The sequence below is a fragment of the Ziziphus jujuba genome, chromosome 2 (assembly GCF_031755915.1).
Source record: "Ziziphus jujuba cultivar Dongzao chromosome 2, ASM3175591v1".
NCBI lineage: Eukaryota > Viridiplantae > Streptophyta > Magnoliopsida > Rosales > Rhamnaceae > Ziziphus > Ziziphus jujuba.
The window spans coordinates 14,914,109-14,972,502 of record NC_083380.1 but is presented as its reverse complement, the minus strand read 5'-3'; the positions used below and the strand labels follow the sequence as shown (position 1 = coordinate 14,972,502).

Genomic DNA, 58,394 nt, shown 5'->3' with positions numbered 1-58,394 from the left:
CCAATGGTGAATGTTAAATTTCGCAAACAATAATGTCATTGAGCTTCAACAGAGGATATATAATATATATTCTCTTCTACTTTCAACTTTGATTACGTAAGAGATTTTTGTTTGTTTCCTATAATGCTGAGAGATCCAGATTTCTTAATTCTACACCTAAAAGAAAAATGTTCTTGCTTCCTGTGTATGCGCGTATTCTAACTTTGATGCTTAATTTATATATATATATATATATATCACTTATAACAATCCTCTCCTTCAGACATTTCGAATTCATAATCTCATAATTATGGATCCAACTAAACCAAATTTACACTTGTAAAATGGTGCTTGATTTCATTTCGATAGTTAATATTTGAAAAAAAATAGGGTAAGATAAATCCTCATTTATATATAATTATATATATAGATAGATATGCAGTATAGTTAAGTTTTAAAGAAAAAAAATCTTTGAATATTCTATTTGAAATATCTTATAAATACACATAGAAATAAGCTATAAAAATTTTGTTAGCATAGCTACACAAGGATAGACGAAATGGGAGAAATATTGAAGCTGATAACCCGTTTCAACAATTTTTGAGGCACTAGGCAAAAAACAATATTTGAGGCCTTAACTAAACATTATTTTTGATAAAATAGATTTTTTGATATAAAATCTATATTTTGATATTTTTAGATGCAAAGTTACTAATTAAATTTTTATATTTAAGATTTAATAATCTTTTTTTAGACATAGTTGAACATAAATAAGATTTTATTAATTTTAATTTTGAAAAACTTTTTTATATGAAGCTACACTAATAAAAAATATCAAATCCATGCATTGGAAAAATAATTTAATTTTCTTTTAAATTCAATATCTCATGTGCTTTTTTATTTATAGATTTATTTTTCCTTTTATACTTTTAGTTCTCAAAATAAATCTAATTAATTTTTTTTAATTAAGATATAAAGAAAAAAATGAAAACAGAAATTAGAGAAACATAAAGTCTAATTTTTTATGAAAAGCAATAACAGTTAATATGTCAAGACCCGTCCAAAATTCCTCACCGGAACCCTAGACAAGCCCTGATCCCAGGGAAACCGTACCAGACCTTCCAATGGAAAATCCGGCAGAACCTCCCCTAAGGGTTAGACTTACCACAAATTTCCTGCACTGAAAACACACTTCTATATACATCATTTTATTCCTCCCACATTACTACAATTTAATTCCACAAATTTGCAGCACTCCAAATGAATAACAGTAAATCAGTGTATAATTAATAACTAAATGTCCAATACAGTATACAGAGCATTATACAAATAAATGTGGAATTAATATAATGTTATATAAAGAAGCAATACAAAATGGAGAGGAAATATGGAAGAAATGCTTCTTGGACTTTCGGCAATGAACTGAGACATCGAGCTCACCCCGGACGGTCAACGTCTCCCAATCCTTGACCTTGGGGAACGGAATTTAAAAAATATGAGATGTTAATCATCTCAGTGAGTGACCCTAACTACTGTACAATTATAAAGCCACGATAATTATAGTACACTTGATTAATTAAGAATAAATAAATAAATAAATAATAATTAATTGGAAAATAATAATTTCTCTCAAAACCCTCACCATTCACTCCGTTGGAAATGTTTCCCTTTTAAAACATTTTTGCAAGACTCAATCTTTTATACCCCGAAAATCAAAGAAAACAATTAGTCAATAAATTTTGAATAAAATACAAGAATTTAAGGATCCAAATTTACAATGGAAATAAAGAATAAGACATCATTGGATATCATAAATAAAATCATAAATAATACTTATATTAAAGAAATTTGGCATAAGAACAAAAATAAATCCAATATATAAATTATAAAATTTATTGTTTAAATCAAGGAAATAACCAAAGGAATATTTTAAATCAATTTAAACATCTATATAAAACAATTGATAAAAAAATATAATAGAATTTATTTTAAAATATCAATCGATTTAAATGATAAAATCAAGACAAATAACTCTTAAACATTAATGAGAAATAGGTAATAAAATTACGATAACAATTCCATAAAATTTGTGTAAAGTTTTAAATTTAAATAAATAATAAAAACAACAATTTATACAACATATACAATGTACCATACGATGTACCAATCTGTAAACCGTGGGATACACCCATCTCATGACCCTCAATATATGAAAGGTGTCGTGGAAATAATAAATAACCGTCAGGACGTACCCAACCTCACGGTCCGTGGCAATAATAAGCCGTTGGATGATACCAACCTCACGACACCGTGGTAATAATAATAAACCGTCAGATAAATCCGACCTCACAGTCCGTGGTAATAATAGATAACCGTTGGATGAAACCAACCTCACGGTACCGTGGTAAACCGAGCACGCTGTAATATAATACTGAACCAAACTCTGGTACTATATGGTACATCAATTAAAAATAACCGATACAGTATCCTGCTGTATCATAATCATAATTTAATTGTCAAGTTCAACCGCTTGTTTAAATATTTCAAAATTTTCAAATCGTCATTTCATACGAAAATCAGAAATACCACAGTGAAATATATTCACCATAAATCAATTTTTAAACCCATAAAATTCTTAAAATATTTGAACATGCTTATAATCATAAAATTTTCCATCTGCTTCTCAAATAAATCATTTCCGAAATGATTTAAAACCCCAAATTAAATACCAAAATATTTAACTACTCAAAGTTCACTTATGAACCCATTAGAATTTAAAATCATTTAATATATTGTCAAACCTTACGTAAAATGACAACTCATATTTAATAAGGCAAATATTTTTATATGCATAGTCCAAACATTCAATCAAATGGTATATAAGCCAAATTATTCGAACACATATATATTATATTATACCCCAAAATAATTTTTAAAACTAATAACCATAGCAATAATTAAAATAAATCAAACCACAATTTCTTTAAATTTCCAAATATATTCTTTTGGCACCAAAACATATATTAAAAATATTATAAATTAGCAATACCATTTATCTGGAAATTCACTTAGTATCAAATACATAAAACATATTTATCAAGTATTTAATTATGAGATATTTTAACAATGAAATTTGATAAAATTTACCAAAATCTCAAATTCCTTGGAACCAACATATTTTATGATGCCCAAATATTTAATTCCATTCAATTTTGGCATCAAAAATTCTATATATAAATTTACTAAATATTCATGTCAGGACCCGTCCAGAATTCCTTCACCGGAACCCTAGACAAGTCCTGATCCCAGGGAAACCCTACCGGACCCTCCAACGGAAAATCCGGCAGAACCTCCCCTAAGGGATTTACTTACCACAAATTACCTGCACTGAAAACACACTTCTAAAATATCCCCTTATTCCTCCCACAACTACAAATTGATTCCACAAATTGCAGCACTTCAAATAAAAAACAGCAGCAACCCAGTGCATAAATAACAACCACACGTCCAATACAGTATACAGAGCATTTTACAGTTACATGCGGAATTTATAAAATGACGGATAAAGACAATACAAGTTCAAGAGGAAAAAGGGAAGAAAAACTGCTTGAACCTTCGGCAACGAACTGAGACTTTGGGCTCGTCCCGGACAATCAACGTCTCCAACCTGGACCTAGGGGAACGGAATTTAAGAGTGTGAGATGCTAATCATCTCAGTAAGTGACCCTAACTACTATACACCTTTAATAATAATAATATAAAAATAAAGGAGTTTAATTAAGCAATACCGAATAATTAAATAAATAAATAAATAAACAATTGAAGTAATACTTTCTCTCAAAACCCTCACTAGTCATTCCGTTGGAAAAGTTTCCCTTTTAAAACATTTTCACAAAACCCGATGTACGTACTCCCCGAAAACCAAGACATCAAATAATTTAATAAACAACAAACAAATAAATAAATACCCCAAATATAAATAAAATGTAATAAATTATAATAAATAATTTTAGAACACCTTTGGGGTTTTAAACTTTAATTGCAATTTACACCGACGCACCACACCATATACCGGTGATGCCCTCCGATACCCAGCGTCCTGAGCACCGACTGGCGGGGGGTTAAAGAGAGAAACCTGCAACGGTCACTTCGGCGTCCCGACAGTACCGCTGCTAAAACCATCAACCCGGCCAAGGAGGGGGGCGGCTGTGCACAACAATAACCTTGCCTGCCCACGGTCCAATGGCAACTCACGGGTGAAGTAATAACCGCACGCTAAACCACATAATAACCGCGTGCTACCACGTGTCCATACACCATACACCAGAACACCAATACTGTATGAGTGCGTTTAAAAATAAACACAAATAACCAACCGTACCGTTTTCCAAAATTACCGTGGGAAGTATACCAAATTTTCACAAAACACCATCCCACATATTTTTATTTAACCAAACCGGTACGAAACATTGATAACCAACAACACACAATTTTCTCGAAGTACAAGATGCAACCATAAAAATACAGCGGGCATAATTTATAAAATTCAAACCAATATTTTCGTAAAATATTTAACCCAATTATGCCAGGAAAATCAAATTTAAAACCACGTACAAATACTACCAAAATACACCTTGCTCATGCATAATAAATTAAACCACAATATAATTCATAATTAAATCACACCACATGAGCATAATTGAAATACCAATTTAAACATAATTAATTGACCAAAAATGATATAAAACCCAGACACAAACAATTACTGAAAATACTTGCTCATGTGTAATAAATACCATTTAATCATAATATAATAATAATCGGGAATTTCTAATGACCCAAAATTTCATTTAACACCAATGGGTAAATATATATATAAAATAATATTTTTCCCGATTGTATTTAAAACACGCCACATGAGCACCAATTACAGATATCAAATTAATACCGCATAAATACAATTAATTATCCCAAAAATATTTTTAAAGGTGGGTCACTCACCTGGAGCACGCAATTAACTCATGATCCACCACGGGATCAATTCTACGACTCACCGGTGCTCCTAGAACAAAATTCACAGACAGTCAAATAAATTAATATTTTAATCGGATAAATAATACCCGGTACCCGGGGGGTCAAAACACACACTTTAACCAAAATTGTCGAATGATATACCGAATCGAAGCTCATGGAACGAGGATCACCAATCCGGTCTCCATCGACCCCAATTCCGCCGGAGGTGGCCGGAATTTGGTCGAAAAGGTTCGGTTGGTTTTCACTTCTTCGTATCTCGCAAACCGCTTCGAATTTTTGAGATTGGAGGCCATTTTTGAACTCAGGGGACCCAAAATAGGGGGAGAGGAGGCTCAATTGGGACTGGGCTGGCCGGAAAACACAAAAAAAGAGGAGAGAGAAATTTCACCGGCCGGCGGCTTCTTCGGCCCGATCGGCGCGCGTCCGGCGGCCGGTCACCGTGAAAATTGGCGGCCGAGCTCGCCTCCTCCTTCCGCACGTCACTGGCCGGTTCGTGTACTGTATGGGTTGCCGAAATTTGAAAAATACGGTGAGAGAGAGGGACGGTCGGGAGAGAAAGAAAAGTTGTGTGTGTGTGTTTTGATGCTCGGGGAAGAAGAAGGAAAAAAGGAAAAAAAGAAAAGAAAAAGAAAAAAGAAAGAAATGGTGTTTTCCCACATGGGGAAAAGAAAAGAAAAAGAAAAAGAAAAAGAAAAGAAAAAGGAAAAGAAAAAGAAAAATAAATAAAATAAAAATGATTAAATAATATTAATAATAATATTATTATTCAAAATAATAGTAAAACAATTTGATTTTTACACATGGTTGACATGTGGCATTTCACCATGGTGACACATGATCACCTTCATTAAGTCACACGTGGCACATCGTTATACGTGTAAAAATAATATTAAAATAATACAGTATTTGAAAAACTTTACAGGTCCATAATTTTCAAACCACATGTCCAAATCGGACGTGCCGCTAGTCTACGGACTCGTATCGACGAGTACTTCAGAACCATGCATGAGTCAAAGCTCAACCTTGCATGAAGAAAAAGTCAACTCCGGCACCCCTTGGACAGTTTGGACCTCAACTTGTTTTGCTTAAAACTTTCAAACCGTAGCTCCGTTTTCAACGTGCTACCAGTCTACGAACTCGTGCCAATGTGTACTTCGTAACGGTACCTCAGTCAACCTAGAATTCCAACCGGAACAAAAAGTAAACTTTTGACCCCTTCGGTCAACGGTCAACAGTCAACCTCAGTCAACGTGCAAAAATTTCCGACATGGTTCGGGACGGGGTGTTACAATTCAACACATCAAACATATTTTCAAATAACCAATTAACACAAAATATATATATTTTAACATCCCAAAATAATTTTGAAGGTGGGTCACTCACCTCGAGCACGCAATTAATCCAAGATCCTCCATGGGATCAATTCCACGATGTACACGTGCTCCTAGAACAACAATATTATACATCTCAAATAAATTAATATTTTATTTGGGTAAATAATACCCGGTACCCAGGGGGTCTAACACAAACGTTAACCAAAATTGACAAGTAATATACCGAATCGAAGCTTATGGAACGAGGATCACATTACCAGCCTCCATTGACCCCAATTCTGCCTGTGGTGGCCGAAATTTGCCCGGGAAGTACCCGTCGAATTTCATCTCCCCATAACTCTCGAACCACTTCGAATTTAAAAAATTGGAGGCCATATTTGAACTCAGAGGACCCAAAATAGGGTGAAAGGGGTGGCAATTCGGACTGGGCTCGCCGGAAACGGTGAGAGTCGCCGGAAAAACTCAACCCGTCGCCGCCAACTTCATTGGCCAGATTTGGGCGCGTCCGGTGACTTCTGGTCGGGAAACTTGTAGGTCGGGGTCGCCGGGAACTGGGCTTCATCGGTGGCCGGTGCACGGATGGTCGAAAACGGAGAAACGGCAAGGGCCCGAAAGGAAGAAAGGAAAGGAAAGGAAGAAGAAGGAGGAAGAACGAAGAAGAAGAAGAAAGCTTCCGGGGGGGGGTGTTTTCCCACGTGGGGGAAGGAAAAAAAAAAATAATAAAATAATTAAATAATAATAAAATAATATTATGATATAAAATAATAATAAAATATTATGATATTTAACCATAGTTGACATGTAGCATCTCACCATTGTGACACATGGCACATTTTATTAAGTCACACGTGACATATTGTTCACATATTTAAAAATATTATTAAAACAATATTGTATTTGAAAAATTCTACAGGTCCATAACTTTCAAACCACATGTTCAAATCGAATGTACCATTAGTCTATGAACTCGTATTGACGAGTACTTCACAACCATACACAAGTCGAAGCTCAACTTTGTATGAATAAAAAGTCAACTCCGACATCCCTTGGACAGTTTGGACATCAACTTGTTTTGCTCATAACTTTCAAACCATAGCTCCGCTTTCAATGTGCTACTAGTCTACGAACTCGTGCCAACATGTACTTCGTAACGGTACCTCAGTCAACCTAGAATTCCATCTGAGTCAAAAAGTCAACTTTTGACCCCTTGGTCAACGGTCAACCTCGATGAAAGTTGGAAAATTTCCGTTGTACTTTGGGACGAGATGTTACATAATAAATAACTAAAATCATGAATTTATAAAAAACATAAAAAGTAAATTTATTATGAGAATGAACCATAAATTCATTCAAATAAACAATAATTTACAAGCTTACCTTTTTATCTTAGAGTCATTTGGATCAAAGTTAAAAATTATATAGGTTGGATGTCAAGAATAACAAATATGAAAGATAAGTGAATACGAAAGGATAAAAATAAGTGAGCAAGAGAAAAAACGCATAAACAAATGAAAAAAAATGCATAAACAAGAGGAGCATTTAAAATGTTTTTCTCTCTTTTTTTATCATTAAAATCTAATCAACTATAAAATATAAAATGTTTAATTGGATATAATTGATGGTATTTTTCAAAAATAAAAATAATTAAATATAATTATCGCAACAAATGATCAATCTAAAAAATAAATAATCAATTAGAAATCATTTAAAATTCTTTTTAAATCAAAATTCTTATATTTCCAAAATAAACTAACAATTATATTTTATTTAATATATATATATATATAGTATACATATTGAATATTTTTTTGGGGCCCCAATAAAATGGGGCTGTGGGCATAGGCCACTAAGGCGTATGTCTGAAGCCGGCCCTGCTGATTACCACACACTAAAGGTGTGGAATATGAATTCATAGAAAAAGATTAAAGGGAATTTGGTCCAATGCCCTCATAGGGATCAGTTTCACGATTTTTATCCCTTCATTTGGTATCTTTTTTTTTTTTTTTTTCTACTCTTTCAATTTTTAATAATTCCAAAATACCCTTATATCTAGGGATGTAAACGGGGCGGGGCGGGGCCGGTTTTTAAAATCTCGTCCCCGTCCCCGCGGGGAATTTTACATCCCATCCTCGCGATTTTCTCCGTTTCTTTAGGTGCGGGGCGGGATCGGGGATTTTGCGGGACGGGGACGGGGTGGGACGGTTTTCCCCATTTTGTTTTTTAATTGATATTTTTTTAAAAAATTTATATAAAAAATTTATTTTATGATTAAAATATAAAGAAAATGACTACAATGCAATAAAAATATAATAAAATACATCAAGGAATAAATTTACAATTATAATAAAATACATATTTAGAAAAATAAATTAAAAAAAAAAGCAGAAAATGATTTTACATAAATAAAATTCTATAAAAAAATAATAAATATATATCGGGGCGGGTTCGGGGCGGGGTTATTATTCCCCGTCCCCGGCCCGTCCCCGACTCGGTTTTTAGGCATTTGCCTCGAGGCCGCCCCGCATCCCATAATTTTCAGGGAAAAACCGCCCCGTTAAGGGCGGTGCACCGCGGTTTTGGGGATGGGTGGGGCAAATTGACATCCCTACTTATATCCAAATTAAATATTTTTACTTTTTGTTTTTTCTGTTATTTCTTTCTTTTCTTCACCCGACTATTTTCTTCTCCTTCATCACCCTTTTCCCCAAAGCTGGCTTATCTCTTCTCATTCATCAAGCTTTCTTCATTTAGTTGCCTTTTTGCCAAATAGCCCCGTTTTGTCTCTCCAATCACCAAAATTCCAGACAAAGAAATTGATGGTTTGAAATTCGAAATTAGGATATTGTGAAGAAGGATGACGTAGATTTATATACGAAGCTCAAGGGTGGTGCTGTATGGCGGAAGCAGATGCCCAAGCTTGCTGTTTCACTTGGCCTCTCTGATAAAATGCCCAGTCTGTTTGCTTCATTTTTCCTTTGACTTTTCGATTTGATTGGTTTCTAGGATTTTTTTTAAACATTTGTGGGGTGTTTTTTTTTTTTTTCTGATTAATTTTGGGATAAGTTGGAATCGAAATTAGGGTTATGTTTTTTTTACTATTTCTATAATTTTTTTCCTTATGCTATTGTAATTTTTGTTTTAGGTAGTGTTCGGTGTGCGATTTGACGGGCCAATAATGGAAATCGGCAAGGATTCGGGAATGGAGGACGGGGATTTTGTGGTGGAGACTTGCATTACACGTACTCTACCCCCGGCATGGGCGCTTGAGAAGGGATTAGAGAGTATCAAAGATGCTGTGGGGAAGTTGAAGCTAAATCCTTCTTCTACCTCCAGTGGGTTCTTTCGGTTTCACGTACTGGAAAATTCTGTGAGACTTTGTTGTTTTGATACTATGTCGTTTTGTTTGGTTTTCATTTCATATCTGATTCTGTGAGGATTTCTACAGGTTGCTGTGCCTTCCAGTGCGAAAGCTTTGGATTGGTTTGCCTGTCAGCCAGAGTCTTCCAAGGTTTTCCCTCTATTTATGTCCAGGGAAATGGAAAATCCTGATTGTAAATCTCTTTATGTGAATGAAACCCGTGGAGTTTTTGGAATTGGGTCTGTTGTTCACTTTAACACAGAGTTCTTCGTCTATCTCAAGAGAGAAGACAATGACCAAAAGGTTTAGATTCTCGTATCTCTTACTTCTCATCATCAAAAGCGTATCCTATGGTGATTTAGGGGTTGCATTTGGTTTTTGTTGTTTGTTGTCTGTTGTTCATTAATATATATATATATATATATGTAAAAGTGATTTTAACTTAGGATAAGAGTTTGTTTTTTCCTATTGAGCTTGATTGCTGAACTGGTTAAAGTTGGGGGTTTGTAATATGATTCCCCCACACCAAAAAAGAAAAGATTACCCTTTGAATAGTTAGTCTAAAAGATGGATGTTTCAAACTTCTATTTGGAGGGTCATGGACAATTCTGGAGCTATTGAGACTTACGGCTTACCCTATTCCATTGACATCAAGGTCCAGGAGGTTATCTAATCATTTTTTTAAGTGGCTTTAGGCTAACGAGTGTAATATGTGTTGAATAAGAACCCAAAATTTGTTTGGTATTTTGTTGAAAGGTCTATTTGGAAAATGACAAGACAGAAATGAAATTGAATATTAACGTGAACTCTTCATTATCAATTATGTAAGGAATGTTTCAACATATATGCTAAAGGTTCTAAAACATTTTATGAAAATTAGAATAATTTTTTCCACTTATTGGAAATTTGTGGTTGGTATGAAAAATTGATTAAGTAATGATGGTTATTTGCTTATGGTTATGCATCTAATTATGATGCAAAATCTGTTGCCTTTAAGCTTTCTGCATGTTTGATAATTTGCATTTGGTATTGCAAATATGATGCATACTGTAGTGTCAATTTTTATCTTATCGACGTTTAGGTGTACGTTGTTTTGCATGGATACTTGGGTCTTTTAGATTTGTATGAATCTTCTTCCTTGACAGCTCTAGAAATGCTAGCTAGATGCTATTAAATTTAAGTAATGTTTGTGGTTTCTCCATAGATAGAACAAATGAGCTCTTGCAAAATAAGGGTAAAACTTTGACTGTTCATTGGTCACGGTATTGCATGTGATACTTATTTAATTTCTTGCTCTATGTAGTTGCATGTGATACTTATTTAATGTATGTCTTTACTTTATTTAATTACCTAGTGCCATTGCTTATCTGCCACCGATTCTATATAAATTATGATTGGCTGACGCATTGAATGATGATAGTTAAAGAGGAAATGAAAAATGTGTTTAATATGTATTATTATTATTGGTGTATATATATATAATTTTTTTTTACTAGATATGACTTTCTAGAATAGATGAAGATGGGAAAAAAAAAAAAAAAGACAGATATGTTTATATACATTGTTAGGAGTTAGTACCACACGTTATTTGTTATAGTTTCACCAGATAAGTTAGGACTTAATAAAGGATGAGCAAGCTGTCTCTGTATTTGTCTGCCATGCTTCATTGCCTATACTTATTCGGTGCTTTACTAAAATCCATTTAATGGTGAAGCAATAATAGAGTTTCATTCATCTCTATCTCTCAATATAAACGAGAAATCTGTGAGAATATTGAAAACCCAAGAAATAAGTTAAAAAAAAAAAAAATTGGCAAAAGAGAGTAGATAGAGGCTGCTGAAGAATGTGGTTTACTATGAGAATTGCCCAGGTTGTAAGGTGGAACAGTATAAAGAGATACAACGTGGTTTACCAATTCGAGACCTTCTTTTTATTTGGATTGTTGTGTTGTGTAATGGTATGCTTTTTCTTATTCTTCTACTGTTTGCTATTTATTTATTTTTATTAATTTTTGGTTTTTGGCATTCCAAAGCATTGTTGAATGTTGATCATGTTGATGTTTTGTTTGATTTGTTGCATCTGTGATATGTGTTTTGTTCTCTGCTATATGTTTTCTACTTGTTAGATTACTGGTGGATGAATTTGATGCTGCACTTTGGAAGGTTGGCAGAGGTTGACAAGGAAGTAGCAAAAGAATCTGATGGAAAAGATTTTCACATTCTTCCTTCTTCTTGACACTTTGTTTTTGATAGACATGCTTTAAGTAGGATTGAATGAAGATCCAACAAACATCTTTAACTTTAATTCAATTTTGTTAACCTTTTTGAAGTCTGACTTATACCCTTGTTTCTTCTTCTTCATTTTTTTTTTCAAGTTATTTTATTTTTTCTGTAAATAGATTAGACATTTATTATTGCCTTTTGTTTTCCTTTCCAAACATAATTTAGTTGTGCATCACAATGATATTTTTTGTCATTTGGTACTTTTTACTTAGATCAAAATTATTTATACCATGTTTTTATAGAATTTATTTAAGAAATGATCTCTTCTTCATTTCTTGCTTGAATCACACATGTCCAGGACCACTTGTATGATCTATGATTTATATGATTTTCTCAGCATATTAATTGTTTATGACTGACTGTCTTTCTCGATTTATTTGCAGTGCTGCCAATAACATCTCTGTTTCCATTCCTTTATTTCATGGTAAGTGTGTATTTTATTTGTGAGTGTTTTTTTCTTCATTATACTCATTTGTAGACAACGTCCAACATTTATAGCATTTTCCATGCCATTGATGGAATTTTTGCACTGTTATTTGAATTTGACATGTTTATAAGTTTGAATTTGTTACTTGACATGGAAATGTTTCCTGTGTTACTTTTAATTATATCTTATGTTATTTGTCTTGCCTTTAGGAAATTCATAGAATGTATCTGTGGACATCTTTTTAGCATATTTTTCTGGCTCTTTTAGTTCCTGAAGATGTATGAAATTAGATATTTATTTTTGAAACAAATTTGGGTGAATGCCCCTATTTTGAAAGCTTTAATGAAAAATACCCCCCCTTGTGTTGATATGTATATGTTAATGAAATATACCTTCTCCCTTTCAAATTTTTTTTATCTACCCTCTTATACCTATTTTATCCTTGAAAGAAATTAAAAATGACTTGAGTGTCTTTTTTTTTATATTTATATTTTTATGGCAGTCTGGATTAATATTTGTTGAAAGTTGGTCATCTACTCAATGTATTGATTAAAATTGGTGTTTTTTTGCTGTTTTGGAGATTTGGGCATCCTTTAGCAAATCAGTCTATGAGATTGGATTTTGGTTCTATACAATTCATAGAAAGAAAGGGATATTATTGGGTATGAGCTATTGCCTCAATTGTTAGATTTGAACTTTTATACTTCTTTATGGATACTCTAGGTATTTAATTATTTTCTTTGAAACTTGTATGCTAAATATTGTAAGTAACTGTAGATATTTCGTTTGATTTCATCCAGGTATTAAATCGGTCTCTATTTTAGTGAAGGTGCCCCGTATGCTTTTAATGCTGTCACTAAAGTTTGGTATTATACCAATTGTGGTGCCAGTTGGTGTTCGAGATTTTGACATTGATGGGGAACTTTGGGTCAAATTGGGATTGATACCAACAGAGCCTTTTATAGGAGCTGTAATATTCTCTAGTTTTTATTCATAAAACACTTGTACATTTTTCTTGTGAAGTCCCACATTGGTTGGAAAGGGGAACGAAACACTCCATATAAGTGGGTGTGGATACCTTTCCCTTGCGAGGCCTTTTAAAACCTTGAGGGCTGGATTGTAAGAGGATTTTCCAGGCCCAAAGAGGACAATTTCGCATGCAGGTGGTCTGGGCTGTCACAGATGGTATCAGAGCCGGATCCAGATCGATGTGCCAACAAGGATGCTGGGCTCCAAGAGGGGTGGATTGTGAAGTCCCACATCGATTGGAAAGGGGAACGAAACACTTCATATAAGTGGGTGTGGATACCTTTCCCTTACGAGGTCTTTTAAAACCTTGAGAGCTGGGTTGTAAGAGGATTTTCCAAGCCCAAAGAGGACAATATCACATGCGGATGGTCTGGGCTATCATATTTCTCTTGCTAATTTATATTTAGTTTTTAGTTTTTCTAGATGATTCTCATGTTAAGATGAAGTGTAAGGACCCAATTTCATTAGTAAATTCTCCATATTATTTGAGATATGGAAAAGCAATAAATAAGAAGGATGAGAATTTAAATGGATGGTAATTGAGTTCTCAAATATTGGCTCTCTAGTTTCTGACCATTTGAACTTGTTTGAATGGTATGCATTGAAATGTAGTTAGTTTTAGATTGGAAACTATTCCCAGCTTGAAAACTTTTTCCAATCTCTTTTAAAATGCGGCTCCATGGCAGTATGTCCAAATGAGAGTTATCAGGAGGGAATTAATTGTGCACTTGTGGAAAATATTGAAATAAATGGATATGAAAGTGTAGAATAAATGGAACAATCTCCCATTTCTCATCTACCCTCATTTCTCATTAACTGTTGAATAAAGTGGAAAATATTTAAACAAATTTTTTTAACATCTCCCATTTCTCATCTACTCTCATTAACTTCTATCTCTCTCTCTCTTACTCTTCCTGCTACCACATTCAATGAATCCTGAGTGTCTCCCTCTCTCTTTCTCTTTTGTTGGTTACGTACCTTTCAGCCTTTCTTCACACTGACCAACCATTGCAGAAAACACAATACCACCTTCAGTTCAGTTTAGTCTCCTTGCATACCCCCAACCTTTTGTGATAACAAAAAGACTGAAAATCTTCATTGTGGAGCCCATAGACTTTAAAAGGGTGTAATTAAAGTGCACGTTTATGTGGAGCAAAGTTAAAGATTTTTTGGTATGTGTATATATATATATAAATATATGTACATATATGTATATATTTTTCCCTTATATTAGATTCATTGTTTGTCATGTTTTGACATGATATGAAAGTGCAAGTTCTATGTTGGTTTGATTTTATGTAAAACAATCTATAATGGTTCGAAAATTTCCATTTGAAAATTACAACCTTTTTCCGTTACATACTGTCCATCGGTAATTACAAAACACTTACTTGTTGGAAAATTTAACGGCGGTTCCATCGGTAATTTCCGACATTCCGTCAGTATATATAATTTTTCTATTTTTTGAAAGCAAACCATCTCAATCGAATTTGTCCACTTTGATAATGTTATTGTATACGAATGACATGCTAAATGTAACTATATTTATGATTGTGAACAAAATAATCCATAAAACACCACAATGTCAACATTGCATCCATTCAAACTAATGTTATATTATGATTTAGCACATGTGCCACAAACTTGACATCTTATTCTACTTGATCCATTATGTCTATTAGGAGTTATTAGCTATTCTACTAGGCGTTAATATGCAACATTTAAACATAATTGTTTGGCTTATTTTCTGTACTCATTTTCTGAAAATGCATTTGTATTTTTTCATTACTTTTGCTTTAGGATTATAGTTAAACCTTCCAGCAAAGATTCTACAATTGAATTATTTTTAGTCATATGACCTCATGAATTACCACAAGCTTGTGACAAGGAGATACTTATTCTATTTTGAATTGGTAAACCCTTTATGCTTAATGTCATAAATTTTAATTCTACTGTTCTATGATGGAACATGGAGTTTATGTTCTGAAGGTACTTGGAGATACCAACGTCAAAGAACGAAGATTATACGTATCAAAAGGAATTTTACATTGGCAGAACTTGAAGATATTGTCCACAATGCTCTCAACTTGAATTCTACACAACATCAATTAATCTTCAAGTTTATATACCATTCGTGTTTGTCATGTGAGCCGTACGTTGTGAAAAATGAGGAAGACCTACAAAGTTTAATAGAAGAATATAGTTCACATAGATCTCAAGACAGATCTCCACTTATTGTTGATGTGTTATCCAGGGTTCCACAGAGTATTAATACTGCTAGATGTGTTGTGAATAGCATACCTACAAGTTCAGGATTTATGACTGTTGTCCCACTATCTGCAGTTCCAAAGACAGCTATATGTACCTCTTATGCTCACAGGCAGTCCTCAGCAACTGAACTTCATATGCCGGAAACTTAACCTGGATTCTCCGAAAATCAAATTTGTGAAAACGATGTGCAATCTGTGGAACATGATCATGATAATCAGTGCTTAGACATTAATGATATGAATGAATATCGTGGCCATGATTATGATAAAGATGAACAATTTGAGGTTGTGGTCAACACTAATCGTAGTGAAGATGGGTTACCTGACATTTGTTGGACTCGACATTCGGGACTTTCAGCTGGTGATAGTCGACATGGTGATTCTCCTTATGGTAATAGTCCAATTGGTAATGTGAATGATGATGTGCTTGCTTCTCTTGATACTGAAAACCATTTGGACATTAATAGGATTCTACTGCATCCATGGCTGAACATAGGGTTAACCGTCGCTTCTCATCTGTCAATGATCATGAAATCATTCAAATGAACCAACTCTTTTCGAGTAAGAATGCTCTACAGAAGAAGCTTAGTCTTTATGCACTAAGGATAAATTTTGAATTCAAGGTCAAAAAGTCAGATAGGGTCCGATATGAGGTTGTATGTGTAAACGACAATTGCATGTGGCAATTGCGTGCTACCAAGCTACATGGTGATAATACAGAGGCCTTCATGATTAAGGCCTTCAAGGATGAGCATATTTGCTCTTTAAATATCATGAAAATGGATCATCGTCAAGCAACAAGTTCAGTTATCGGAGATATCATCCAGCTAAAGTTTGATGAGATTTCACGGCAATACAAACCTCGAGGTATCATGCATGACATTGTGGTGTTTTGTGGATTATTTTGTTCACGATCATAAATATAGTTACGTTTAGCATGTCATTCTTTCCTTCATTGTTTTAAAGTTAAAATAGGTATTGAAGGGTAGAAAAAAATAATAGCAAATGAAGAGGCAAATATCATTAAGCTCATCCCGAAAGGGATATTGGGCCAAATTCCCTAACGATTAACTATACAAAAGCCTTTTGCTTCTCAAATCTAACCCTGCTTATAAAAAAAGTCCGAACAATTCTTCATCAGGGCAAACCATTAGCCGGATGCCTTATCATCCTTAAGTATATTGATCAGGTTTGAAAACACTATCCCTTGCTTCCATATGATCCCTTTGAAAAAAGCCACTGCTCGTTCTTCGACTAAGTTTGCTGATGAAAAGATACATAACATGCTTGATTCAACCATGTAGTTTTTTTGCTATGTATGTATGCATGCATGAGGTTCTTAGTATATGAATTCATTTGTATCCAACTTATAGTTGAAATGTGGGAAGCTTTCAAATTAGGAGAGAAAAAGGAGAGTGCAATCAAAGCTACTGTGGAATCATTGGCAAATGTTGAGAAGCAAATTGAAGGAAAGAAGTTTTTTGGTGAAGAAGAAATAGGGTATTTGGATTTAGTGTATGGTTGGTTAGCTCATTGGCTTAATGTTATGGAAGAAGTCGGAAGGATGAGTTGCTTGATAAGGAGAGCTTCCCATCACTTCATCAATGGTGTGTGAAATTCATCCATAATCCAATCATCAAAAAATCCATTCCATCTAGGAAAAACCTTGTCAAATACTTAAAAGGAAGCCTCTGCTAGGACCGCGACTTAGCTGCAGCAAATGAAGTCAAACAATGAATTCATAAAATTCTTTTCTGTTTTTTTTCTTATTTATTTTCTGATTTATAAATTGGGGAGAGGGATTTTAGCCCCAGATCGATTTGGGGGTTATCATTAGTGATTATTGACATTTAGGCTATTGGATGCCAATAGAAATCTAAGGAAAAGATGAAAAGGGAATTGGTGGTAATTTACCTACTGATCCTCTGATATTCTTTTTCTTCCTTCACCAAATAAGGTACCATCTCTCCACAAATCAGCTGTACGATATTCAGTTTGCAGTGTATGCCTGTTTTTCATAGTTTTAATTTTTACCAAATAAGTACTGCTTTTATGTAGCTCATTGTAAGTTGCAAATCCAATTGCTATCCCTTCACATAGAAACGCTGAAAATAGTCAAAGAAGCAGCAGGGGATGATGGAATATGTAAAGGGGCTGAAGCCTGAAGGTATTTAAGATTCTAACCGAGGCTTATACACCACAGCTCAAATGGGTAGACAAAAGTAGGTTTCTTTAAAATTAATATAGGTTTCTTTAAAATTAATATATTTGCCATTTTCAAGATTTTACAATCTAGGCATATGTAGAGAGAATAACACCCAATAATTGTTCCACAAAACCAGATGTAGGATAATGATTGGGAATACTTTGCAATAAGACAAGGCTGATAACCACAGCATTGACAAATCCAACTTTGAACAGAGAATTCTTAGGGATCAAATTGACCCAAGATATATGTTTAAGAATTATCACCAACTTTCCGAGATACAGAATTTTCTAGACTAAGCTAGACAAGCGTTTCTTGTTCCCCAAGAAATTAGCAATTTGATCAGAAAAGCAAGCTTCCCTCCATTCAAGAAGAGCCTAGAAGCAATGAGAGTCAGCGAAGTAACCAACATAGTGCAAGTATTAACAGGAAGGTGTTCTTTTTGTGGATAAGTGTGAAGTGAGAGTTCATAGAGAGTGAAAAAGTATGATTGTTTCAAGAGTTGTTAGCTTGTGATGCACAACCTGGAATTGCAAAACAATGACAATAACTCGTTTGGAAAAATAAGGGAGCATCATATTTTGTATAATGGCGGACCTTCAGTTGATGAGAGGCATGAGAAAGCTTAATATCAAAACTAAACCGTGTGGCCAACGGGCATGGAATTCTTTGCAGGGGCAAATCATTGGGAAATTGTTGGAAGTGATGAGATTGAGCCACTGGAGAATGTCACTGCTTTTGAAAAAATAGAAGATCAGAGCTAGTAAAGTTCGCAATTGAGAATATCATAGAGGAAGAAATGTTGGAGCATATTAGATAGGCCAGGGGGGACACTTTTGCGACACTTTTCTCAATTGAAAATGACACATGGTTACCGTTGTTAGAACATGTTGTTGTCGATTACTGACAAAGAGCAACATAAAATCTCCATCTAGTGAGATTCCTAGATTAGATCTGACAAATAAATTTGCAGAGTCTACAGTGAGAGGATAAATTGTTCATGGATGAGGTCTAAGTAAAGAGGTTTTATTGCCAATATCCAAGATTGGCCAGTTCAACATTGTTTGGTTGAATTAGAGAATTTGCTTGTCAATTACGAATCATTTATTAGAAGATGCTTATTTCTAACCTCTTGATTGAGTTCATAACTAATACTTTTCACCTAAACCAGGAGAGGATTACATATGCCAATCCTGAAATTGTGTTTGCGTAGCAATCATCTTCCAGACAAATAGGCTCCCTTTCTTTTGACATCTTTGTCATAAGGATGCAACAATCCTGTCCAACTATACATTCTTAAGAAGTGATATCATCAAATTGTGACATTTACCAAAAGTACAAACGTCCATTAATTGTCTAAGATTGCTAATTCTACCCCTGAAAAGCAATCAAATTATTTCATTAGGAATAGAGAGGCACATCAGAATGGTTGTGAGTTGAACATTTTCGAGGCTCATGCATGGAGAGCTAAAAAAAGTAGAACTTGGAATACACAAGCTCCACTTTTCTGCATCAAAAAGCAAGAAAAATTACGACAAGTCTACTTTAAGAGTATGGTTACTTTGTAAATTGGTCTCCAAGCCACCTTCATATTACTTTTCAATCATTATTGTATACATGCACTCTTTCATGGACAGATCAATAATTTCAATTTTGGCTAATAACAATTCTTTTGCAGCGAATTTCATGAACTTGTTTAGAGATCATGGTTGTAAATGTTTAGTATAAGAACAAATTAATTAATGGGAAGAAAAGCAGTAAATGTAATACACAAACTTAAACTTCAATATACATGAAGAGATCACTTGCACAATGAAACTTCTAATGAGAAGAAAAGCAGCAAATGCATAACTACATCTTACTGGTTGACTTCTTGCACTGTTGCAGAGTGCAACATTTTGAAAATGTAGTTGAATTCTCTGGGTCATCAACTTCATTTTATCTCCTTCTTCTCCCACTTTTTTTTTTCTTTTTTTTTTTTTTCATTCAATAGGTCTAAAACGGAGGAGAAGTTCAGCAAAAGTACAAGCTGCAGCCCAAACATCCACACCAGAACCATATTGCTTGGCACCAAACAATAGCTCAGGTGCTCTATACCATCGAGCAAAGACCTATCACAAGTATCACAAACTCATAACTAAGATGAAACCAATCCATAAGTAGCTAAATTAACATAACTGCATTTTACAAGGGGAAAAATTCACCACAGTAAACTTTTAGATATTATGCTGACGGTAAGAGAAACTCCACATGAAAAATCCCAAATTGACAAACCAATCATTCTATCCCCATGAAATAACCAAAAGGCTAGTTGCTAGAGTAAACTGATTGTTGTACATATCAGAACCAAATGACACGAAAAAGAAAAGACAGAGACAAAGAAAAAGAAAAAAGAGAAAATAGAGAGAGAGAGAGAGAGAGAGAGAGAAACAGAGACAGAGATAAAGCTAAGGAATTGTAAGACCGCAATGCCAGCATGGATATATAAATATACGAAAGAAATTGGACCCAGACCAAAACTGCTCAAATAACTTCTTTCAACAAAAATAGAAGGTATCTAACTTAAATTACATGTTCTGACATACCTAAACGAATCACCATGTAATTCAAGAACATACCTGATGAATGAACCTCCGATCTGGGCTTACAAAGATTCGTGCTAAACCAAAATCTGCAAGTTGTCCATTAACGAATCACCATGTAATTCAAGAAAATACCTGATGAGTGAACCTCCCATCTGGGCTTCCAAAGATTCATGCTAAACCAAAATCTGCAAGTTTAAGTTGTCCATTAGGTCCTATTAAGAGATTGTTGGGCTTCATGTCCCTGTAAAGCACAAGTAACAAACATTTGAGAAAAATATAGCAAGAAAGTAACAGATAAGGAAGAAGCTTCTGATGCTAAAATGATATTACCTATGCAATACCCATTTTTTATGGCAGTAAGCAAGTCCTTTTAATGTCATCTAAAGGTATGATTTTATGTCAGCTGGTGATAGGAATATATTCTGGTCACGTATAACAGCTTCAAGGTCTGTCTCCATGAACTCAAACACAAGATGTAAGTTTCCTTTGTGAGGGATTGCGTCACTCAACTGAATTATATTTGGATCATTGAGCTCTTTTAGGAGTTTGATCTCTCTAAGTGCTGTAAAATTTATCCCTTCCTTTTGCTTTCCAAGCTGAATTTTCTTAATTACCACTGTCCGTCCCGTCTGCACAATAAGTCAATCAAAACTTAAACCAGAACCGTGCAGTGACTATTTACCAAATTCATAACACCGTATTTTGACAGCTAAATGTTAATATGAGATAAATAAACAAAAATTTTACAATAACTGCCACACTAAATGAAGAACATCTTCATATTCTCCCATTTGGGAATGAACTTGGATCCTGAACAAGTCAATCTGCTCCATATCCTCCATATTCAGGCATTAAACTAGAAAGAAAAGCATTTTCCAGGAGAAAAAAAAAAAAAAAAATTCAAGGAACTTTTTAAGATTGGGGTGTTTACCTCAGTATCAATTGCTTTGTAAACGACTCCATACGTACCTTCTTCAAGGACTTTTCGTGACAGGTATCTGGACATTTTCTTTGATGGATCGTTCTCTGCCATTTTCACCATACATATATCATCATTTGTTCATCCCAAATCACATTGTCGCAAAGAAACATTAATACATATACATACACATTAAAGAACCAAAAAAAAAAAAAAAAAAAAAAAAAAAAAAAAAAAAACAATTGCTTTGGAATTCAGTTCTAAAAGAAATCTAAACAGAATTTCACTCCTCTGCTACTCACAACTTAGTTAACATCAACAACATATGTCTTTCAACAGCAAATTGTAATCTTCGAACCAAAAGATTTTTTCTAAGACAACAAAATACAGGTCTTTAATCACCCAGTATCACCTAAAACCGAAAAACCACAATGCTTATCCAAAAAAGAAAATGAAAAAAACAAAAATCTCGCACATCCAGTAGAACCCATATCAAAATTTCAACTTTTAGACGAAACCAATATCAAAATTGACAAGAAAACTGACGATAAAAGACAGGAAGAAGATTTTAGGACAAACCGATCTTGAGCCGAAGTCCTGAACTATGTTTGTCTGCATAAGAAACCCTTCCTCTTCAAATCCCACATTCTGATTTCTAAGTTTTTCTTCGATACCCAGGAAGCCAATTCCTCCTCTGCTTTGTCGCACGCTAGTAAAGAAGAAAAGGAGCGCTTCACCATGAAAAAAGCGACACACCTCACTGGATTTACGCACCCGGAATCCTAATTTTTAAAACTATTCTTTTTACGTTACTCCCATTAAAATATTTTAATTTCCTTTACTTCGTTATATTTTTTTTTCTTTATTTCTTTTTTAGTTTTTATACGGACCCAACACTTTTATACAATGTGAGTTTTTCAAACTGTAAGAATATATTTATAACAAATGGATTTGTGAAATCTGGAAATACAAGATGTGAATGTGAAGACTGATTTTGTAAGTCGAACGACAAATTAAAGTTAAATAAATTGCTTTAAACTCTATAAGAAAAAAACGACAACCAAAAAAAAAAAAAATGCTTTAAACTATTAAATCTTTCTTCTTAATGTGTTCTTTAATCTATGTTTAATCTTTGTACTTAAATTTTGTTTTTTTAACTATATTTAAACGTAGCTAGCAATTTATTCTTTTGTCCGTTGATTTGGTTAAAGATTGACAAATTTAATGCATGAAATTTAAGAGAATAAATTATTATCGAAACAGTATTTCTATGAATTATATAGTAGTTTTATAAATGTTTATAAAATTTATGAAATATGTATATTGGAATTATTTTAGTAATGAATATAAATGATTTGATATTAACTTTTTTTTTTTTCAATTTCTGACGTTGTGAGTTTTTTTTAATATTGTTATTCATATATTAAAATTTGTTTTTTCAGCAGATGTAAAATTAGTTTTTAGTGTTTTTTTTTTTAATTGTAGTTTCAAAATTTAATGTGTTCGAAAAAATTATTTGACTCTAATATTAATCATCAAATGTTATGATTGACATTATAATTCTACACGGAAATAAATAACTAACAAAATTGCCATCGATCTAAACAAGAAATAGAAAATGAATATGAGGATCAAATAAATTTTATACGGTCCCACTCTAATAACTCTTTTCTTCTCTTTGTTTTTTCTCACTTTCATGTGTTCCTTTTTACTTTTTTCCTTTTTTACTTTTTTTTTTTTTTACTCTTTTTTTTTCTTGTTTCTTCTTGTTCCGTATTTCGCCACCTTCTTTTTTTTTTGGGTTTTTGGTAAAATAGCTGCTGATCTAAACTGTTTCACCATTCCTTGGTAAATGAAATGAAATACTTCATGTTCATGCAGTATTTGTTCAATGTTAAATTCAGCAAGCAATGATGTCAATGAGCTTCAACAGGGGATTCACAATTTTTTTTTTTAAAAAAAAAAAAAGAAGCTTCAACGGTGGATAATAATATATTCACTTCTACTTTTTAACTTTGATTACGTAAGAGACTTTTGTTTGTCTGCTACAGGGCTGAGAATTCTAGATTTCTGAATTCAACACCTAAAAAAATTATTTTGCTTTTCTGTGCGCATATTCCTAACTTTGGTGGTTGATTTCAATTGTTTTGAATGAGGGTAAGATAAATCCCCATTATTAATACATATATATATATATATATGCAGTATATTTTTTACTTTTATTTTTTTAAAAAAATCTTTGAATATGCTATTTGGGATATCTTATAAATACACATAAAAATAAGCTAGAAAATTTTTGTTATACATAAAGATAGAGAAAATGGGAGAATTGACGCTGATTGCAACACCCCAAAGCTCTTATTGTGCCAGAATTCAATGGACACTGAAGCTTAAAGGTGTGGAATATGAATTCATAGAAGAAGATTTACTAAACAAAAGCCCTTTGCTTCTCGAATCTAACCCTGCTTATAAAAAATTCCCAACAATTCTTCATGAGGGCAAACCATTAGCCGAGTCCCTTATCATCCTTGAGTATATTGATCAGGTTTGGAAACACTATCCCTTGCTTCCTCATGATCCATCCGATAAAGCCATTGCTCGTTCATCCGCTAAGTTTGCTGATGAAAAGGTACATACATGTTTAATTCAACTACATACCTTTTTTTTTCCCCCCTATGTATGCATGATGTTCATAGTATGTGAATTCTCTTGTATTCAGCTTATAGTTGAAGTATGGGAAGCTTTCAAATCAGAAGGAGAGAAAAAGGAGAAGGCAATCAAAGCTGCTGTGGAATCATTGGCAACTGTTGATAAGCAGATTGAAGGAAAGAAGTGTTTTGGTGGAGAAAGAATAGGGTATTTGGATTTAGTATATGGTTGGTTAGCTCACTGGCTTAATGTTATGGAAGAAGTAGGAGGCATGAAGTTGCTTGATAAGGAGAGCTTCCCATCACTCCATCAATGATGTCTGAATTTCATCAATAATCCAATCATCAGAAAATCCATTCCATCCAGAGAAAACCTTGTCAAATACTTAAAAGGAAGCCTCCGCTACCACCGTGCCCTAGCTGCAGCAAACAAAATCAAACAATGAATTCATAAATGCCCTTTTTGTTCGTTTGCCTAGTTTTTCAATAAATTGAGGAGGAAGATTTTAGCACCAGGCTGATTTGCAGGTTATTACTAGTGGTCATTCTTATCTAGGCTGCCCATAGAAATCAAAAGGAATAGATAAAAAGGGAATTGGTAGTAATTTGACTATTAATTCTCTGATATTCTGTTTCTTTCATCACCATGCATTTAGCAAATAAGGTTATCATTTATCCAAACATCACCTATAAATCCTATTCGGTTTGTAGTGTATACCTGTTCTTTGTGATGTTAATTTGTACCAAATAAGTTTATTATTATTAGTTTTTTCTTTGGGTAATATGTACCGTATAAGTACTGCTTTTGTGTATTTCACAGTAAGTTGCAAATCCAATTGCTATCCCTTTCGCAAAGAAATGCTGAAAATAGTCAAAGAAGTAGGCATAAGAGACGGGACATGTTAAGGGCCTGAAGATCCTTACTAAGGGGTACACCACAGTTCAAATGGGGCAGACAAACATTGGTTTATTTGAAATTAATATATTTGCCATTTACAAGATTTACAATCCAAGCATATATAGACAGAATAAGACCCAATAATGGTTCCACAAAACCAAATTTAGGACTAATGGTCTGGAATACTTAGCAATAAGACAAAGCCTAAATACCACAGCATTGACAAATCCAACTCTGAACAAAGAAACCTAAGGGATCCAATTTGCCCAACATATATGTTGAAGAATTATCACCAACTTTCTAAGATGCAGAGTTTTCCATACTAAGTTAGACAAGCATTTCGTGTTCTCCAAGAAATTAGCAATTTGATCAGACAGCAAGCTTGCCTTCATACTAGAAGAGTCTAGAAGCAATGAAAATCCACAAAGTAACCAACATAGTGCAAGCATCGAAAGGAAGGAAGGTGTGCTTCTAAGGATAAGTGCGAAGTGAGGGTTCACAGAGAGTGAAAAAAAAAAAAAAAAAAAAAAAGGAAAGGGAAATCTTCTGCTGCTTTAGAATTCAGCTCTAAAATAATCTAATAAGAAAATTACTCCTCTGCTACTCACAACTAGTCGATATCATCAACAAATGTTTTTCAACATCAATTCTGATAATCTTCGAAAATTCTAATAATTAAAGACTTGTACTTTGTCGTCTTAGTACTTAGTTGTCTTTAATCATCTTATACCCAGTATCACCTAAAACCAAAAACCCACATGCTTATCAAAAAAATAAATAAATAAATAAAAACATAATATGAAAGAAGCAAAAATGTCGCACATCCACTAAAACCCATATCAAATTTTCAGTTTTTTAGACGAACCCATATCAAAATTGACCAGAAAACGAACAATCAAAGAAAGGAGCAAGATTTCAAGACAAACCCATCTTGAGCCGAAGTCCCAAACTATGCTTCTCCGCATAAGAAATCCCTCATAATCTTCAAGATTTCCAACGTTTCTTCTTCGATACCCAGGAGAAGCCAATTTCCCCGCTTTCTCGCACACTGGAGATGAAGAGGAGCATTCCCTATGAAAAAGCGATACACCTGACCGCCAATTCCTACGCGCCGAATCCAAACTTCTTAAAAATGTTAGTCCTTTTATGTTACTTCCATTAAAATATTTTTAATTTCCCTTCAAATTTTTTTTTTTTAACATTTTAATTTTCTTGACGAAGCAGCATGGTCCAGTGGTAAGGCGCTGCTACTTGCGCCCCAGAGGCGCGAGTTCGAGTCATCCTGGGATGGGGGGCTTAGGGGTCGCCGACTTCCGGCGCAGTGATACCAAAATTCCAAAAAAAAAAAAAAAAAAAAACATTTTAATTTTCTTACTTTCTTTATTTTATTTTATTTTTGATCTTTATACGGAGACCCAACATTTTTACACCGTCTTTTTAACAGACTCACCCAAAAAAGTAAAATAAAATAAAATTCAATATTAGGTTTTGAAAAGTGTAAAAAAAGGATTTTGTGTGAAGTCTAGAAATTTAAGAATTGAATATGAAGATTGATGATTTTGTAAGTTAAAGGCCTAATTAATGTTGAATAAATTTGCTTTTAGCCTTAAAATCTTTGTTTTAAAAGAATAAAATAAAATCTTTCTTCTTAATTTGTGCTTTCGCTTTAATGAATGTTTAATCTTGTTCTTAAATTTTGTTTTTCCACTATAATTGAAAAAAAAAAAAGTTATTCTTTTGTCCGTTGATTTTGTTAAAGATTGAAAAATTTATACATGATTTTTTTTTTTTTTTTTGGTTGAAGATCAATACATGAATTTAAAAGTATAAGTGATTATCAATAATGGTGTTAAAAAAAATATAATTATGTAATGGTTTTAAAAATGTTTATATAATTATTTAATATGTATATTGGAATTATTTAATTAATAAGCATATATGATCTTATATGTATTAAATATATTTTTTTTTATTTCTAATGTTTTGATATCTTTTTTTCCTGAAATATTAGTAATTTATATATTAAAACTAGTTTTAAGTTTTTTTTTTTTGGGGCCATTTTAAATTTTTTGTAAAAAAAAAAAAATTATTTAATATCACATTAATCATCAAATTTTATGATTGACATTCTAACTCCATCCAAAAAAATAAAATAAAAAAAATAAAAAGGATTGACATTGATCTAAACAAGAAAAAGAAAATTAACATGAGGATCAAACAAATTTATACACTCTCACTCTAATAACTTTTTTTTTAATTAAATTAGAACTTGATATTTTTAATATTTAAATTTTCATTATTAATCCTTAGATCACATCAAAGTTAAAATTAAAAATTCAAATATAATAAAATATAAATTTAGTAACATATTAAATTTTTATTAAAAAAATAAAACCTTTCAAAATCTAATAATTAATAAATGAAATTTTAAATCTTATCTTTTATCTTTTGATATGATATAAAATACTGTAAAAGAAAGTTATTATATCAAGGACCTAATTTGACCAAGTTGCTGTTGGCTAAGAGTTCAAGACTTCTGAATTCTACATCTAAAAAAATTATTTTACTTTCTGCGCATATTCTAACTTTGGTGCTTGATTTCATTTGGGAATTTGATAACTGAGTTTTGAAAAAGGTGAGGGTAAGATAAATCCCCATTGATCCATATATGTGCAGTATATTTTGACTTTTCTTTTTATTTAAATCTTTAAATATTTCTATTTGGGACATCTTATAAAATACACATATAAAAAAATAAAAAATAAAAAAAAACTAGGAAATTTTTATTATATTATAGCATAGCTACACCAAGATAGAGAAAATGTGATAACTGAAGCAGATTGTCACACACCAAAGCTCTTACCATGCAAGAATTCAATTAATGTGAATTGAAGCTTAAAGGTATGGAATATGAATTCATAGAAGAAGATTTGATCAACAAAAGCCCTTTACTTCTCAAATCTAACCCTGCTCATAAAAAAGTTCCAACAATTCTTATCATGGCAAGCCATTAGCTGAGTCCCATATCATCCTTAAGAATGTTGGTCAAGTTTGGAAACACCATGCCTTGTTTCCTCATGATCCATTGGAGAAAGACAGTGCTTGTGCGTCGGCTAAGTTTGCTGATGAAAAGGTACAGACGTGCTTGAAACCACATACTTTTTTGGCTATGTAGTATATATGTAAATACGAAAGCATAAATGTATGTATGTATACTGATGTACGTATGTATGTATAACTGAAGTATGGGAAGCATTCAAATTGGAAGGAGAAAAAAAGGAGAAGGCAATCAAAGCTGCTGTGGAATCATTGGCAATTGTTGTAGAGAAGCAAATTGAAGGGTAAAAAGTTTTCATGGGAGATGAAATACAGTATTTAGATTTAGTGCATGGTTTGTTAGCTAATTGGCTTAATGTTATGGAAGAAGGCATGAAGTTGCTTGAAAAGGAAAGCTTCCCATCACTCGTTGGCTTAATGTTATCGAACAATGAATTCATAAATGCCTTTTCTTTTTTCTTTTTTTGCTTAATTTTTCAATAAATTAAGGAGGAATATTTTAGCACCAGGCTCATTTGCAGGTTATTACTAGTGGTCATTGTTATCTAGTCTGCCGATAGAAATCCAAAGGAATAGATGAAAAGGGAATTGGTGGTAATTTGACTACTAATTCTCTAATAATCTTTTTCTTTTTTCACCACGCATTTAGCAAATAAGGGTATCATCTATCCAAACATCACCTATAACCTGTTCACTTTGTGGTGTATACTTGTTTTCTTTGGTGTTAATATGTACAAAATAAGTACAGCTGCTTTTTATGTATTTCACTGTAAGTTGCCAATCCAATTGCTATACCTTTCACATAGAAATGTTGAAAGTAGTCAAAGAAGCAGTAGGGGACATGGCATATGTAAGGGGGATGAAGCCTGGAGGTATTTAAGATCTTAACTCAGAGCTCAATTGGGGCAGACAAAAATAGGTTTTTTTGATATTGAAACATATTTGCCATTTCAAGATTTTATAATCTAAGCATATGTAGACAGAATAAGAACCAAAAAAGGTTCCACAAAACCAGACGAGATTTAGGACTAGTGATCTGGAATGCTTTGCAGTAAGACAGGACTAAATTCCACAGCATTGACAAATCCAACTTTGAAAAAAGAAACCTTTGGAATCCAATTGGCCCAACATATATGTTGAAAAATTATCACCAAGTTTCTAAAATACAGAGTTTTCTACACTAACGTAGACAAGCATTTTGTGTTCTCCAAGAATTTAGTGATTTGATCAGATGGAAAGCTTGCCGCCATAATAGAAGAGCCTATAAGCCATAACTATGAGAGTGGCAAAATAACCAACATAGTGCATTTATTAAAAGCGAGGAAGGTGTGCTTTCTGTGGATGTGTGAAGTGAGAATTCAGAGTAAGAAAATGTGTGGTTGTTTCAAGAGTTGTTAGTTTATGATGCATAACTTAGAATTGTAAAACAAAGACTATAGCTTGTTTGCTGTTATCACTTAGAATTGTAAAACAAAGACTATAGCTTGTTTGCTGTTATCAAGCAGAGTAAACTATAATGGGTGACTTTCAGCTGATGAAAAGTACAAAAAGAGCTTAATACAAAAAATTATACTGCATGGTCGACGTGTATAAAATTATTTTTGCATGGACAAGATCTTTGGGAGATTGTTGGATGTGATGAGCTTGAGCCACTGGAGAATGTCATAGCCTTTGAAGAAATGGAAGATCAAAGCTGGTAAAGTGTTGTTTGCAATTACGACTATCAAAGATGAAGAAAGATTGGAGCATATTAGAGAGGCCAAGACAGCAAAGGAAGTGGGGGATACTTTTGTAGCACTCTTCTCAATGGAAAAATGACACAAGGTTACAGAACAAGTTTTTGTTGTTGATTACCCCAAAATAGATGACAATTCAATATTTTAACTACGTAAAATCTCCATACCATGAGATTTGTTGATTAGATCTGACTACTATAGTTGCAGGGTCTACAATGAGAAGGAAAATTATTCATGGATTGAGGTCTAAGGAAAGAAGTTTTATTGTCAGTTCCAAGACTGGCCAGTTCAACCTTCTTTGGTTGAATTATAGAATTTGCTTTTACAATCAAGAATCATCGCCTAATATTCTTATAAGATGTTTATTTCTAACCTATTGAATGAGTTCATAACTAAAATTCTTCAACTAAACCAAAAGAGGATTATATATGCCAATCCAGAAATGGTATTTGAATAGCAATCATCTTTCAAGCCAATAAACTCTCTTTCTTTTGGCATCTTTGTAATAAGATGGGACAATGCTGTCCAAATGTGGCTAAATTATGCTACATATTCTTAAATATTGATACCAATTTATAGCATTCATTGAAAAAGACAAAATTCCATAACTGGTATAAGATTGCTAATTCTATCCCTAAAAAGCAATCAAATTATTTCAGTAAGGAATTTTGACCATATCAGAATGGTTGTAAGTTGAAAATTTTCGAGGAAAATGTATGGAGAGCTAAAAAAGTAGAATTTGGAATACAAAAGCTCCTCTTTGCTGCAAGGAAAAGCAAAAAAAAATTACGGCAAATCTACTTTAAGAGTATGGTTACCTTGCAAGTTGGTTCTCCATGCCACCTTCATATTACACTTCAATCATCATCGTATACATTCACTTTTTGTTGCACAAATCAATAATTCTTACTTTAGCGAATAGCAAATAGTGCTTAAATTTTAACATGTTACTTAATTCATATAAGAATTGTATTAGCAACACACAGACTTGTGTTTCATCTCAAACCCCTGTTCGCACTTTAATTTACTACACTAATAAAGATTGTAGCAACCTAAAAGCTAGGAAAATTAAAATAAATATATACATATATATAGAGAGAGCTAATATAACAAACATATATATGATAAAGTATAAGACTCGAAGTTACAATATAGAGTAAGGTCCTATAAAATAAGAAGAATATAAACATTGAGAAAAGAGAGGATTAATTGAAGAACTGCTTGTACCTGACACTATATATCCTGTCCATCAACTCCTGAAATCTCTTGTTCTGTTGCTCCAAATAGCTTTCTGTGCTATCAAACATCACATCTTGATCTTCTCTTCAAAGTGCAGCAGCCTTCATGACACTAATGGTTGAGAAAATGACAACTCTGTTTCAGAACCTAGATCAGCTCCTCTGATTTATTGACAACAGCCTTCAAGACACGATAATGTACATCATTGTTGAAGCTGGTACAGAGTAATCAGAAATAAGAAAAGCTCCTTTTCATGTAGATTATATATATATATATATATATATAAATGAGAGGTAAAATGCATATAGAAGACTAATAAAAGATGTTACCTAATTTTGACCACTTGAAGATGAGGAAGAAGATTGAGGTCATAGGAAAAACAGATCTGGAATGTGTTCAATCTTATGCCAATCTGCACCATTTTCACTTTTGCATCTTTCCAATAAGATTGGACAATCCACAATCTCCAGCGTCATTAAAGAGGAGAGGCTTTTTATTGCTTCAGGCAGTGAATTCAAGTAAGGGCACGCTGAAATTCCAAGTGCTGTAAGGAACTTGAATTTCCCTATCCATTCTGGAAGAGTCTTCATATTACAGCGCCAGATATGGAGTTCTTGGAGGGTGGTAACATGTTGAAGACCTTCGGGAAGCTCATTTAGTTTTGGTAGATAATCAAATCTCAGAAAGCGTAGATTTCTAAGGCCTTCCCATTTAATCTCATCACTGTAGCTAATGTCAAGCTTCTTAATCCCAATAATACAGAGACTTTGCAATCTGGAGAGAGAAGATGAAGCAAAAACTGCAGAGGAGGTTGATGCTGCTGACCATTCTTTATTTGTCTCTGAGGGTACTTGTGACGACGTGAATGGATTCATTATGTGTTGGAATGTCTCCAAGCTAGTATTATCCAACACTAGCCACTCTTTTAAATGAGTGTAAAGAGGCATGGAACTCAACTTGGGGCAATCTTCAATCATCAATTTAGAAAGACGAGGAAATGACGGCAATGATGATACAGTTGCCTTCAAAGAATTATCACCTCCCCACCATTCCTCAAGATTAGGCAATTCTGTAAGCCTAAGTTCTTCCAGGGATGGAAAAAATGCTGCTGCTGCTGCTGATGCTGATGATGATGAAGGATGATTATTCTCATACTTGTTGGAGATACACTTCAAATCAGTCATCTGATCTAGAATCAAAACCTTAAGAGATGAAAGGTGACTGAGGGGCGGTAGATGTCGGCATTTACAATTTCTTAACGAGAATTTAACCAAGTTGTTGAGTGAGGAAAACCAATTGGAAAACTCGATACCATCATAGCGGACTAAAAGCAATTCTTTGATATTGGAAGGAGGCTCCAGGAGATCCAATTGATATTTTGCTGTATCTTCAGGGACATCCAAATCCCAAGCTAGTGTTAAGGATGTAAGATGCTCTTTCTCCTTCAATATTGCAGCCTTAGAATCATATATGCCATTTTCCAAGTTTTTAATTTTGAGCTTTCCCCTCAAATTGTTCAGTGCCGCTAATTGGCTTAGCGAACATGAATGGCGATTGTCCTTACTCAGTACAAATTCTGATAATGTCTGAAGTTGAGTAAGGTGACCCAGTCCACGTGGCAAATGAGTCAAACTGTAGCACCAGTCAATCTCAACATGTCTGAGGCTGATTAGTTTATGAATATCTCTTGGCAATTCTTGGAGTCCGTAACACGAGGAGAGTTTCAGCACTGTCAAATGCAGCAGCATGGTAATCGAATTTGGCAATGATTTAATGGCTGAATTTTGAGAGACATCGAGATATCGTAGATGTTTCAACTTGCCTATGGAATCCGGCAACATTTCGATCCCTAAATTATGCAAATCCAATACACGTAACAATTTATGACGTAAGATAATCACATCGAAAAATGACTCACTTAGTGTCTCTTCAGTTTCCAAACGCATCTGACTAGGCAAAAGAATTGTGTGTAAATTGTATGCTCTGTCCCATAATAACCTTACAAGGATTGATGATGAATCTAGATGAAAGCCAAACGAGACATGTTGTGCCAACCAGAATTGTCCAAGTTGTGGCGACCCGAGTTGTCCAGGTTGTGGCAACCAGAGTTCTTCAAAAGTTGTAAGATCTGGTATTACAAATTGTTCTGCTGCCTTAATTACAAATTGGTGCATGAGGGGTGCCATTCTGCACTTACTTACAATGCCATTCTCATCTTTTTCAACTTCTTGAAAGATGGATTCCCAGCATAAATTTCGAAAATACTCATAACCCACATCCTCCATGTGTCTTCCTGGTGATGGATAAATAAACCCCTGTGCTATCCAAAGATTTATTAATGTTTTAACATCAATTTCAAAATCTATAGGGAATAAGCTACAGTAGGCCAAGCAATTTTTCAAATTCCATGGGAAGTTATCCCAAACAATTTTTAGCGCTTCAAATGAATTAAGATCTCCTCTATGGATTCTTGAAATTATATCCGTTTCTAGGAAGGTGGACCATTCTGTTTCCGGATCTTTAGATTGTAACATCCTTCCTATTGTCTTTATGGCAAAAGGAGACCCTGCACACCTTTCAACAATTCTTTTCACAATCTGGGAATTGATTTGCTTCTCCTCTCCATTCTCAAAAACCACCTTTTTAAATAGAGCCCAAGATTCTTCTTCATCTAATGGCTTTAATTCATATGGTTTTGTTGTGCCTATACTTTTTGTAATTTCAATTTCTGCATCCCAATATGAACTAGTTGTTATTATTCTACTCCCATTTGCACAACCTGATGACAAATTTTTCAAACTAGTCCACATAAGAGGGTTCCCAATCAACACGTCATCAAGTACAAGGAGATAACGTTTTCCCCTCACTATTTTACCAAGTTTCTGCTGCAATTGATATGTCTCTAGATTTACCCACAATCTCAAATCAAAATGCATCACCACCTCCTCATCATGAAACACCAACTGAGCAAGTGTGGTTTTTCCAATACCCCTCGCACCTACTATAGGAATCACCTCTACATTCTTCTCTTCACTATTTTCGGCGACATCAAAAAGATATCGTTTGATTGCCGTCGTATCTCTATCTCTCCCAATTATAACTTGTTCTTTATGTACATATGAGGGAGTAGGCTCCTTCCCTCTAGTGACAACGTCTATGTTCTCCTCATGTCTCTCCACCAGACCAGAGTCAAGTAAAGATGCTTTAAGTCGAGCTAATATTTTGTTAATACCTTTAATTTTTTCACCTAGCTTGTATTGTGAGGCAGCTTGATTTGAGGAGGTTGAGAAGAAAGTACATACCTTCTTGGTAATACTGTCCCTTCTGAGAGTCCCTGCAAGTTGTTGTCTCAAAGCCTCACTGGACAAGTCATCCACCAACTCTTCAACTTTTTCAAGGTCAACGAATAGCCGGTGATCGACGAGCTCCTCTTTCTCCTCTGCATCAGAAAGTCGAGCTTTTATACTAGACATGGTGTTTTTGAGTTCTGAAAGCTCATCCGTCACACCAATTTGTTGCACAGCTTCAGAATGTAGCATCTCAATGGTCCTGTCGACGAAGCTAGAAAGGACAAACCATGCCATTTGGCTAATTGTTCCAAATGTCTAAATGGTTCACAATTGGACAGAGATTATTCCCTTGAGAGAGATATGACAAAGGTGTATGCTAAATATGATGCTTCCCCTTGCTTCCATTTATATATTTTATAATATGCTTCGCTTCGCTGCAAAGCAAATGTTTCAAAAAGGAAAAGCGATTTATCCATTTCCTACCGACAAAACTTGATGGAAATGCCTGAAGCTATGCAATGGCAGCACTCTTTTTTTTTTTTTATTCTTTTCTTGTTAGGGTTACAATAATATTCTAGCCTAAAAACAGCAGGCCGAAACTCTGAATCCGTAATCTAAAAAATGTGGAAAAGTGAAAGGCAAGTAAAAGAAACGAGTCAGAGGGATGAGAAGATGGGCCATTAATATATAGATATATCTATATATATATATATATATTTTTTTTTTTCCCCTTCCAAAATAGTAGTATTAAAATATCTGGTGGGCATTACCAATACCAAATCTCTTCTAAAATTTTAGTTATGATTATTTACAATAGTAATTTAGCTATTAAACTCTATCTTATTTTTTTCTTTTCTTTTTTTTTTTTTCACACTTTTATCCATACCAAACAAAATGGGGGATTGATAGGATTTTTTAACAAGAATAGAAGCGTGCGTGTTTGGTAAACTAATTTTCTTTCTTTTTTTTTTTTTCTTTTTTTCTTTTTCTTTTTTTCCTTTCTCCCCCCCCCCCCCCCCCCCCCCTTCAATTTTAACCATACTATGTCACCTTATCAACTAACTAAAAACTTGGAAACAATATAAAAGCACCAACCCTGAAAAAAGAAGCTTATAAAGCCAAGGACGAGCCCGTGGCTCTACTTCATACCACAACCATCATTGCATGAAGAAAATGGTACATGAAGCAAAGCTTATACTCCTATCAAACTAAAACCAACATCAGAGTTTCTCCCTAGAAAGAATTCCCGGCTTTATTTTTCGATATTTAGAGCTCAACATGAAGTGAACAATAAGTCTCTTGAATTTTTCGAAGAGGGAATTAATATGCAAAACAAATTAGTTCCATTTTGATTAGATTCTGATAATAAATACAGAGCAAAAATACAGCACCACAGATCTCTCTGGATATTTGATAGTTCCAACAATGAAGATTCGCATTGTTGGAAACCATAGTTTGTTCTTGGAAGTGTTAAAGAAAAAGCAAAATAGGCAATACAAATCCCATAAATCCCAGAGCTTCTTGAGCTTGTTGGGAATGGATAGCTCCATATTTCTCTGTTTGCTTTTTTCAGGCTTTGGCAACTCCTTATGCCTGTCTTTTTGGTGGCAAGAAAAGGAAGGCAAAAGGGTCAAGGAATTCAAACAAAAGAAAAAATTAAAAATTAAAAAAAAAAAACATAAAAACAGTAAAAGAAATTAAAATAGTTCCAGCTAGCTAGCTATTGGTCTCACACCTGGCAGAAGATTCAAGCTGATGGTCTGGACAGGAAATAGTTTATAGTATCTATTTACTCTTTTCTAAAAGTTATTAGACTGGTCCTACCTTTATCAGCTGCCAACATGTAAGCAAATTATTGCACTTGGACTCCATTAATCCAACTGAACTTACGCAACATTCACTACTGTTGAAGGGTTTAGCTTCATTGGTGATTTCCTCACAGGGTCTGCACTGGATTAGAACTTTGTGTTTAAAATTCTTAGTCCCTTATTTCAACATGCATTTAAAAAACAAATAATAATAATAACAACTTTTTTAAATTGTTATTTATAACGGAATTCTTCTCTTAAAAAAACTATTTCTCAACTTATAATAGGTATCATGGTAGAATTACAAATTATATGAGTGATACCTTAATTAAACTAAAAATGTAAATGGAAATTATATACTAATCCTTTAGCACTTATCTTTCTACCATGTTTTCTATCATAAATTAGGTCAATTCTAAATAATGATCTGTTCATTAATCAGCTTGAATTCATTCTTTTTTATTGTTATTTTAGCCACCTCTAACTCTCAGAAAAGTCTTGCTTTCCTTGTAGGACATCTTAGTCGTAAGTTCACCTCCATCAGACTTCATACTTATAACCTCAAATTAATATATATATATATATATAATATTTTTACTATTCTTAAAATAAATAAATAAATAAATGACAAATGATAATATAAAGAAGGAAGAAAGAAAGTCCAAGTCTACATCCAACGTTTTAATGCCACAAAAAATGATGTCACGACATTTAACATTGGATTGTATATTCAAAATTTGTTTAATGCATGAATATGAAATATCTCTTGCTGAATGATACAGCATGGAAAATGAAAATACTATTGTGCATATTCTATCTAAAGTAATTTATTGTATTCCCAATACAAGCTTCCTCTACCCCCAAGTCAACTTTGAGATAATATTAAATTGCAATTTTTTTAATTTTCTTTTTTTAAAATATTGATGTCCTGGCTTGCTGGGCTGACAAAGAAATTACTATCTCCTAACAAATGGGACATCTTATAAATATACACAAAAGAAGCTACAAAGTCTTACTCCTAGATTTGACAAGAAAATAGGAGAAGTGAAGCTGTTTGCCACCAATCGAAGTCTTTTCAGTGCCAGAATTCACAGCACATTGAATCTCAAAAGTGTGGAATTGGAATTTATAAAAGAAGATCCAAGAAACAAGAGCTCCTTGCTTCTCCAGTCTAACACCTGTTTATAAGAAAGTCTCTGTTCTTCTTCGTAATAGCAAATCATTTCCTGAAAGAGCCTTAGCTCGTTTCTGGACTAAGTTATCCGATAAAAAGGTACATACTTCAACTGCTTTCTTATGCATATATACACACAGTCTTTTATAAACATCATTTTTGTATTTGCTTGGATTTATTTAATTGGGTTGGAAGTATTCTTTAAAATTAAATTCAAAAGGTTGATCTAATAGATTCATAGTGTCATGAGGTCGATTTGATAAGAGACTTTACATAATAAGACTCAGTTAGTTAAATCAGGATCTCTTCTATCCACTTTTTGTATTTTACTTCAAAAGCTAAAATTTAAAATGCATTTGTGGATGGATTCATATGGTTATAGTAAGCATGGGTGGTTATAGTCTCTCTTTTGTATACAGGTTGTATTTGGAGTATTTGGAACTTGTAGAGCTGAAGGAGAACAACAGTAGAAGGCAAAAGAGCCTGCTTTGGAATCACTAGCATTTCTTGAGAAGCAACTTGAAGGGAAAAGGTTTTTTGGAGGACAGGAAATTGGATACTTGGATTTAGTAGTGGGTTGGATACCTCTCTGCCTCGGTATTATGGAAGAAATAGGGTGCCTTAAGTTGATTGGAAAGAAGAGCTTTCCATTGCTTCATGCATGGTCTCAGAATATTCTCCAACTTCCACTCATCAAAGAATGCCTTCCACCAAGAGACAATCTACTCATCTACTTCCGATCTAGAATAAGCTAGCACCGCTCCTTGGTGGCCAAAAAACCATGAACCCATGTCAATTTGGATGCCATTGTGAAAAACTAGAGGAATGGAAAGGAATTCATCAACTAATCCATTTTGCTTTTAGCGACCATATATAATGCCTACCCTGTTCTGTTTTCAGTGTAGAGGTTGCTTATTTCCGACTCTTCCTTCTTTTCTTTTTCTATCTAGGATTATACCAAATCATGCTTTATGTAATTTGTGAAATAATTTGATGGATGAGTTTTCTTAGCATATTAGAATTGCAATTTTCAAAATTTTTGTATTACCTCTAAAACTATTTGTTGGTGCCTAAAATTATGATAGTGAATCCAATAGGCCCAATGACTAATTCAACCCAAATTAAAGTAAAAGGTAAACCCAAGCTAACTCGTTAGGGCTCATGGATTAAGAATTGAAAAGTTGGAACAAAATCATAATAGGGGCCTAAGCCATTTGTTTTATATCAAGATGGCCCACTTGGGGTGTTTGCAAGCTCAGCCTATTTCTGTTAAACAAGTCCAAAAGTAATTAAGCTTAAACAAATATATTGTATAAATATTTTTCTTCATTCACCAGCTGTTTTATGCGTCACCAGGGCCGACTCAAAGAGGCCTAAACGAAGGAAAAAGATGAGGTCATAATTTTTTAATAAATTTTATAAGATATTTCCAAACAAATAATATTAGTTAATTTATATTAATAAACAACAAAATAGTTATTTAAAATTTATTTTTCTCTTTTTTTCAAAACATTTTCATACCCATATTGATATTTTCCACTAAACATTATAATAATTAAAACAAAAAATAACAAACAAATACGAACAGCAAATAATAAACTATATGTAAATACAATATAGAAGTTATAGAACAATAGAACCTAGTGTTTCTTGTGTGATAACCATCAAAGTTTTCTAGCAAGAATCTATACTTGAGAGAGTCAGAAAGGCAAAGAGCAAATAATCAAGTGTGAGAATGGCTTTGTCTTCTTACTCCTTAGGTTAAAAAAAAAAAAAAAAAAAAAAAGGAAAAGAAAAAGAAAATAATTTTGAAACTTGACAGTATTTTCTCCCAAAATGCTAAGACGTTTTCTTATAAATTTTCACTACAAAAGAATTGAATATTGTAATGGTGTTTAGAGTTATTGATGTTTGGAAAAGATGAAGAATATGGAGGAAAAACAATAATTATGGAGATTTTAATTTTAGGGTATAATCTAAAAATAGGATAATAATCTTTTTAATGTAATTAAATATTTACCTTTTCCAAAAGTTGTTAAAATAACAATATTTCAATTATAGATTTTTTTTTTAAATTAACAAATCAATTAATTGCAAATTTTGGGCGAATTATAAAATTATGTTTTTAACTTTAATTGTTAATTAGTATTTTTTTCTTTATTTTGATATTTTAAAAATGTGGATCGATACTTGGACCAAAATATATATATATATATATAATCTATTATTTTAACATATATAATTATATATATAGAAATATCTTATGGTATAGAATATCTGCATGCCCATATCATAGAATTACTATATATATATATATACACTTTATATATATATATATATATATATACATTATCTGAGGGCTTGGTATCTAAGCCACTACCTTGGTGGCCTTACCTCAAAACCGAGACTGCACGTTATCTACTGTCTGTAGACAGCTTTTGCAAGTTTCACTCCCCGCACAAGTAGACACCAAAAATGATGAAGTCTAACCCTTTGAACCAGCAGACGTTTTATCTTCTTTTGGATTTTGATATACACAACTAGCCTACTCAACTTTTTCTCTCCAAAGGAAGACGAGAGTATATTTCTTGTGGAGCTAAAGAACTTCTGTGTTCAAACATTCCCATAAACCAGTCTCTGCATTCTTCTTCCTTTTGGATAATCCAGCAACAATAGTATTTTGAGGTGAGATGTGATATTTTAAGTTAAAACACTTTTATTCCTTAAGGGCTAACCAATGAGCTTTACCAAAAGAGATATCATGCTTAATTTTCATAAGTCATTCGGAGGTATGTTTTGGAGAAGCAGAAGTCTTATAAAAGTATACTAGATTATGCTGTAATGGCTGGATAAAACAAGGAAGAGGAATTGAGTGTTTTGCCTTTTTAAAGAAAAATGTTTTTTAACTAAGGGGGGAGGATCTGGCCTTTGGGGCTTCTTAAGACTCTTCTCTCTTCAACTCATAACCTTGTTCATGTTTCATTCATCTGTACACCATTTTCTTAAAGACATTTTTATGCTAAATACAATCTTTCTCTCATAAACTATTGTATTCCTATATATATTTCAAAATAAATCATTTATAGGCTATTAGAAAAGCTTCTCAAAACTTGTTAGGGATTTTGCTCCCCACTCTCTCTTTTATTTACGAGTTCTTCTACTTTGATATTCAACTTCTATATTTTTGTTTTCGGATTGTTGTTGAGGGACCGTTGTATTTGTGATCATGTACACTTTTAGAGCTCTATGCGATCAAAGATGTCCTAACTCAGCTCCATATAGAAAGATCTAAGGGGATAGCTAATGTTAAGAAATACTTGCATTTGATACTTTGAACTCTTGCTAGATTAGCAAACCCAACATCTTCTAAAAAAGAAAAGTGGTTTATTCATTTCCTACTGACAAAACGTGAAGGAAATGGCTGAAGCTGCAATGGAAGTACTTTTCTTTCTATTCTTTTCTTGTTAGGATTACAGTAATATTGGGTGCCGCCGTAACTCTGAATCCGTATATAATCTCAAAAATGTAGAGAAGTGAAAGGCAAGTAGAAGGAACAAGTGAGAGGAACGAGAAGATAAGTTATCAGTATGTATTTGTTTATTTTGCTCATCCAAAATTGAAGAATTAAAATATCAGGCAGAAACTATCAATATTAAATCTCTTGTAAAATTTTAATTATGATTATTTCACAATAGTAATTTAGCTATTAAACTAATATTTTCTTTCTTTTCCACATTTTTATCCATACCAAATAAAATAGGGGATTCATAGGATTTTAACAAGAATTAAAGCATGAATGTTTGGTAAGCGCTTTTTTTTTTTTTTTTTTTTGGTTTTTTCCCCCCTTACAACTTTAACCATAATGTGTTCCCTTATCAACTAAAAACTTTGGAACAATATAAAACACCAACCATGAAAAAACAAGCTTAAAAACCGAAGCACGAGCCCATGTCTCTGTTCATACCACAGCCACACTTTGCAAAGAGCAGGGCACATGAAGCTGAGCTCATACTCTTATCAATCTAAAACGGGTTTCAGAATTTCTCTCCCTAGAATGAATTCCGAGCTTAATTCTCGATAGTTGGAGCTCAAAATGAAGTTGACTATAAGTCCATTGAAGCTTTCATAGAGGGAATTAATACGCAAGACAAATTAGTTCCATTTTTTTTGGACACTGATGGTAGATACAGAGCCACAGTTCTCTCTGCATATTTGATAGTTCCAACTTCCAACAATGAATATGAGAATTGTCGGAAAACATAGCTCGTTCTTACGAAGTGTTAAAGAAAAAGAAAAAGAAGCAATGCAAATCCCATAAATCCCAGATCTTCTTGAGCTTGTTGGGGATGAATAGCTTCATATTTCTCTGTTCGCTTTTCTTCAGGCTTTAGCAATTCCTTAAGCCTGTCATTTTGGTGGGAAGAAAAAAAGGGCAAAGGGGCGAGGAAGTCAAAAAAATAATAATAATAACAATAAAATAATAAAATAAAAATAAACATAAAAACAGTAAAAAGAATTAAAGTTGGTCCAGCTAGCGGGCTATTTGTTTCACACCTGGCAGAAGATTCAAACTGATGATCTGAACAGGAAATAATTTATAGGTTCTATTTACTCTTTTCTAAAAGTTTTTAGGACTGGTCATACCTTTATCAGCTGCCAACATGTAAGCAAATTATTGCTCTTGGACTCCATTAATCCAGCTGAACTTACCCAACGGTTGATAGTGTTGGAGGGTTAACTTTCAGTGGTGATTTCCTTACAGGTTCTGCACTGGATTAGAACTTTGTGTTTAAAATTCTTAATCCCCTATTTCAACATGGGTCCTAAATAGTAGTAACAACAACAATAATAATAATAATAATAACTTTTTTAAATTGTTATTTATAATGGAAATTCTTCTCCTAGAAATTACTTTTCAATTTATAATGCGTATCATGCTATTGGAGTTACAAGTTATATGAATGACATCTTAATTAAACTAAACAATCTAACTGGAAATGATATAGTAATCCGTTCGCACTTAGTCTCTTTACCATGTTTTCTACCACAAATTGGAACAATTCTAAATTGTGATCAGTTCATTTTTCAGCTTGAATTCATTCCTTTTTTATTGTATTTTTTAGCCGCCTCTAATTCGCAGAAAAGTCTTGCATTCCTTGTAGGACATCTTGGTCAAAAGTTCACCTCCATCAGATGTTTTAGTTATAACCTCAAATCAATATATATATATATATATATTATCTTTTTACTATTCTGAAAAATAAATAAATGATAATAATAATAACGAGGACGAAAGAAAGAAAGTCCTAGTCTACATCCAATGTTTAGTTCTGTAAGCAATGATGTCATGAGATTCAACATTGGATTGTATATTCTACATTTGTTTGATCCATGAATATTAAATATCTCTTGCTGAATGGTACAGCTTGGAAAATGCTTGTATTATTGTGTATATTTTACATAAAGTGATTTATTATATTCCCAATCGAAGCATCCCCTACTCTCAAGTCAACTTTGAGATAATATTATTAAATTGCAATTTTTTAAAACTTTTTTTGTTTTTTTTTTGGGTTAAATATTGATTCAGCCTTGGCGTGCTGGGTTGTCAAATTAATTACTACCATCTTCCAAATTAAAGCACCTTATAAATATATACAAAATAAGCAACAATGTGTCACTTAGAGATTTGACAAGAAAATGGGAGAAGTGAAGCTGATTGCCACCACTCAAAGCCTTTTCTGTGCCAGAATTCAGTGGGCATTGAAGCTCAAAGGTGTGGAATATGAATTTATAGAAGAAGATCTAAGAAACAAGAGCCCTTTGCTTCTCGAATCTAACCCTGTTTATAAGAAAGTCCCTGTTCTTCTTCATAATGGCAAATCATTCCCCGAGTCCCTCATAATCCTTGAGTACATTGATGAGGTTTGGAAACACAACCCTTTGCTCCCTCAAGACCCATCTGAAAGAGCCTTAGCTCGTTTTTGGGCTAAGTTTTCTGATGAAAAGGTACATAATTCAACTGGGCTTATGCATATATATACACCCAGTCTTTTATAGGCAACTTTCTTGGATTTCTTGGGATTTGTTTAACTGGGTTGGGAGCTATTTATTAAAATTAAGTTTAAAAGGTTGATTTAATAAATTCATAGTATCGTGAGGTCGATCTCCATGTAGTTAAATCAGGATCTCTTTTATCAGACTTTTTATATTGTGATTCATGAGCTCAGATGTAAAAGGCATTAGCGGATGGATTTATATGGTTATAGTGAACTACCAAAACTATGGATGGTTATAGTCTCTCTTATTCTTTTGTATACAGGTTATATTTGGAGCATTTGGAGCTTGTAGAACTGAAGGAGAACAACAGGAAAAGGCAAAAGAGGCCGCTTTGGAATCACTAGCATTTCTTGAGAAGCAGCTTGAAGGGAAAAAGTTTTTTGGCGGAGAGGAACTAGGGTATTTGGATTTAGTAGTGGGTTGGATACCTCTCTGGCTTGGTGTTATGGAAGAAATAGGAGGCATTAAGTTGCTTGAAGAGGAGAGATTTCCATTGCTCCACGAATGGTCTCAAAATTTTCACCAAATTCCGCTCATCAAAGAATGCCTTCCACCAAGAGACAATCTACTCAGCTACTTCCAAGCTAGTATCAGCTATCACCGCTCCCTGGCCGCAAAAAAACCATGAATTCATGTCAATTTTGATGCCATTGTGAAAAACTAGAGGAACGGAAAGGAAATCATTTATAAATCCATGTTGCTTTTAGCAACCATATAAAGTCTACTTTGTTCTGTTTGCATCGTAGAGATTGCTAATCTCCCACTCTTCCTTTTTCCTTTTTTCCTATCTGGGATTGTACCAAGTGAGTCCTACTTTATGTAATTTGTGAAATAATATAATGGATGAGTTTTCTAAGCAAATCAGAATTCCAATTCACAAAATTTTTCTATTAGCTCCAAACTGTTCAATGTGAATTAAGATGCAATCCAGTAAGAATGAAAGGATAATCTTACAAACCAAAATGATGGAGAGAAATTGCAACTTTGCTCAAAAGGACTATTTAGAGGTGGATATGCTTAGGTTTTCAATTTAATTTAGTGCAGGAGATTAAGCTTCATAAGTAACAAAAGACTGTTAAGATATTCAATGCAAATCAAACCAAAAGAAAGAAGAGGAAAAGAGAGAAAAGAATAATAGATTTTCTTATTGCAAATTGTCATCTAATCTAATATAAAGAGAGTTTATTTAGGCTAACAAGCAAATTAGTATAAGATTAAAGTACCTTTACTACTAAAAAAATAATAAATATTATAAATCTAACAGGAACTTCATAAATATAAAAGTGTTAGTCAAAGAAGCAGCAGGGGACGGGATATGAAAGGGGCTGGAGTATTCCAGAGGCATTTAAGATCATAACTGAGGAAGGGTTACATATATCCCACAGCTCATATGGTGTAGACAAAAATTAGGTTTGTTGAATTGAACATATATAAAGCAATTTTCAAAATTTTACTATTTAAGTATATCTAGATAGAATAAGAACCCAATATTGGTACCAAAAAACCAAGTTTAGGAAAATAGGAATACCTTGAAGTATACCTGGCAATTCGGGTTCGTGGGTCGTGTTCGTGTCAACCCGTTTAATAATCGTGTCAAAAATGCCTAACCCGAACACGACCCATTTATTAATCGTGTCAGGTATCCAAAACACTAACCCGACCTGTTTATAAACAGGTCAACACGACACGACCCGTTTAACACGATTATTTTAACGGGTCGTGTTGATCTATTAACCCGTTAACCTGAAATTGACCTATTAACCCGAAAATTAACCTATTAACCCGTTAACCGAAAATTGACCTATTAACCCGAAAACTAATCGATTAACCCGTTAACCCGAAAATTAACCTATTAACCCAAAAACTAACCTATTTATTAAAATAACTTATTTAAAATGCCAAAAATTATAATTCACAATACATAAGTCTTAATATGTGCTAAAAAAGACAAATTCAATACACCAACATAAAATTTAATGTCCTAATAATAGTAAAACACCAATACAAAATAAAATAAATGGTATCAAATTGTTATCATAATACATATAAAACCAAAGGAAAAAGGACATAACTATCATTATGCTCCAAATTTATTTATCGATGTCCAGATTCCAAACCAAATATGTCGATTTTTGGTGCTCAACAATCCAGCCTGGGATCATAATATCAAAATAAAAAAAAAATCAATTAAATATAATACAAAAGTTAAAATGTTAAAATAAAATAAATTAAATTAAATAAATTTTAACATTGATATTACCTTATGCCTGAGTATTAGCATAATTAGAGCATTGACTTGAAGATTCTTCTTTATTGATATCACAGCTCAAAACATCTTCAGTAAGATCCTCAAGTTGTGCTTCAAATTTTTCTTGCATTCCATAAATTAGTGAAACAAAAAAATCATTAATAAAATAAATTAGTGAAACAAAAAAATTATTAATATATGCAAATGAAATAAAGAAAACATTAATAAAAATAATTACCTCTTTGCCCAAATAACCAATCTCTTGTACAAACTATCGCTTCAACAGTGCTAGGCTTTAATGAACTACGAAATTGATCTAATACTCGTCCACCAATGCTAAAAGCAGATTCAGAAGCAACGGTGGATATAGGGATACTCAATAGATCACGAGCCATTGAAGCAACTTCAGGATAACGAAACTGATTTGCTTTCCAATAATCAAGCACATTCAATTCAATTTCAGTAGCCATCCTTGGCTCCTCTAAATAAAGCTCCAATTGTGATTTTTGTGTATTGGCACCTAACTCTTCAATTTCACAAATATTAAATTCCTACAGTGTTAGAAAATAAAAATTTCAATAAGATTATTTTTCAAAAAATTATAAATAATCACTAATTAACACAAATACAAACAATTAAAATTAATAAAAAATTTAAGAGTTATTTACTTTCAAAATGGAACTAGCTGTCTTTCTAAAAGAAATGACATCTTCTCCAACACCACAAGATGTGTTACTCTTTTCTTTCTCCAAAGAATGTGTAGAAGATGTCAAAGATCTTTTTTGAACATACTCCTTAAATATTGAAAATAATTTGCTCTTCACACGTATAAACTCAATAGAACCACTTGCTCCATAAATTTTTCTATAACACCAATCTACCAATTGAAGCTTATATCGAGGATCCACAACCACTGCAATGGCTAATATCAAACTAAATTCTGACCAATACTTCTCAAATTTTTTAAGCATTTGATTAGCCATGGTTCTCAAGTAATCATCCTCACTTTCAATATTTTCCTTCAATGTAACATAACAAAAGAAAACCGAGGAAAAGTACAAATTTGAAGTAGGATATTTAGTGCCCGAAAATATGCAAGTGATATCATAAAACAAACCCAAGAATCTACTTATCTTTTCAATCTTCTCCCACTCATGACTAGAAGGACAACTTTTATAATTTGAATCAGTTAGCTCCAAATGACAAAAGGCACGTCAATAGTATAATGCACTTTCAAGCATTAAATATGTAGAGTTCCATCTAGTAGGCACATCTTGCCTCAAACCTCTCTTAGAGTCCATTGACAACAATTTAACACATTCTAAAAACTTCTGTTTTCTTACTTGTGACCCTCTTACATATTTAATACTTTCCCGAATCTTATGAACAACATTATCAATATCTTTCAACCCATCTTGTACTACCAAATTAATGATATGAGCACAACATCTAAGATGAAAAAAATCACCATCACAAACTACAGCCCCCTTTAATTGCAATTGAGTAACTAACATATCAACAGAGACATCATTGGCAGAAGCATTATCCAAAGTTAAAGAAAATAACTTTGTCTCAATTCCCCATTCACACAACAAAGAGTATAGTTTTTCTGCCAATGCTATACCGGTATGTGGAGGTGGCATATAACAGAAATTTAACACTCTCTTTTGCAAGATCCACTCTTTGTCAATGAAATGGCAAGTAAGACATATATATCCATCAGTAGTTGCAGAAGTCCATAAATCAGAAGTCAAACAAATTCTACCAGGAGTTGCATCCAACATGCATTTTATCCTACATTTTTCCTTCAAATGCATTTTAAGAACATCCGACTTAGCAGTATTTCTAGAAACAAGTTGTATATCAGGATGTAAATATTGAAATATGGTTCTAATTCCCTCATACTCAACAAATTGGAAAGGCAAATCATGCATGATTATGGCCGAAGTTACCAATTCTCGAAAATGCTCAAAGTTAAATTTAGATGCATTCAATGAGATAGTCCCTCTATCTTGAGATATCAATAATTGACCAATATCACGAGTGTCTCTTTTCACACAATTTTTCAAATGACGCACCAAATTTCCCGTTCCATATTTACTATCACAAAGATAAATGGTACCACAATCTTTACATTTACATTTTTGCTTACCATCAACATCCAAAGGAAGCACATCAAAGTAAGACCAAACCTTTGAAGTGAGTTTTCTCTTGCGTTTCACTTTATGCCCACTTGTGACTCCCTCCATAGGACTTGCAACATCTTCTAAATTAATAGGCATTTCAAAGCTACTTGATTCAAGATTTATTTGAAGTCCATCCATGTTTATCTACATGTTTTCAAACCAAAAAAAATTATATATTAAAATAAAATATTATAACAACCTTATAATAAACATGTATATAATTTTTTGTTTCCAAATCACAAAGCAAAATATATTCACACATATGCATATATATAATTTTTTCATTTCCCAAGCTATAAGAGGTACAAGATGGCTAAATATCTATGCAATCTTCCAAATTAGTACTTCCAAGTTCCAACAATGACAATTTAGCTAATATGCATTGTCATTTCTTATTTGAGTCATCAACATTTTTTAAAGTTAAAATTTGTCTAATTCTTTCCTTTTTAATCTATACACTACTCAAGCATATGAAGTAAAATACAATATAAAATGTATTCTAAACTACAAAATTAAAATGAAGCAAGAGAAAATGAGAAATACCACAAAAATGAAGAGGATCGAGAGCATTAACAAATTGTTTCTTGATAAATACCAACTCTAACATAAGCATTTACATATATAGGAGATAGATTAAATAAAAAGACCAAAAAAATTGTATTACATTCATTTTATAACCATAAATATTAAGAATAAATATGTAAAAGTAACATTAATTAATTGGAGAGTAAGGAAAAGAAAATTATCTAAAAACCATATTTGTCCATTTAGAACCACAAATATATAGAGCAAATTTATAAGATTAATATCAATTAATTGAAGAAGATGTAATTATTTACCTTTTTAGCGGCAATCTAATTATTGCTTCATGCTGTCCAATTCTTATTAATCATTTTTTTTTTCAGCCAAAAGAACGTAATTGGTCAAACCAAATAGGTACCCTTTTTCTTTTTGCCCCTTTCATACACATGTTAAAGCAGCCAAAAAAAAATTTACATCCTTAAAACTCTTCATCCCCAAGTGGGTCACTGTAAAATAATTTCTTGAAAAACTAGAAACCAAATTAATCTCCTACCCCAAAAAGAAAGAGGGAAAAGAAAGAGATAAAGAATGGAGTAGCACGAGTAGTAGTGGTATTAGGCATTATTTTTCACATCAGATGCATGTGCAAATGCTATTGGAAGAGTCTTTCTTTCTTTTATATATATATATATATATATATATATTTTCACATCAGGTGCATGTGCAAATGCTATTGGAAGAGTCTTTCTTTCTTTTATATATATATATATATATATTTTCACATCAGGTGCATGTGCAAATGCTATTGGAAGAGTCTTTCTTTCTTTTATATATATATATATATATTTATATATATATATATTTATATATATATATTTATATATATATATATATTTATATATATATATATATATGTATGTTTAATTTGTTATTTTTACTTTTAAATGTCATGTGCTGAGATGCTTTTTAATCATTAATGGGGGAAAGATAAAGTTTCTGACAACTTGTATACTGGGGATGTCTGAAGGAATGGAATTTTTGTCAAATAAAAGAGATAGCAGTTGCAGCGTCGACCAAGATTCAGATACAACCAAATATATCAGTACAAAATGAATTGAAAGTGACAAAAGAGAATCTGCAGAGAACTAAATTTGAAAGTTTAGCACGACTCACCGTTCGTCAAGAATCTGCAGAGAACTCTCAAAGACCCTGTAATGCCGAACCCAAATCGTTCTCCTTTGTTCTTTCAACTGTCAGTTGCTTCAACAGTTCAACTCTCAAACGACTCACTGTTCTCCTTTGTTCTTAGAGAAGAAGCAGAAGGTAGAGGAAGGAGGCTTTGATGGCTGATGGAGATTGGAGATGGGACTGGCTGGTGAGGTAGAGAAAAGAAGCAGGGGGTAGAGGAAGGAGGCTTTGATGGCTGATGGAGTTTGGAGATGGGGCTGGCTGGTGAGGCAGAGAGAAGAAGCAGAGGTAGAGGAAGGAGGCTTTGATGGCTGATGGAGATTGGAGATGGGGCTGGCTGGTGTGGTCTGTGGTGGCTGCGTTGTGTGCTGGAGAATAAGATGCAAAATTGAAAAATAGGGCTTGACTCTCGACTTTTGAGTTTTAGATCTGAATTTTATTTTTTTTTGTTTTATTAAAAATATATTTTTTGTTTTTAAAAAATTAATAATAGAAAATTATTTGTATAAAATTTTTAATTTCTAATATTTTTTAATTATTAAATATTATATTAGTAATAAAATATTAATTTAATATTAAATTTAAATGGGTTGTAATAGGTGTATAATCGTGTCGGGTTGAAACTGACCCGTTTAATAAATGGATCGTAACGGGTCAATTTCGAGTTAAACAGGTCAACCCGAAAATGACACGATTAATAATCGTGTTAAACGGGTTGACCCGATTATGACCCGAACCCATTTATAATAAACCCAAACCCATTTATTCCGTGTCGTTTTCGAGTCGTGTCACCGTGTCATGACCTAAATTGCCAGGTCTACCTTGAAGTAAGACAGGGAAACCTACTATTCCAACAAGACCACTGCATAAAAAATAAAAAACCCCAAAATCCTTAAGAATATGGAAAGAAACATCAAGTTTGAACAAAGAAACTTAGGGGAACTAATTGGACAAAGATATATGCTGAAAGAGTCATCATCAACTTTCTAAAATGTACAGAGTTTTCGTAGTACAATCTAGTGTTCTAGATTGGCATCTTGTGTTCTCCAAGAAATTAGCAACTTTACCAGACAACAAAAGTTTCCCCACATACAAGAAGAGTCTAGAAGCATAGAGACTAAGCCAAGTAACCGACATATATATGGTGCAAGTACTAAAGGATGGTAAGTGTGAAGTGAGACTTCACAGAGGCTGTGAAAAAACCATAATGGGAGACCTTCAGATGATGAGAGGTAGGAGGAAGCTTAACAATCGAAATTACAACATGTGGTCGACATGTATGAAATCTTATTTGAAGGGATAAGATCTTTGGGAGATTGTTGGAGGCCAATGAGGTCGAGCCACCATCAGAGAATGCCATAGCTTTGAAGAAACGGAATATCAAAGCTGGTAAGGCATTATTTGTGATTATGATGACCATAAAGGACTAAATATTTGAGTATATCAAAGAGGCTGAGACACGAAAGGAAGCGTGGGACACCTTAGCATCGCCCTTCTCGGTTAAAATTGTCAACACAAGGTTACAGTTATTTCAGAACGAGTTTATGTCAGTGACTCAAAGAGAAATGACCATCCGTTAGTATTTTCACAAGGTAAAATTTCTATGCCATCAGAATTCAGAACTAGATCCCACAACTAAGTTTTCAGAGTCCACAATGAAAAGGAGTATTATTCACATGGAATGAGGCCTGAATATAGAGGTTTTACTGCCAAAATCTAAGATTGGCAAATTCAACGTTCTTTGGTTGAATTAGAGAGTTTGCTTGCAAATCAAGAAACATTGGCTAAGCAAATGACAAGGGTCTTACTGATAGGTGAAGATGAGGAAACATTCTTTAACAATGATAAGAGGAGCCAATCTAGACAAAACGGATTAAAGGGGAGGAGAAGAATGAGCATCATCATGGTAGAAGAAATTATCAATGAGATGGAGCTTGAGAAAATAGAGATTCGAGAATATACCTTCTAGGACTGGATACTAAGCGATGGTAATGTGGCTTTTGTGTGTGCATGAATAGCAGAAGTTTATTTATGTAGCTATTTCATTTGTACATCTATTCCGCTAAATATGTACACAAAGCGAGAGAAAGAGAGAGAGAGAGAGAGAGAGAGAGAGAGAGAGAGTCAATAATAATAATAATCAAATCAAATAAAACATCACACATATAGATATACATATATACATTATATAAAATTTTAAAATGCATGTACGTATAGTTAATTATACTCTTTTTTTTTTTAATTTTATTAAGTTGTTATTTAGGTATACCTTCAAATTAACCAACCTAAAATCACAGATATTCATATTCTAAACCAAAAAATAAAATAATTAATAATTAAGAAAAAAGCAAAAACAACTACCCTACGCAGCTCAAACACCTTTTATTTATTTTTGGACATTTTTTTCAACCATTTCTAATTAGTAAAAGACAAAGTTTTCATCTTTCCAGGACATCTTGATGATGAATTCGCCCCTCTCAAACTTTTATTATTTTTAATTATAATAAATATAATATATAAAGCTGGACATTGATATTTTTTGTTGTATTCTTTTTTTTGGTTGTAACATGGATAATTTATATATGTACACACACACACCCCATGGATTAGAAATGTTCAACCATTGGTGATACTGCTCGACTTTTCCAAGACATTTACACATTAAACAGGTTACTCCATTATATTTTCTCTCACAATATTGTCTTGTTTGGGTTGGGTTTTCTTCAGAAAATTCAAATTTATATATTTCTCCCACAATTTGCTTTTAAAATATTCAGTAAAAATAAAATAAGGCAGATAAGTCTGAATATGTACAAAATTTTATCATTTACCAAGATGTAGCATTCAGCAAAAATTTGAACCAGACCAAAAGACAAAGTCTCCCACGTAATCCCCTATTCTCACTCGCTGTATAGACGACGATCTCTCCTGCTCTTAATTATCCTTGAATATTTAATTCATGTTCAATTTAATAAGTACTTAAATGGTTGCAATTTTTTAATTTTTATGCCTGCTAAGGCTTGCTTCTCTCAACTTGTGGAAGATTCAAAAGGGGATTACGTGGGAGACATTTCTTTTTCTTTTTTTTTTTTCTTTTTTTCTTTTGTCTGGTTCAAATTATTGCTTCATGCTGCACCTTCGAAAATGATGAAATTTTTTACACATTCAGACTTATCTGCTTTATTTCATTTTTAGTCAAGATTTTAAAGGCAATTGTGGGAGAAATATATGAATTTGAATTTTCTCAAGAAAACCCAACCCAAACAAGCCAATATTGTGACAGAAAGCATAATTAAAATTCACTTTTTTAATGATTAAAATGACTTGGAAATGTCAAGCAGTGTCTCCAATGGTTAAAAATTTCTATTCCATGGCATATGCTAATTAGTCTTGGTGTGTTGCAATTGCGAGAAACATTCTTGCAGGTGGGATTTCTGTGGTTGATGAATATCTTATAAATACACAAAATTAAAGCTACAAAATTTGCATCTAAATCAGACAAGAAAATGGCATAAGTAAAGCTGCTTGGCACAATTTATTCATCAATGTACTCAAGGATCACAAAGGACAATTTAGAATGAAAACTCTTGATCCATATATAAAACAAGTTCTAAATCAAAGCATTACTAACTACCGGAGATTAAGCTTCATTACTTGGGAATCACATCGCAAGGAAAGAGTGATAGAGCTAAGAGGTGGTTAGGTAATTTTATCAAACCCCATTCTACAGAGCCAAGCCAGAAAGGGCTCTGCAGGTTCATCCAGAAAATAAAATTGTTCTTATCCCAAGTGCTGCCTCTCAACAAAGAAATGCCAGTTAGAAAATAATCAAAGAAGGGTTACATACCATCCTAGAAATGATGACAACAAAAATAGGCTTCTTTATTTCAATTGACTTTTCTTTTCTTTTTTTTTTTTTTAGGCCAAGAATTTCAATTGATTTATGTGTACGTAATTAGTCTCAAAACAGAAAAAAGGTGCGACAAAACCAAGTGCGAGACGAGGGATGAGAAAAAATTGAAGACAGACTGAACTGCTAAAAGTATCAAAGCATTAATCAATCAAACAATCTTAAGAATAAGCAGAAAACATCATGCACAACAGTAAGATAGGACTTACCCACCAGGGACACCCTCCTTCACCATGAAAGGAAACCTATTCCCACATGTCAAATTGAGAGTATGCAAATGTAGCCTCAACCTGCTGCATCAGTCCATCTTTGATTTCAAACAGTTGAAAAACACTAACCTTAACAAGCGGTGGCAAGTCCTAGGGGTCATTTATTCGTAAATTGTCTCCTTGACAGGTTTTGGGTTGTGTATACTTCGCATTCCACCATATGCAAACTAATGCATCAACCAAACCTAATCTGAAGCTAAATGACCACTCCAAACAATACCATACAAAGTTAACTACATAAATAATGGACAAAGAAAACGTTTCAATGGGGATAATTCCTTGGCAAAGTAAACTATAATCTACTAAACAGTGAATCTCTGCATGCATTGCAGCATCTCATACCAACAACCATAGGCATTTCCAAATTAACATGATCTTGCTGAGAACCTAAAACAGAAATCAAGTAGCGACTGACACAGAAAAACTAGAACCAGAATGTTGTTTTGGCATTTCTGCCTTGAGCAACTGATTTTTCCTCATCAATATAAAACCAAATAAAGAAAGCATACCATGGTGCTTGTCTCTTTGTGGTCTTCCTGACCAAGACTAATCACTAAAGGATTAAAAGGTCCAATTTTTATTGAAATGTACTCAAAGATGAAACTCCAAATTCTTTCCTTCCAATAAAATCTGCCTTCAAACCTTAAGGATCCAACTGGCACAAGAACTCTACTCTCAATTCTTTTTTGTCTGACGATAAAGGCAGACATTTATGTCTCTGCAGTTGACAAAACATAGGAGAAAGTAACTCATCGTTATTTTATTTTTTATTAACACACAAACAATTCCAAAGCTCCTATTCATTTTGCATCAGAAACGTTCAGGCAGTTTACCCCTAAAGTGATGCTTTGCATCACTTGGAAATATAAGTGGCAAAACAAACAAAATATACATTGTTGTTTAAATAATTAGGAAAGGAAGGTTGTGGCATAGATTTTGTTAAGAGAGATAGATTAAAGCATACGTGTACATACACTGAAATACAAATATGATTCATATTTAGATCATCATTTGTTTTTTGCTAACAAAAAATTACAGGGCCTTCATACAAGTGAACACAGCGTAAATCAATGAATATTGTCACATTGATTGGTATTTGAAAAAGTTAATAAATAAAGTAATGTTATATTATGCAAGCAATGATGTCAAAGAGATTAAACATTAGATCAGGTGGTAGACTTTGTTTGGAAATTGTGGGAGAAATTGCAATTTTTTTTTTTTTTTTTTTTTTTTTGGGTAAATACCCCCAAGGCAAATATGTGAGAATATAAAATGGGCATTATTTAATAACTGAGTCTTAATATAGTTGACCAGTCTCACTAAAGGTAAGAAATTTGTATTCCATTAGCAGAATTACACTGTTTAGTCTTTAATGTGCTGGCCTATATAAGTAAACAAAATACGCTACAAAGTTTGCTTATAGTCTTAGACAAGAAAATGGGACCAGTAACACTGATTGCCACAATCCATGGCCGATTCTGCTGCAGAATTCAGTGGACATTGAAGCTCAAGGGTGTGGAGTATGAACTTATAGAAGAAAATCTAAGAAACAAGAGCCCCTTGCTTCTCAAGTCTAACCATGTCCATAAGAAAGTACCAGTTCTTATGCATGATGGCAAACCATTTGCCAAGTCCCTTGTCGTCCTGAGTACGTCAATGACATCTGGAAAGAAAACCCCTTGCTCCCTCATGATCCATCTGAAAGAGACATAGCTCATTTCTGGCCTTGCTGATCGTTCACAAGTGGAACTTGCTCTCTTGCCACGCCTTTCACTCACTCGGTTGAGTCGGACTAGGATTCGTTTTGGCTAGAGCACCCAAATCTGCCATATTTTTTACATGGGTTTGCCGTAATGCTGAAACTATGGCGAATGCATCTATTGTCATTGATGCATAAATAAAGATACCAATTAGTAGTCATTGGATTCCTTCTATGATTCCACATGAGAAACCAGTACGAATATAACCTACATGTCCAATTGAACTATGAGCTAGAGGTCATTCATAATGAGAGACCTAATGACGTGATAATTGTTAAGAGTCATCACTTGCCCAACTGGTCTTCCTATGCAAATATTACGAGAACAACACTCGTATATGTACATATGTGTGCATGTATAACAACTGTATCTAAGCATGGATGAAGATTAGTTATGATAATGGAAGCTGTAAGTAAGGCGCTTAGTATGCCAATTCTCTTGTATCCAGGTTGTATTTGGAGTGTCTGCAGCCAGGAAAGCTGAAGGAGAAGAGAAGGAGAAAGCCAAAGTCTTAGTTATGGAATCACTAGCATTTCTTGAGAAGCAGCTTGAAGGGAAGAAATTTTTTGGTGGAGAGAAAATAGGGTATTTGGATTTAGTAGTTGGTTGGATACCTTATTGGCTTGGTGTTATGGAAGAAGTAGGAGACACAAAGTTGCTAGAAAAGGAGAGTTTCCCATTGCTCCATGAATGGTCTCAGAATGTCATCCATATTCCAATCATCAAAAAATGCCTTTCACCCAGAGAAATCTCCTCGACCATGTCCGTACTTTTGTCAGTTACTTTTTCTCATTGGCAGCATACAAACCATGAATGCATGCCAATTTGGATGCCAAAGGAAAACCAAAGGAATAGAAAGGAAATTATTAATAAATTTCATACAAATTTTCCGAAATTTGTGTGCAAAATTCAGCATTTTGCTTCAGCAACTATTTGTGGCATCAATGCATCCAAATATAACCTACGCTGTTCTGTTTTTAGTGTAGAGGTCTAGTCACCCTTTCCTTTTTTCTATATGGGATTTTTCCAAAAGAATGCTGCTAAATGCAATTTCTGAATAAAATGATGCATAATTTTCCTCAGCAAACTAGTCTTGAAATTAACAAACTTTTCTACTAGCTCTAAATGTTCAATGGAAGTTAATGAGTGAAAACTCGTGAACCTACATATAACCAGCTGTAAACCAGAGCATTGAACTAACTATCAGAGAATAAGCTTTGTAAGTCAGAAAAGCCATCATAAATGTGCTATAACTAAAGGTGGTCACGAGTTGACAAGTCAGCAAGAGTTCTGCAGGTTCATCCAGAAACTGAAAGTGTTCTCATCCTAACTGCTATCTCTTTACAGAGAAATGTCACATAGAAAATAATCCAAGAAGCAGTAGGAGATGGGATGTGAAAGAGATGAAGGGTTATATTACTATACAAAATGATGCCAACAAAAATTGGCTTCTATAAAATCAATATTCCTTCTCTATACATCAATCACAAAAGGGAGACACTTATAATAGATGGTTGACTATATAAATAATAAGGAATAGACTAAGATAATTGTTGAATGTGTATAGTTTCTTAGCAAAGTAAGTATTATCTAATGAACAAAGAAGATCTGTACAGTGTAGCATATTTCATCCAAACCCCATAACACTTTCCAAACAAGCATACTGTTGTTAAGATCCTAAAACTAAAATCAAGGGGTGATATGGCTACATCGGCACCAGAATACTGTCCACCCACTTCTGCCTCAAGCAACTGCTATTTCCTCATCGATATAAAACCAAATAAAGAAAGGATCTTTTTGGCCAAGACTGATCTCTGTCATCTTTTTGGCCAAGACTGATCTCTAAAGGTTTCAGAGGCCCAATTTTTATTCGAATACACTCAAAGATGAAACTCAGAATTCTATTCTTCCAAGAAAATCTTCCTTCAAATGTTAAGGCCCCAATAGGTCCAAGATACACTCCATTCTCAATTCTTTTCGCCTGAGCATACAGCCAGGCATTTATTAGTCTCTAAAGTTAGCTGACAAGAACCAAGACAAAAAGCAACTAATGCTTTTTTATTACCTTGAAAATGGAAACTTTCTAAATCTCCAATTCAATTTCCATCAGTAATGTTCAGGCAAGTTCATCCCTAAAATGATACTTTCTCACATAGAAAAATCACAAATGACAAAACAAAAAACGATATAAAAACTTGTTTGAATAAAGGGGCAATGTTAAGATCTTAAGAGGGCTAACTTAAAGTAAACATTTAGATATTCTGAATATGAAATCATTGACATGGGTTAAGAGATTGTTAGAAACTGTACATTTTTTGTGACTAAAAGGTCACTATGAATATGGATTTAGGCAACAAAATTTAAGTTAACAAAAATGGTCATAACTTATTCCCAACAAAAACTTTGTTTGGTTGGAAATTATTTCAAGACCACTTGCCAGGCTTTTACACCTCTAATTCAATATCCATTACTTCAGACTTTATCATTTTGCTCCAGACTCTATAAGGCATAGCATGCTCTAAGAAGGTATAAGCCCAACTAAATACAGCCTCAGATTCATATCCTCTTTATTTTGTTAACTTTGACTAGTCTTCTACAAAAGCTTTTTACCAAATAAGCTGTAAGAAAGAAGAAATGAAAGTAAGCAGAGATGAAAAAAGGCTTACAGCAGCATCGAATCTCTGAACAGCAGTAAGAGGGAAGTAACGACCACCCTTCAATTTCTTCTGCAATCCAGAGAATAAATATTTTCATACGGACAATTCTAAGATAAAATCACCATTAATAAGCACACAAAACAATTTGAAATGGACTTAAAATCAACCTCAGCAGCAAAAATGAGCATCCAAGTTCTTCCTGGAGACTCTGAACCACCAAGTGCTTGAAGAAACTCCGAGCGGTCGAGTTTCGCCTTCTCGATGACAGACATGGCTGATATAATCTCCTCAGCCGCATCTTTTCTCGTTTTTGCAGCATTCTTT

General features: G+C 33.3%; 3 protein-coding genes and 2 pseudogenes across 3 annotated transcripts; 3 read left to right on the top strand and 2 right to left on the bottom strand.

The window, feature by feature from the left end:
- Window positions 1–19,658: 19,658 nt before the first annotated feature.
- LOC125422269 (cyclin-dependent kinase D-2-like) lies at window positions 19,659–21,537 on the bottom strand (annotated as a pseudogene).
- A 2,107-nt stretch (window positions 21,538–23,644) lies between these two features.
- Window positions 23,645–24,491, top strand: LOC125422263 (glutathione transferase GST 23). The gene has a single exon (XM_048473000.2). It carries the CDS (start codon window positions 23,744–23,746, stop codon window positions 24,386–24,388), a length of 645 nt encoding a protein of 214 aa, XP_048328957.1. The 5' UTR covers window positions 23,645–23,743; the 3' UTR covers window positions 24,389–24,491.
- A 2,021-nt stretch (window positions 24,492–26,512) lies between these two features.
- Window positions 26,513–38,058, top strand: LOC107418742 (glutathione S-transferase U4-like; annotated as a pseudogene).
- Window positions 30,730–34,934, bottom strand: LOC107418728 (putative disease resistance protein RGA1). The gene is made up of 2 exons (XM_016027433.4): window positions 31,331–34,934; window positions 30,730–31,215 (listed from the first exon to the last, which is right to left on the bottom strand). Exon 1 carries the CDS (start codon window positions 34,583–34,585, stop codon window positions 31,370–31,372), a length of 3,216 nt encoding a protein of 1,071 aa, XP_015882919.3. The 5' UTR covers window positions 34,586–34,934; the 3' UTR covers window positions 30,730–31,215; window positions 31,331–31,369.
- Window positions 38,059–42,914: 4,856 nt separating the features above from the next.
- LOC132800487 (probable glutathione S-transferase) lies at window positions 42,915–44,191 on the top strand. Its single transcript, XM_060814261.1, has 2 exons — window positions 42,915–43,279; window positions 43,593–44,191. Exons 1-2 carry the CDS (start codon window positions 42,971–42,973, stop codon window positions 43,956–43,958), a joined length of 675 nt encoding a protein of 224 aa, XP_060670244.1. The 5' UTR covers window positions 42,915–42,970; the 3' UTR covers window positions 43,959–44,191.
- The last annotated feature ends 14,203 nt before the right edge of the window (window positions 44,192–58,394 follow it).

Excerpts from the sequence above, each read along its gene's own strand:
- LOC125422263 (XM_048473000.2), top strand. The coding sequence starts at position 23,744 with ATGGGAGAATTGACGCTGATTGCAACACCCCAAAGCTCTTATTGTGCC.
- LOC107418728 (XM_016027433.4), bottom strand. The coding sequence starts at position 34,585 with ATGGCATGGTTTGTCCTTTCTAGCTTCGTCGACAGGACCATTGAGATG.
- LOC132800487 (XM_060814261.1), top strand. The coding sequence starts at position 42,971 with ATGGGAGAAGTGAAGCTGATTGCCACCACTCAAAGCCTTTTCTGTGCC. Across the intron at positions 43,280-43,592 it reads CTAAGTTTTCTGATGAAAAG|GTTATATTTGGAGCATTTGG; the intron begins GTACATAATTCA and ends TTTTGTATACAG.